The sequence below is a fragment of the Mauremys reevesii genome, linkage group 17, assembly GCF_016161935.1.
Source record: "Mauremys reevesii isolate NIE-2019 linkage group 17, ASM1616193v1, whole genome shotgun sequence".
Lineage (NCBI taxonomy): Eukaryota > Metazoa > Chordata > Testudines > Geoemydidae > Mauremys > Mauremys reevesii.
Window position 1 is genome coordinate 11,567,222 of NC_052639.1, and position 70,126 is coordinate 11,637,347.

At 52.0% G+C, this 70,126-nt stretch overlaps 1 protein-coding gene and 4 non-coding genes across 6 annotated transcripts; 2 read left to right on the top strand and 3 right to left on the bottom strand.

Annotated features, from left to right (window-relative positions):
* Nucleotides 1–3,831: 3,831 nt before the first annotated feature.
* TRNAK-CUU lies at nt 3,832–3,904 on the top strand. The gene has a single exon. It is a non-coding gene; the product is annotated as a tRNA-Lys (tRNA).
* A 7,261-nt stretch (nt 3,905–11,165) lies between these two features.
* TRNAD-GUC lies at nt 11,166–11,237 on the bottom strand. Its single transcript has one exon. It is a non-coding gene; the product is annotated as a tRNA-Asp (tRNA).
* A 19,388-nt stretch (nt 11,238–30,625) lies between these two features.
* On the bottom strand, nt 30,626–36,488 carry LOC120385035 (heat shock cognate 71 kDa protein-like). 2 transcript variants are annotated; one of them, XM_039504115.1, is made up of 8 exons: nt 36,279–36,488; nt 35,255–35,460; nt 34,961–35,113; nt 34,297–34,852; nt 33,679–33,881; nt 32,954–33,149; nt 32,216–32,448; nt 30,626–31,233 (listed from the first exon to the last, which is right to left on the bottom strand). In XM_039504115.1, exons 1-8 carry the CDS (start codon nt 36,481–36,483, stop codon nt 31,156–31,158), a joined length of 1,830 nt encoding a protein of 609 aa, XP_039360049.1. In that variant the 5' UTR covers nt 36,484–36,488; the 3' UTR covers nt 30,626–31,155. The 2 variants fall into 2 exon arrangements, with proteins under 2 accessions (XP_039360049.1, XP_039360048.1); XM_039504114.1 differs by lacking the exon at nt 30,626–31,233 and having other exon boundaries at nt 31,959–32,448.
* A 9,875-nt stretch (nt 36,489–46,363) lies between these two features.
* Nucleotides 46,364–46,437, top strand: TRNAT-UGU. The gene has a single exon. It is a non-coding gene; the product is annotated as a tRNA-Thr (tRNA).
* Nucleotides 46,438–47,494: 1,057 nt separating this feature from the next.
* On the bottom strand, nt 47,495–47,567 carry TRNAK-UUU. Its single transcript has one exon. It is a non-coding gene; the product is annotated as a tRNA-Lys (tRNA).
* Nucleotides 47,568–70,126: the final 22,559 nt, after the last annotated feature.

Sequence of the window (70,126 nt, forward strand, 5' to 3'; positions counted from 1 at the left end):
TTGGCCCCACCTGCTGCCCCCAGGCGCTTCCCCCCAGGGGCCCCGTCAGTGCAGCGGAGCTGAGCAGCGTCTGCCTGCTCGCTCCAGTGGCTGCCGGCCCCTCCCAGAGTCTGCACGCCCTCCTTCCCCACCCCTCAGCCCCAAACTCCCTCCCAGAGCCTGCACCCCCACCCCTCCTCCTGTTCCCCCCGCCCCTGCCCCAGCCCAGAGCCTGCACCCAGCACCCAAACTCCCAGAGCCAGAACAAGGAATTTTTGTGCCCGAGGCAAGGGCCGGCTCCAGGCTCTTTGGCGGCAGGTCCCTGAGTCCCTGTTGGAGGGAAGGACCTGCCGCCCAATTGCTGCTGAAGAAGCAGCAGCGGTAGAGCTGCTGCCGAAGTGCCGCTGATCGGGGCAGAGCTGCGCCCCTCCACTTTGCGCACCCGAGGCAAGTGCCTCACTCGCCTCGGCCATGTTACGGCGCTGCAAACTCCATCCCAGAGCCTGCACCCCAGACCCCTCCCCCACCCAAATTCCCTCCCAGAGACCAGCCTCTCACCCCTTCTGCACCCAAACTCCCCCCAGAGCCTGCACCCCTCCTGCACCCCAATCCCCAGCAGGGGGGCAGGGGTTTGAAATGAATTTAAACACTCAGCATTTTCCTGTGCAAATCAATAAGGACCTAGCAGAGCTGTCCAGCAGCTGAAATCAGTTCCAGTCCTCGGCGTCTCTAAGAGGGACACTCGGTAGCTGAGGCATGTGCGACACCTCTGTGGTGAGGACAGGTGAAAAAATGCTGGATTCAATGAAAGCTGAGCCCATAGGAGGGGAAGGTGAACGGCAGCACCACACAGGGTCATAACACTCAGACACGGGGCTTCACTGTCACTGCCCCTGTGTTTTCCATTATTTATTTCCCCCTCCCCCACACACTGTCACACACAACACCGTCTCCCCTTGAGCCCAATCCAACCCTCCCCCTCTCCCCCACACACGCCATGGGACACAGCCTCTCAGTGAGTTACTCAGATGGGGGCTTGTCTCTGCATCTCCCCAACAGGGGAGCAGAGAGCCGAAAGGGCCACAGGAGACCAATGGAGCTAGGCAGGGATAGAAAAGACTTCCCCTCCCTTCTCTTCTCTTCTCTTCTCTTCTCAAGAGTCCCGTTAATCTCACCCATGGGACGTTCCAGCACCGGGTGGGCTCAAAGCACTAACCTTCCCCTCAGCAACGGAAGGGGGGAACCAGCTCTATCACATGGAAGGAGGCTCCCCACCTCTGCTGCTGCCATCCTGCAGCCTTTAATATGGATTTGTTTTAGCTAATGCAACCCCCCCTCAACCCCTAATCCATCCATGAATCAAGGAGAAAAGACACTCACTCAGGCACCAGAGGTGCAATGGGTTAGTGCCCAGTACTTACAGAGCAGTACTGAGTGGAGTCATGCTGAGGTTGTGAGTTCAAACCTCACCTACAGCGCTAGTTTCCTTTAAGCAAATGGCTTCTGCCAATCATTTTGTCCTGCAGAAAATACAATTGCAGCTCAGAAGACACCGGGGTCCCCTTGCTTTACAGAGAGCAGGGCAGATTCCACAGATCTACCAGGCTCTGCTCTCCACCAGCCGCCTGTGTCAGGAGGGGTCGAGCAGAGCCCAGAGCACTGCCCCCGACTCCCCCTCAGTCTTTGCTCCCCAAACCACCTGTGTGCTCACCCTCTTCGCTGTGAGACTCAAACCCTGCCTGGCTTTCTCTATGTTGGGGGGGGTTTCATCTGCCGTGTTGATGTGCATGTGGGTCCTGTGCGATTTTGGTGGATGCCTGGCATAGTTTTGTGTGCGTGGGTGTGTGTATGATTTTTGCATGCAGATTGTTTTTTGCTTAGTATTCTTTTGGTATGTGGGTTTTGTGTTTCCTGTTGTGGGCTTTTGCTGTATTTTTGGTGTGGATTTGTTCTTTCTATGTTTTGTGTGGCTTTCCCTTATGGGTATATGCCTCTGTGTGCTGTGTGGGTTCGGTTTTTGTTTATGTCTGTGTGGGCCTGTGCAGTCTGTGATTTTCTCATTCTCTCTGTGTGTGTTTGTCTCTCTGTTTGTATCTTCATGTGTAAATTCACTGGAACTTTTCAAAATCTGCACAACTTTGCCAATTTTCACCAGGGATTTTTCTCCATTAACAAATTCTCACTTGTTCCCTACCAGTTGATGACCATTGCCCCAGGGGCCTGTCAGTCTCTGGGTCCTGATTTCCCATTGACCCTTCCCCCTTCTATTGGGATTGGGAACTAGCCAACCAAAAAAAACCCACTCAGTTTTAGTAAAGGGCCAACAGTCCCTTACACAAGCCAGTCTTGTGAGTGTCACCAATGTCCACAGATGGCAGCACAAGCTGCTCCCATGGTGTAATACACAGGACTCTGAATCCTGTAATCTGAGTTCAAATGTCAGTAGGACCTTGTGTTAGTGGGTGGTAAAGATCTGGTGCTCAAAGTGCTTTCCTAGCTCCACCTATATAAGAGTGAATCATTTCCCTCCTGCTGGGTGACTCCTTCCCCACTGGAGCCAGGTCTTTGGTTGGGGTCCAGAAGTGGCTGTGGCTGTCTGGTGGGTGGGATTCTCACTGCTTCACCTGATGCCCCCAAGTTTGGTGCTTGTGACCACACCTTTCCTCTTGCCCACATGGCACTTGAAGAAAGCAGTGCCAGGGCCAGGCTTGATAGGGAGGCAGAGTCCCAGGCTGGATCCCAGCACCTCTCCTCCTCTGGGCACCTGGAGCAGAGGCGGCTGGTGCTGACTGCTCCAAGGGAAGGCTTAAAAGCCACAGAGCAACTGAGGGCGGGGCTAGATGAGGGCAGGCCCATGCCTATGTGTGGCCAGCAGACAGGCAACAAGACTCCCGGCCAGCCTGCTCCCTGCTCCCTGCCATGCCAAACCACCAGACCACCATGCGGGGCGGCTGCTGATGCTCTGTGGCCAACAACAGAAGACAGTAGGAAAGCAGGGCCAGCCCCCATGGGGGAGCCTCTGACTGTTCCCACTCATGGTCCTCACGTTTGCAGTGGGGCAGGAGATTTTTACCCCAAGAGGCTTTTCCCCAGCTGGTGAGAAGCAGAGAAACACCCAGGCTCCCAAGGTGCTATGTAGCAACCCCCCTCCAGCACAGGGACAGGCGCACACTTGGAAGAGGGAAACTCCTCCACACGCTAGCCCGGGCAGCCGCCCATTTTCTTTGGCAAGTCAGGAATGGCAAAGGCGAGACTGGAAGCACCTGGGGCTCATGCCCCAGCCTTTGTGACACCCAACCCCCAACTCCTTCCCGGGGCTCTAGCTGAAGCCAGAGCATTGGCCTGAGCGGCCAAGAAGAGGTTCCAGCCCTGAAGGGAGCAGGACTTTCAGCACAATGGTAAAACTGCAGCAATACAACCGTAAAGTGACTTGAACTTTCAATCACTTGAGCCAAAGTCAGATATCTTAGTCATTAGACCACGTAGACACAGGAGCAAAGCTACTTCACACACTTTTTTGGAAAAGGTGGACACTGTGTTTCTTGGGTCATCTACTGAGGGGGGGAGGGAGACTCTCTGGGCACAAGAAGTCGAGTTCCCAGCAAGACGTGAGATGTAATTCTATGGAGCCAGGTGAAGGACTTTGGTAGGGAGGCTCAGGCATGGGGAATTGGGGTGCAGCAGACGGACTTGCTGTCTAGGTGCTTAGATTTAGTCTCCCTGAGGAGGAGGAGGAATCCTGCTGACAGGCAGTGGCTGAACAGAAAGAGGAGGGGTTCCTGGGACTTTTTTTGCCTCTCTTTTGCCTGCCTGCTCACTCTTGTGCTGAACGGTGAAAATGTTTCTCAACAAGCCCAGGTAGCTCAGTTGGTAGAGCATCAGGCTCTTAATCTGAGGGTCCAGGGTTCAAGCCCCTGTCTGGGCACTCAGCTCTTAAGTAGCCTTGTGTGCCAGGACCCAAATTCTGTTCACAGCCACAGCTGGATTCCCAGAAGCTGTGGCCATTTCCTGGAAAGGTTCCTTTCCTTAGCAATGAGGAGAGAGGCCACATCCACAGGAGCAGGCCTAGAACATGCAGTCTCTTCCTGGCAGGAAGCGCTGTGGGGCCAGGTGCTGAGAAAGCCCAGAGATGGGGGGAAGGGAGAGAGAGAAGCAATGAGGACAGACTGTAAGTGTAAGGAGAGTCTGTTCTGGCTATTGTTGGGAACTTCCCTGGATTTTACAAGACCCCAGTGGAATTGGCTGGCGGAAGGATCTGAGTCCCCACCCCCTTACCCAGAAGCTGCCTGACCCCAAGGAGGCTCTTTCTACTCTGGTGTGTGGTAGAGTCCTCGTAACCCCAACAAGGCTGGGCCCAGGAATCCTGGGGGGCTTGACCCCCCCAATCTTGTCATGATCACTTGAACAGGGCTACAGTGTCTCCACTCTGGGCACTTCCCTGACCCACTCCTCTCTGAATGTGCTTCAAGCGAACACCATTTATTACCCAGCAATCAATGTAAAACATAAGGAAAGATGGGAAAGGAAAACACGTCACCCTGTTCTGTGGCGCAGGGAGATCACAACCAGCATCTCTGGAGGGTCAGGGCAGGTCACAGTCTCTCCCTCACATGTCCCAGGCCTCCTCCCCAGGCCCTGGCTGTGCTGCAGGGACACCACGGGCTGGACACTTGCTCTGGCAGTGGCCACATGCTCTAGGGACAGGCCCCTTGTTCCCAATGTCTGCCACCCACATAGAGCTGGTCCCATGGTGTAATGGGCAGCACTCAGGACTTTGAATCCTGCAATCTGAGTTCAAATGTCAGTGGGACCTCCTGGAGATATGTGATTTTGCTGCAAACCCCTGGAGCTCAATGTGCTTGGCTACCCTCTCTCAGGATGAACTAGAGTGAGGTTTTTCCCTCCTGCTGGGTGACTGATGCCCACTGGAGATAGGTCTTTGGTCTGGCTGGTTCAATGAGCTTAACAGTCTGGCTAGAGAGTCCTGTGGGTTGATCATATGGTTGTTTCTCACTGCTTCACCTGATGCCCACAACTTTGGTCCCTGTACCTGCAGCTGCCACACTCTTCCTCTTGCCCACATGGCATTTAAAGGAAGGAGGGCCAGGGCCAGGCTTCATAGTCAGGGCTAGGCAGGAGGGAGGCAGAGTCCCAGGCTGGAGCCCAACACACCTCTCCTCCTCTGGGCACCTGGAGCAGAGGCAGCTGGTGCTGACAGATCCAAGGGAAGGTTTAAAAGCCACAGAGCAACCAAGGGCAGGGCAAGAGGAGGGGAGAACCATGCCTATGCGTGGCCAGCAGACAGCCACAGAGACACCCAGCCAGGCTGCTCCCTGCTCCCTGGCATGCCGGACACCCACTGAAAACCACCCACAGCCAGCTGCTGATGCTCTGTGGCCAACATCAGAAGCTGGTAGGAAAGCAAGGCCAGCCCCCCTGGTGGGGCCTCTTACCGTTCCCACTCCAGGTGCTGACTTTGGCAGTGGGGCAGGAGATTTTACCCCGAGAGGCTTTTCCCCAGCTGGCGAGAAGCAGAGAAACACCCAGGCTCCCAAGGTGCTATGTAGCAACCCCCCTCCAGCACAGGGACAGGCGCACACTTGGAAGAGGGAAACTGCTCCACACTCTAGCCCGGGCAGCCGCCCATTTTCTTTGGCAAGTCAGGAAGGGCAAAGGCGAGACTGGAAGCACCTGGGGCTCATGCCCCAGCCTTTGTGACACCCAACCCCCAACTCCTTCCCGGGGCTCTAGCTGAAGCCAGAGCATTGGCCTGAGCGGCCAAGAAGAGGTTCCAGCCCTGAAGGGAGCAGGACGTTCAGCACAAAGGTAAAATTGCACAACCACGAAGGGACTTGAACCCTCAATTGCCTGATTCAAAGTCAGATGCCTTATCCATTAGACCACACGGTCATAGAAGCAAAACCTTTCCAAGCACTTATTTGGAAAAGGCAGACACTGTGTTTCTCAGGTCCTCTACTGAGTGGGGCCGAGACTCTCTGGGCACAAGAAGTCCAGTTCCCATCAAGATGTGAGACAATTCTCTGCAGCCAGGTGGAGGACTTTGGCAGGGAGGCTCAGGAAGCGGACGGACTGGCTGTCTAGGTGCTTAGATTTGGTCTCACTGAGGAGAAGGAGGAATCCTGCTGACAGGCAGTGGCTGTGGAGAAAAAGTGGGATCTCCAGGCTGCTCAGGTCTCCTTCTTCCAGCTCCTCATCTGGCTGAGCTGCTCCACTGGCCTAGACAAGTCCTCTGCATGCTCAGCAAATAGCCCAAGAGCCATTTCTGCCCAAACCTGTGCTGGGGGGTGAGCTTCTGTCTTCCCTGTCCCATCTGCGCTAGAGCAGACCACTAGATCGAGAGAGACAGTCAACAACTATTAAGGCTAAGATTATATAAAGGGGGTCCCAGAATCTGTGACTTTCAGAGATCTCAGTGACATTTTCCTCCTCAGCCCTGGGGCAGCAAGACTGGAGCTGTCGGCCGGTGGGGGCCTCACAGCTATCAGCCACCAGTGTCGGAAGGGGCTCCCACAGGCCCATGCCACCACGGATGGACCCCACAGCTCCCAGCTGTTGTGGGTGGATCCCAGACCTCCCAGGTACCACATGGGACAGGGGGACCCTGGAGCTCCCAGTGGGGTGACTGCGTTATAAGTCCGGTCAGCGGTGCTGCGGGGCTCAGGCAGGCTGGTCCCTACGTGTCCTAGGGCACCGCACTGTGCCCTGGAAGTGGCCAGTAGGTCCCCCCTGCTGCACCGCTGACCAGGAGCCGCCCGAGGTAAGTCTGCACCCCAACCCCCTACCCCAGCCCTGAACCCCCCCAAACCCAGAGCCCCCTCTTGCACCCCAGAGCCCTCACCCCCCTGCACTTCAAACTCCTGCCCCAGCCCAGAGCTTCCTCCCACACCTGGAACCCATCATCCCTGCCCCCACCCCAGAGCCATCACCCAGTCCTGGACCCCAACCCCCTGCCTCAACCCACAGCCCCCTCCTGCACTCTGAATCCCTCGGCCCCATCCTGCAGGCTGGAGCCCCCTCCTCCACCCCAAACCCCTCATCTCCCCACAGCTCCCACAGGCAGACCCTGGAGCTCCCAGCAGCCATGGGTGGCCGGGGAGCCCCCACAGCCCCACACCACTGCGTATGGACCCTGCAGCTCCTACGAGCGGACCCCAGATCTCCCAGCCGCTGCGGATGGACCCAGGATTTCCCAACAGGCCTTGATGGCAGGAGGACCCTGCAGCCCCACGTCATTGCTCACAGACCCTGCAGCACCGCAGCCCCGGGAGCTCCCGGCCGCCCCAGGCAGGAGAGGAGCCCCCAGCACTCAGACACTGCAGGCAGAGCCGGGAGCTCCCAGTCACCGGGGGGGTGAGGAGAAGCCGCAGCCCCTGGCCATTGCAGATGGCCCTGTAGCTCCCAGCTGCCACAGGTGGATGCCAGAGCTCCCAGCTGCCATCGGGACCCCCCGGCCCCCACGGGCAGGAACCGTCACCCTTCGACCGGCAGAAAACAGAGTTGCGCAGAAACCCATCGCGCCCTGTGACCCCCCGCCCCCCCCCCCCGGTGCTGCGGCTTCTCGCCAGGCAGGAGGCGGCGCCCAGTAGTTTCCCCAGGAATTGAAATTAGGGGGGGTGTTTGAATTTACAGGGGGGGGGGGTGTGTCAGGGCCAATGAGATATATAAAAGAGATGTGAATAAAGTAAATGTTTTGTTAGGATAATGCAAATTTAATATAAGGATAATGCAAGTTACACATAACAGGTCTAGATTTCTAAAAATATATATAATTTAAAAAAATTTTATTTAATTTAAATTGACTTTTGAAAAGTAAGCCATCATGGCATAAGAGGGAAGTCCTCTCATGGATCAGTAACTGGTTAAAATCTTGGAAACAAAGGGTAGGAATAAATTATCAGTTTTCAGAATGGAGAGAGAGAAATAGTGGTATCCCAGAGGGGTCAGTACTGGGACCATTACTGTTCAACATACTCATAAATGATCTGGAAAAATGGGTAAACAGTGAGGTGACAAAATTTGCAGATGATACAAAACTGTTCAAGAGAGTTAAGTCCCAGGCAGACTGCAAAGAGTTACAAAGGGATCTCACAAAACTGGGTGATTGGGCAACAAAATGGCAGATGAAATTCAATGTTGATAAATGGCTTCATCAGATGCATAGAATGGAACATATAGGGAGGATATATGTATATGCACACACACACATACACACAGAGAACATGAAAAGGTGGGAGTTGCCCAACCAACTCTAAGAGGCTAATTAATTAAGATGAGCTATTCTCAGCAGGAGAAAAAAAACTTTTGTAGTGATAATCAAGATGACCCATTTAAGATAGTTTGACAAGAAGGTGTGAGGATACTTAACATGGGGAAATGGATTCAATGTGTGTAATGGCTCAGCCATTTCCAGTCTCTATTTAAGCCTAAATTGATTGTATCTAGTTTGCATATCAAGTTCATCAGTTTCTCGTTGGAGTCTGTTTTTGAAGCTTTCTGTTGCAAAATTGCCACCTTTAAATCTGTTACTGAACGGCCAGAGGTTGAAGTGTTCTCCTACTGGTGTTTGAATGTTATATTTCCTGACGTCTGATTTGCATCCCATTTATTCTTTTGCACAGAGACTGTCTGGTTTGGCCAATGTACATGGCAGAGGGGCATTGCTGGCACATAATGGCATATATCACATTGGTAGATGTGGAGGTGAACGAACCCCTGATGGCATGGCTGATGTGATTAGGTCGTATTATGGTGTCACTTGAATAGATATGTGGACAGAGTTGGCATCGGGCTTTGTTGCAAGGATAGATTCCTGGATTAGTGTTGTTGTTCTGTGGCTGCTGGTGAGGATTTGCTTCAGGTTTGGGGGTTGTCTATAAGCAAGGACTGGCCTGTCTCCCATGATCTGGGAGAGTGAGGGATCATCTTTCAGGATAGGTTGTAGATCTTTGATGATTCGCTAGAGAGGTTTTAATTGGGGGATGAATGTAAAGGCCAGTGGTGTTCTGTTATTTTCTATGTTGGGCCTGTCTTGTAGTAGGTGACTTCTGGGTACTCTTCTGGCTCTGTCAACCTGTTTTTTCACATCAGCAGGTGAGTATTGTAGTTTAAGAATGCTTGATAGACATCTTGTAGGTGTTTATCTCTGTCTGAGGGATTGGAGCAAATACGGTTGTATCTTAGAGCTTGGCCATAGACAATGGATCATGTGGTGTGTCCTGGATGGAAGCTGGAGGCATTTAGGTAAGTACAGCGGTCAGTGGGTTTCCGGTATAGGGTTGTGTTTATGTGACCATCGCTTATCAGCACAGTACTGTCAAGGAAATGGACCACTTGAGTGAATTGGTCTAGGCTGAGGTTGATGGTGGGATGGAAATTGTTAAACTCACAGTGGAATTCCTCAAGGGCTTCTTTTCCATGAGTCCAGATGATGAAGATGTCTTCAGTGTAGTGCAAGTACAGTAGGGGCATTAGGAGACGAGAGCTAAGGAAGCGTTATTTTAAATCAGCCATAAAAATGTTGGCATACTGTGGGGCCATGTGGGTACCCATAGCAGTGCCGCTGACTTGAAGATATATATTGTCCTCAATGTGAAATAGTTGTGGGTGAGGACAAAGTAGTGAAGTTCAGCCACCAGGTTTGGCATGAAACTAGTTCACAAAACTGGGGGGGGGGGGTGTTGGGAAATCACTGCTCATGCCCCTGGGCAGCCTATTTCCCTTTACCGCTCTGAAACGTGCCCCCACATGCAGGCCCCGAAGCTGGGCCCGGGGGGGGAAGGACAGGACGAGCGTGTCCTTGCGAGGTAATTGTCTCTCTGGAGGTGAAAGTCATCAGTGCGGGGTGCGAAGGGAAGTGGCCGTCGAAGGAGAATGCAAGGCATGTGGCGGGCAGGCCAGGGATTTCTTTGTCCCCCCTTCAAAAGGGGTCACCCTCCCCGTCAGGGAATCGAACCCCAGTCTCCCGCGTGACAGGTGGGGATACTCACCACTATACTAACGAGGAAAGGGGCACAGCGAGTGGCCCCAGCTCCCACAGACCAGCTATGGTCAGCGTACACCTACACCGTCGCATGGGCCCCAGCAGGCAACAGCACCCCTGGCCCTCTTCTGCTTCCCAAAGGCTTTGGACGCAGCAACAGCCCTGGCCCTCCTCACCTGCCCTTGCCCAGCACGACGCCTTTTCGGGCCTACACAGCTCCTCACACAACACCCGCCTGGGACCTTGCCCTCCCCTACCAGCTCAGCAGCACCTTTTTTCCTCTCAAAACCTCCTCTTGCCACCCTCCCCCTTCCACACTTCACACTCACCTCATCACAAACTCACCCACGGCCCCTTTGGCTTCTCAAGCGCCTCTGGAGGGACGCAGCTTCCCTGGCACGCAGATCCTTCCCTTCAACGCGCACTGGACGGACATTCGAAACACAGCCCTTTCCAGGAGGGAATGCGCCGCTTTTGGACCCTGGCGCCCAGCAAGGAGTCCTGGGACTCTTTTTCTGACCGATGGACCCCACTGACTTGCCTTTACCAAGCAGAAACTGAGGACCGGGTGATGGCTCTCTTTGCAAACGGACGCCATCAGACTGAGCCACGAGGCGTGCTGCAGGATAGCCCCTCCCACCAAAAAGCAATGCCGTGACCCGGATTCGAACCGAGGTTGCTGCGGCCATGGTGCAGAGTACTAACCACTATACGATCACGGCCAGGCGCTGGGGGCGCAGGCCAGCACCCCAGCGGAAAATGCTCAGCTCTGCGCTCTCGGGGCGGCCACCTACCTCGCCGGCGGCCACAGCTCTTTCTCAAGTCTCCCCATTACAGTCACAGGTCAAATGCTGAGCAAAGGAAAAAAGACAGGAAGCCAATCCCATGCCTGTCCCTTTTTCTGTCTTCCTCCACCCCTGGACCAAGTCCCTCCCCGTTTGTCTGGGCCATTGTCCTCATGGCCCTGGCCAGCCTATTTCCCTTTGCCGTTCTGAAACGTGCCCCCACGTGCAGGCCCCGGGGGAGGCTTTGGCTAGGGCGAGCGTGTCCTTGCAAGGTAATTGTCTCTCTGGAGGTGAAAGTCATCAGTGCGGGGTGCGAAGGGAAGTGGCCGTAGAAGGAGAATGCAAGGCATGTGGTGGGCAGGCCAGGGATTTCTTTGTTCCCCCCTTCAAAAGGGGTCACCCTCCCCGTCGGGGAATCGAACCCCGGTCTCCCACGTGACAGGCGGGGATACTCACCACTATACTAACGAGGAAAGGGGCACAGTGAGTGGCCCCAGCTCCCACAGACCAGCTACGGTCAGCGTACACCTACACCGTCGCATGGGCCCCAGCAGGCAACAACACCCCTGGCCCTCTTCTGCTTCCCAAAGGCTTTGGCCGCAGCAACAGCCCTGGCCCTCCTCACCTGCCCTTGCCCAGCACGACGCCTTTTCGGGCCTACACAGCTCCTCACACAACACCCGCCTGGGACCTTGCCCTCACCTACCAGCTCAGCAGCACCTTTTTTCCTCTCAAAATCTCCTCTTGATGGTGTGACGAAGTGGGACTGTTCGTACTGGGGGCTGGGAATGCTGGGTGCAGGCCTCTAAGTATCTAGCAAAGGAGAAGGCCGGCGCAACCAAATGCCTGACACTCTGTCTCCTAGCAACTGATGGCCCAAGCAACTCCCCTGCAAAGGTGCATCTAAAGGTGTTGGAGACAAAGGGGTCAGGTGGCCTCCTGGCCCGGGAAAGAAGCTGGGCAGAGAGGAGGGGCCGGAGGGGGTTGGGCAGACTGGAGCTGGCTGGGGAAAAGAGGGGAGGCAGAGAGAGAGGGCTCTGATCCCCAAGGGAGGCTGTGGGGCTCCGGGGCGCCAAGATGGACCTAACAGGGGGGATCCTGTTATCTGTGCCTGCAAGACCTGTGTTGGACTGTGTTCCTGTCGTCTAAATAAACCTTCTGCTTTACTGGCTGGCTGAGAGTCCTTGTGAATCAGCAGGGAGCCCGGGGGTGCAGGGCCTGACTCCCCTACACCTGTGACAACTGGTGGCAGAGGTGGGATCTACTGCACCCCGTGGACGGAGCTTCCTGCAGTAAGTGACTGGGGAGCAGTAAAACGAATGGGCGATTAACCCCTGGGAGAGTGTGACCAGAGAGCAGGACTTTGCAGTAACAGGGTTATCCGGGCGATCACAGCGAGCGGTCCCAGGGGCGGAGGAGTCTGCAGCTCGACCCTGGCAGAGAGGGGGTGACCTCAAGGACTGGCACACTAGCGGTCCCCCTGGAACCCGTGGGGAGCGGCGAGCACCCCGGCCTGCGAGTGGCCAGCAGGAAGATGTATGCCAAGTGGCGCAAGTGCGACCTGGTGGAGATTTGCAAGCACAGGGGGCTGCGCAGTGGGAAACTCACCAAGGACCAGCTGATTGCCCAGCTGGAGGAGGAAGATCACAGGAATGAACCGATCCCTGTCTCTGAGGGAAGCAGCCAGGCAGATGCAGCACAGGTACCAGTGTCTGGCCCGGCTGGGAGTGGTCAGCCAGCTGTTGAGGGCGTCCCGAGACCCCCCGTTCCTATGCCTAGGGGGACAGGGAGGAGGAGCCCAGCGAGCACCGAGGGCGCCGTGACCCCCCCGGCCAGCAGGGGATCCTCCCGGCGAAGCTCACCCCCCAGCAGGGGATTGTCCCGGCGATGCTCATCCGTGGAGCGCCAGCGGCTGGAATGGGAGAGAGAGATAAAACGGAGAGAGCTGGAGGATCGTAAGGAACAGAGGGAGCATGACCGGAAGGAGAAGGAGAGACAGAGGGAACATGAGGCGCGACAGAGGGAGCAGGAACTGGAGGAGAAAAAGCGACAGCGTCACCATGAGCTGGCCCTGGCGAGGCTGGGGGGCAGCAGGCCCCTGGCGGCGGTGAGTGAAGGGGGGGCCAGGACTGCGCGGAGCTTGGATAAGTCCATCCTGGCCCCACACAAGGAGGGGGAGGACATGGGTGACTTCCTAGATGCCTTTGAGACGGCCTGCGAGCTGCACCAGGTGGATCTTGCGGACAGGCTCCGGGTTCTCACCCCCTTACTGGACCCCAAAGCCGTGGCATTGTACGGCCAGCTGGGAGAGGAGGAGAAAGGGAACTACGAACCATTCAAGCAGGCCCTGCTGCGCGAGTTTGGGCTGACTCCTGAGATGTACCGGGAGAGGTTCCGGAGTCAGGATAAAACCCCTGAGGTCTCCTATCTGCAACTGGCCGTCCGCATGGAGGGGTACGCCAGCAAGTGGGCAGATGGGGCCCAGACGAAGGGGGACCTGGTTAAACTGCTGGTACTGGAGCAGCTGTATGAGCGGTGCCCATCCGACCTGAGGCTGTGGTTAAGGGACCAAAAGCCAGAGAACCCGCGACAGGGAGAGCGGCTGGCCGATGACTATGTGAAGAGCCGGTTGGGGGGTGGCAGGGAGGAGCCCCAAAGGAACAGGCCCATCGCGACGCAGAGAGAGAGTCATCCTGAGACCACCCAAAAGGGGAATCGGGAGAACCCCCTCCCAAAGGGAATGGCCAGTGCCAGGGACAACCGACCAGTTCGAAGGGACCAACGGGACATGAGCTGCTATCAATGTGGCCAGAAGGGCCACCTGCGGTCCCAGTGCCCCAGACCCATGGACAAACTGAGCAGACCGACCCCCCACCGGGTTAACTTGGTAGAGACCCAGTCGGATGAGGGGCAGCGTTCGCAGGAAAGGGGGGCTGGCTGCGTACCACCTGCGAAGGAGGGAGGGGGGCCCCGGGCCGACCCCTCCGAGGAGCTGGATGCTCCCCGCCCTGAGTTTTGGGTTTACAGGGTGGGCACAGGGCTGCCCCTCCGGAGCGAGTGCCTTGTTCCCCTGGAGGTGGATGGGAGGAAGGTCACTGGGTACTGGGACACGGGTGCAGAGGTGACGCTGGCCCGGCCCGAGGTGGTGGACCCAGATCAGATGGTGCCCAACACCTACCTGACCCTGAGGGGTGTGATCGGAACCCCATTCAAGGTGCCTGTGGCGAGGGTACACCTGAAGTGGGGGGCCAAGGAGGGCCCCAAGGACGTGGGGGTGCACCCACATTTGCCCACGGAGGTTTTAATGGGGGGGGGACCTCGAGGACTGGCCAAGTAACACCCGGGGTGCCCTGGCCGTGAACCGTAGTCAGAGTCAGCGCAGGGCTCTGCACCCTGACACCGGGGAAGGTACTCTGCCCGAGGCACAGGACCCTGACCTGGTGGGGAGGGAACGCCCAGGGACAGGGCTCAGAGAGGCTGTGGCCTCAGACCCAGCCGGTGAGAGAGAGCAGATCCCCGTCCCTGCCCCAGCGGCTGAGTTCCAGGCCGCGGTGCGGGAAGACCCCTCCTTGCGGAGGATAGGGGACCTGGCCAACCTCGGGGGGGGACAGACCATGGGACGAGGTGGCCGGAAAAGGTTCCTGTGGGAGAAGGGGTTCCTGTACCGATAATGGACTCCCCCAGGGAAAATGGAGTCAGGGGGGATCAGGAGGCAGCTGGTGGTACCCCAGGAGTTTCGCCACCAGCTGCTGTGCCAGGCCCATGACATTCCCCCCTCAGGGCACCAGGGAGCCTGGCATACCCAGCAGAAGCTGCTACGGAGCTTTTACTGGCCTGGGGTCTTTGCCCATGTCCGGCAGCACTGCCGCTCCTGTGACTTCTGCCAGAGGGGGAGGAAGGCCAGGGACGGGGGAAGATGGCTGTAAGACCCTTGCCCCGCCCCGAGGAGCCTGTCCAGAGGGGGGCCAGGGTCAAAAGGGGGCCTCTGAACCGAGAGAGCCCAAATCACAGACCCCCAGACTGGAACATGGGGAGAAGGCCCCAGCCCAGCGGGCACCCCAGGGGTACTGGGGTGGGGAAAGGGCACGGGCGGCATAAGGCTTCCCCCCTGCAACCTGCAAGTGCCCTCGAGTCCCCCCGACCTACAGGGGGGCAGGAAACTGGAATGACCTGGGGTAACTCTTCCCCCAGAATGGGGGGGACCCTGGGGCAGCCATGGGAATGTAGGTGGGTTTGAACTTCCCCAGGTCACTGGCTGGAGTGACCCCACTCAGTTCGGTCTTGAAGGGGGGAGAGGTGTGACGAAGTGGGACTGTTCGTACTGGGGGCTGGGAATGCTGGGTGCAGGCCTCTAAGTATCTAGCAAAGCAGAAGGCCGGCGCAACCGAATGCCTGACACTCTGTCTCCTAGCAACTGATGGCCCGAGCACCTCCCCTGCAAAGGTGCATCTAAAGGTGTTGGAGACAAAGGGGTCAGGTGGCCTCCTGGCCCGGGAAAGAAGCTGGGCAGAGAGGAGGGGCCGGAGAGGGTTGGGCAGACTGGAGCTGGCTAGGGAAAAGAGGGGAGGCAGAGAGAGAGGGCTCTGATCCCCAAGGGGGGCTGTGGGGCTCCGGGGCGCCAAGATGGACCTAACAGGGGGGATCCTGTTATCTGTGCCTGCAAGACCTGTGTTGGACTGTGTTCCTGTCATCTAAATAAACCTTCTGCTTTACTGGCTGGCTGAGAGTCCTTGTGAATCGGCAGGGAGCCCGGGGGTGCAGGGCCTGACTCCCCTACACTCCTCCAGTCTGGGGGAGGGTGTCTGACAGACACCCTCCCCCTTCCACACTTCAGACTCACCTCATCACAAACTCACCCACGGCCCCTTTGGCTTCTCAAGCGCCTCTGGAGGGACGCAGCTTCCCAGGCACGCAGATCCTTCCCTTCAACGCGCACTGGGCGGACATTCGAAACACAGCCCTTTCCAGGAGGGAATGCGCTGCTTTTGGACCCTGGCGCCCAGCAAGAAGTCCTGGGACTCTTTTTCTGACGGATGGACCCCACTGACTTGCCTTTACCAAGCAGAAACTAAGGACCGGCTGACATAGGCGGCAGGTTTGTATAATTTTTGATGGGGCCCAAAATGGTGGTGCCCCCCCACTCCCGCCCTGTAAGACGATATAAAATGAAGCTACAACGCATCAGCGCCACAAGATTACAAGGGTCAATTAAAAGTGGAAAGTCAGAAGCAGCACTTGCCTACTTCAATATACGGTATTATATTTTGTTGCACCTGTTGTGATGAAGTGGGAATGTTCTTCATATTTTCTCTGAATACTGTGTGGGTGCCTCAATTTCCCCTGCAAGATGCTACTTGAAGGTGTTGGGGACAAAGAGATCAGGTGGCCTCCTTGTCCGGAAGAGACACAGAGGCCAGAGGAGGGAGTGTCAGTTTGGAGCTGGCTGTGGAAATGGGGAGAGACCCAGAACTTGGTTTTGGGCTGCCCACCCCGCAAGATGGACCTGACAGAGGGGTTCTGTTTTCTGTACCAACAAGCTCTGTTTAAACTGTGTTCCCGTCATCTAATAAACCTTCTGTTTTACAGTCTGGCTGAGAGTCACATCTGACTGCAGAGTTGGGGTGCAGGGACCTCTGGCTACCCCAGGACCCCGCCTGGGCGGACTCACTGCGGAAAGTGCATGGTGTGGAAGGGCATGCTGAATGCTCTGAGGTCAGACCCAGGAAGGTGTAAGCTTCTTGCCCTGGAGACAGTCTGCTCAGAGAGGAGGCTCCCCCAGAGTCCTGACTGGCTTTGAAGGAGTGGTTCCAGAGCATCCCAGCATCCCCTTCCACCCCATGCACTTCCCAGAAGTCCGCACAGGCACTAACACTCCCTCCTCTGGCCTTTGTCAAGAAGGCTAACAGCATTTTGGGCTGTATAAGTAGGGGCATTGCCAGCAGATCGAGGGACATGATCATTCTCCTCTATTCAACATTGGTGAGGCCTCATCTAGAGTACTACGTGCAGTTTTGGGCCCCACATTGCAAGAAGGATGTGGAAAAATTGGAAAATCCAGTGGAGGGCAACAAAAATGATTAGGGGGCTGGAGCACATGACTTCTGAGGAGAGGCTGAGGGAACTGGGATGGTTTAGTCTGCAGAAGAGAAGAATGAGGGAGGATTTAATAGCTGCTTTCAACTACCTGATAGGGGGTTACAAAGAGGATGGATCTAGACTGTTCTCAGTGGTAGCAGAGGACAGAACAAGGAGTAATGATCTCAAGTTGCAGTGGGGGAGGTTTAGGTTGGATATTAAGAAAAACTTTTTCACTAGGAGGGTGGTGAAACACTGGAATGGGTTACCTAGGGAGGTGGTGGAATCTCCTTCCTTAGAGGTTTTTAAGGCCCGGCTTGACAAAGCCCTGACTGGGATGATTTAGTTGGGAATTGGTCCTGCTTTGAGCATGAGCTTGGACTAGATGATCTCCTGAGGCCCCTTCCAACCCTGATATTCTATGATACTCTAAACTGACCACCAAATTTAAGTTGCATGTTTTTTCCCGTCAGGTGAGGACTCTGGGGCAGGGCTGGGGATAAGGAACTTGGGGTGCAGACAGGCTTCCCCAGGGCTAGGGCCAAAGAGGACTCCCCTCCACCCTCCCTGGCAGCAGCAAGCTCCAGGGGAGGGACCCCTCCTCTCCCCCGCAGTTCACTGCACATGCTCCTAGGTCCCTCTCAGGTCCAGAAAGCCCACTCGCCTCCCCTATGGTGGGTACCGAGGGGGGAGGTTGCCATCACATGTGGCCTCCCCTGCTGCCACCCCTCACCATAGCCTCACTGGGGATGGGGCTGCCCCTTGCCCAGCATGGTGCAGGAGTGGGGACTGCAGGGTGGTAGCTGGGGAGGGGCACAGTATCACAAAATTCACCTAAGCCCCAGCTGCACAGGTCTAGGAAGCTCCCCTCCCCAGTGGTGTAGCCAGGTTCTAACATGAGGGGGAGCGAACACGTAAAAAAAAATGCCAGCCAACATATCCAATTACTAATCAGGTAGTTCTATAACAGGCTATAACAGGCTGCCCTGGACCCCATCACCCCCTGAAGCACAAGGTAGGGGTAGGCACCACCATGTTGTGCAACAAACACTTGACAAAATTACTGGACTTAGTGATGGACCATGCGGGCAGGTGGGTATTATGTCATTCAATCATTCAACCCATAAAATTGCACACATTTTGCCTCAGTGAAATTAAATATCCAGAGAATTACTGGGCCTGTGATGATGATGATGACCAGGGCTTGCTCACCTGTGGCTCCCCCTCCCTGTGCTGTGGAGGCACAGCCAGGCAGGTCTGCATCTGCAGGCAGTCACCCTGCCTCATGTGCAGCTCCCATGGGCCCTGATAGCCACTAGACTGGGAGCCTCCCAGCCAATGGAATGGGCTGGGCTGGGGGGCGGAAGGCAAAGGGGGAGATTGTAGGGAGCTTTGGAGGAGGGGAGGCAGTGGGGGAGGGCAGTGGGCTGGCACAAAGGGGAGGGCTCTCTGGAGAGGAGTGACAGGGACACAGGGGTCATTGGGAGTCTCTCAAGGGGGCAGAGGGTTGTGTGGGTCTCTGTGGGGCAGGGGGCTGTGATGGGCAGAGCCAGCTGCAACCTGGGTCTGCTCTGCGGGGGGTGTTGCTATAGTCCCCTCAGGAAGCCCCCCCCCATCCTGTGTATTTTATACCAGCCCAGGGGTGCCCATTGCTGCTCCTTTCCCCGCCCACGGCTCCATCTGTCTGTCCCCACAACCCCCCAGCTGTGTCCGTCTGTCTGTCCTCACAACCCCCCTGGCTGTGTCCTTGTGTCTGTCTGTCCCACAACCCCCAGCTGTGTCCTTGTGTGTGTCTGTCCCACAACCCCCCAGCTGTGTCTGTTTGTCCCCACCAACGCCCCCCCGGCTGTGTCTTTGTGTCTGTTTGTCCCCACCACCCCCGGCTGTGTCTGTGTGTCTGGCTGCCTCCACCACCCCTGGCTGTGTCTGTCTGTCCCACAACCCCCCTGGCTGTGTCCTTGTGTCTGTCTGTCCCAAACAACCCCGGCTGTGTCTGTCTGGCTGCCCCCACCACCCCGGCTGTGTCTGTCTGTCCCCGCTGTGTCTGTCTGTCCCACAACCCCCAGCTGTGTCCTTGTTTGTGTCTGTCCAACAACCCCCCAGCTGTGTCTGTTTGTCCCCACCAAGGCCCCCCCGGCTATGTCTGTGTGTCTGTTTGTCCCCACCACCCCCGGCTGTGTCTGTGTGTCTGGCTGCCTCCACCACCCCTGGCTGTGTCTGTCTGTCCCACAACCCCCCTGGCTGTGTCCTTGTGTCTGTCTGTCCCACAACCCCCGGCTGTGTCTGTCTGGCTGCCCCCACCACCCCCGGCTGTGTCTGTCTGTCCCCCCCCCCGCTGTGTGTGTCTGTCCCACAACCCCCTGGCTGTGTCTGTTTGTCCCCACCAAACCCCCCTCCCCGGCTGTGTCTGCTTCTGGCTGCCCCCACAGCTCACCGGCTGTGTCTGTCTGACAGGGACAGACCCTGCTGCTGCTCTGCCCAGGGCTCAGATGCTGCTGGTGGCTCGCTCCCCGTCCCTGCTGTGGAGGCGCGGCCAGGCAGCTCTGGCACCGCCCCCGGCAGCTCCCATTGGCTGGGGTTCCCGGCCAATGGGCTGTGAGCCCAGTCGCTGCTGGGGCCTCTCCCGGGAGCTGCCGCTGCGGTGAGAGCGCCCGGCAGTGCGACGTGGGGACCCCCAGCACAGGGCCTGGGGCCCAAACATTGGTGGAGCTGGGCCCAGCTTCAGGATTATTGGTGGGGCCTGGGCCCCACGTGCCCATAGAACTCGCCGCCTATGGTGGCACCTGCATCCCTGCCAGGGAGATATTGGCTCAGCTCTTTCTTTCTGCTGCTGTTGTTAGTCCATGAAACATCAAGGGTGGAATGCAAGGCTGAGCTCACACACCAACCCCCTGAAATATTTCAGTGCCCCAGAGAAATCCTGCCCCTGGCTATTGGAACGATGTGCTGGAGATTTTACTAGGAAAGGGACTGTCTGAATTGTCAATGTGGGGAATGAACAACAATCTACAGCAATGTCATTCACACAAACACACTCTCATCCTGCTCCAGCCAGAAGGGAAATGGGCAGGAATTCTCGCTGTTCGGCCATGGCCACACGTACTGAGCTGCACAGCAGTGAGTGTGCTGGGGAAGCTGGTCTGAGCAAACAATTTGAAGTGACAATTCAGTGAGAACACGTCCTCACCAGTCACACTGAAATAAGGTGCTACTGGGCTGTTGGGAATACAGTCCTGTCCTGACAATGCCCAGCACCACCAGGTAAAGATGGTTAAAGAAAACTGAGTTTGATAGCATCCTGTCTGGGAAGAACTCACCTGTCAATAGCAGGGGCATGACACCCTCATTTCTGTGTCGTTCTAGCACTGTAGTCCACTAGTGTTTGTCTGTATAATCGCTGTCAGGGTCTGTGATTGTTTCTGTCGGCTGTAGAATTAATTTTGTTGGGTGTAAACCAATTAAGGTGGTGGGAAATAACTGGTTAGATAATCGTGTTAGGATTGGATAGTTACATTTCAGTAAAATGATTGGCTAAGGTATAGCTAAGCAGAAGTCAAGTTTTACTATATAGTCTGCAGTCAGTCAGGAAGTAAGGGGGGGAATTGGCATCATGTTTTGCTAAGGGGAACAGGGACACAGGCAAGGCTCTGCGTTGTCAGAGCTGGGCCGGGGACACTGAGGAAGGAAACTGGAATCATGCTTGCTGGAAGTTCAACCCAATAAACATCTAATTGTTTGCACCTTCAGACTTTGGGTATTGTCGCTCTCTGTTCATGCGAGAAGGACCAGGGAATGGGAGGGTGAAGGGATAAGCCCCCTAACACTAGCTAACATCTAACACATTTGAACCTCTTCTTTTCACACCGTTGCTCATTCTCAGGTTCTGCTTTGTCTTCAGACAGATCCATTCTCTTCCAGGACGGCCTTGCTCTTTCTGTTTGTTTCGCTCATTGAGGTGTTGGAGTAAACACTCCCCTTCCCTCTATTCTCAGACAAACACTAGTATTAACTGTTTGCTACTGATGGGTTTAGAAAGCATTTGTGGAGTGGAAGATGCCATTTCTGGGGGATTGTTTCCAAGATCCCGGACTTTGTGTTCAAATGTCTCCCAGCTTCCTCCGTGAAAATAACACCAAGGTTTCCTTGCAATATACAGGAAGAAGATAGTTTTTCATCTGAAATGGGACTTGAACCCACAATCTCTGATTGAGAAAGGAATTACCTTCTCTATTAAGCCACTGGGGCCCTGAAAAGAAACTGCTGAAGGAATGGAAATTCCCTCTCATAAGTACACATTCATCACATTCACTCAGAAGCCAAATACCCCATTTAATCGCCTTACAGAAACGTCTGCATCCCCTGGCAGTGAGGCAACTAGGCAGGTCCCTGACAGAGCTGAGCACCACCTTTCTGCCAGCCATCTTTAGAGAAGAACCCCACCCTAGAGTCACCCCTCCCTCCTTCAGCACCTCCACATCTGTGCCTCTGAGCTGCAGAAGGCTGGTTAGGGGGCAAATCCGGGGCTGGAAGAGGGGTAAGGTCAGCCTGTAAGGAGTAGCCAGGTGGGGCAGACCCAGGGGGAGGCTGTGGGCTGCTGGTCGGTTGTTGGGATCTGAGATCTAGATCAAAGCTGCACAGCGACCTGACACCCAGCGTTATAAGAGTGACATAGTGACCCCCTTACCGGCCTCGGTGAACCCCAAACCCTTGTTACTAAGGGCATTGAGGAGTCTCTGTCCATTAATAACTTCTGGGAGCTCCCCAGCAGGCTGCGGGCATCAGCCACCTCCTGCCACACAGGTTAGACTCTTGGTGCTGTGCCAGCCGCCCCCTCGCTTGCAGGCCCAGTGTAAGAAGCAGGAGGCCTGGTGCTGGCAGAAGAGGGTTTTGATTAATCAACCTCTGTGTTATGGGCACGACACGCTTCCACTGTGTCACTCTGCTGGCTTTTCTTCAGCAGCATCTAGCGGCCATGGCTCCAGGCTAGTGCCTGGTGAGCTCTGGCACTGGCAGGAAGCGCTGCAGGGTGCTGGGCAGCGGCCCTGGCAAACCAGCTGCTGGTAGGTGTCTCTGTGGTATCATGGGTCAGTGAGTTCAGCTGTTAATGGAAAGGAGGGGGGTTTATGCTCCCCCAGGGATGCCAAAGAAGGTTCCTAGTGGGTTCCTCAAGGTCTGCTGGGAGCTGGGAAGTCCACCTTTTGCCACATTGATGGTTCCCCTCTTGGACACAGTGGGGTCACCTGCTGCCTACAAGAGTGTGGGGGCTGTGCTGCAAAAGCCCATCTCCCAGCAGCCGTGCCGGAGGCTCAGGCTTAATCCTCAAGGCCGAGCACAAAAACTTTCAGCTGGGAACATTTTGTTCCCTTCCCGCCTCCGCCCAAGCGGCAAGGGAGAAGCGGACGAGACACGCCGGCTCAGACGCCTCCCTCCCACTTCCCTGTACGCTGTGCAAAGCTCTTGGCCTGCCTCATGCCTCGTCAGGAAAGCGCGGCCATGCGGCCCAAGCCTGAGCCACGTCCCGGCTGATGGTGCGCAGAGCCACGCGAGTCAATGGCAGGTCGAGTCCGGAGCCTCGGCTCTTTCCCCTGACAGCCACACACACAGCGCTGCCCAGCGCCCAGAGAGCCTCCCTCGTGTTCTCCCGCAGCAGCCGCCTGCCGGGGTGGTGGGAAAAGGGGACCAGGAAGCACTGCAGCCTCATTCCAGGACAGGAGGCCCTCGCCACGCCCAGGCCTGCCTCTTGCCTTCAGCCCAGGCAGCCAGAGGTGCCGGGGAGCTCCCTGGCAGGCCGCCGCTTCGCCTCAGCCACCTCTTGCCTCATGGCCTAGGCTCTTGGTGCTCTGCTGGTCACCGCCTGGCTTGAAGGCCCAGAGGGAAAAGAAACAAGCGCTCACCTAGCAGAGGATGGTTTCGATCCAGCGACCTCTGGGTTATGGGCCCAGCACGCTCCCGCTGCACCACTCTGCTGGTTTTTACACCCTCCCCCTGCCACCCAGCTGCCACTATCCAGATTAGTGCCCTACGTGCTCTCGCGCTGGCAGACAGATGTGCAGGCTGCTAGGCTGCTGCCCTGGTCACAGGATTTTACAGCTTCTACAGGGCAAAAAGGATCTATTTGGGGTTTGGACCCCATTGGGAGCTGGGTAGCTGAGTGCCGGAGATGGGAGCACTTCTTAAACTGTTTTCAGTTAAGCCTTCAGCTTGTGGGGGACGAGGTTCAGCCTTGGATCCGTGTCTGCAGCAGGCGAGCGCATCTGGCTATATCCTCCCCCCCTCTCGCTGTATTAGCAGACTATAACCCGGAGCAAACGCACATGCCTTGCAAAGGAACAGGAGCCGGGATCTCAAACAAAAGTCAACATTTTATTAAGATGACGTTCAAAGAAAAAAATGTGTACGGTACAGAGTTTAGACGTAGAAGTTTCTGGTGCTCAGGGAACAACGTACAGCTTATCCAAGGGGTGCGAAGTTCTGTTTAAGATCGGGTGGCGTAAGGAATACATAATCTGCAATAGCCCCAACTGGGGGTAAAAGGTTAACGTACAGACTCTGAATTAGGAGGGTATGTTGTCCATAGGAGGGCTACTGTTCAGGTGTGGAGTATAACAAGCAGATTTGACGATGAGGATGGATTGACCCATGTTTGGTGAGGTTTAATGTTTGGTGTTTTGGAATCTTTGCCACAATCTAGTTGAGGCAGGGTCAGTATGAATTCTACCCTGCCATCTGTTGGTGATGTGTTGTCAAGGCCTTTTGGGGCTGATGTCATTTGCATGGTTACACCCACCTCAGGTTGCATGATGGGAGTGCTTGTCCAAACAGTCATTTCAGGTGTTGTGGGATCCCCAGTCTCTTTCTTATTGGGGCAGGAGTAATCCAGTGTATTTTCCTGTTGATTTCGGATCAAGGACAGAGTAACTGTACCTGGCATTTGAGGCCTGAGAGCGTCACCCTGTCCTGGAAAGTACTCACCATTAAGGGGCATGGGTTCCAAAGGACAAAATGGGGTGGGAGGTAGGAATGGATGTTTGGTGGTCTCTTGCAGGTGCTGGTCCTTTCTGTTGTCCCTGGTGTGGAAAGACAGAGGTGGTTTTGAATCCTTAAAATTGTTGTTTGTGCTCCAGTTGCTTGTTGTAAGCTTGTGCTGTTAGATCTCTTTCACGGTGTCTTTTGGTCCTGAGAGGTAAAGGGCTGCTCTGTGTGTGGTGTTATGGAGTGAAGTAGCAAGCGTTAGTTTCAGAGATGGTGCGTGTACCCCCGCCCCTCCTCCGGTCCATGAGTCTAGTATTTGCATAAACCCACCCACTGACTATTGACTAACAATTCTGCTCTGCTTTTTCTTCCAGCTAAACTATTCTGCCAGGTTTGGCTTTTATGTGAAATAAGAGACAACCCACTAAATTGTATCTAAAATGTACACTTAAGCATCAAAGTTTTTAAATGTTCTCTATCATAAATAATTATATTTTTTAACTAAAGCAAGAAAAAATCATAAAATCTGCATTTAGAAATTTTAAAAGAAACCTAGTATTAAGTGCAAATATTGATTTTCAATCTCTTTTAATTCACTCTGCTTTGGAACCCATGTCCCTTGTATACTGAGTTTCATGTGGGTTCTGGTGAGTCCAGAAATCAAGAACTGCTAAATTCCGTTCTACTGTCCTTGATTCATATCACCAGGTTCACTACACTTTGTTACTCTTGCCCTAATAAGAAAGAGATTGGGGATCCCACAGCAGCCAAAATCACCATTTGGACAAGCACCCCATCATGCAATGCGGGGTGGGTGTGACCATGCACATCAGCAACTAAATGCCTTTACAACACAACACCAACAGATGGCAGGGTAGAGTTCATTCTGACCCTGCTTACACCCTCCCCCCAGCCAAGAATTGGTGGTCCTGATAAATCACACTCCCTGTTATACCAACTCATTGGTATTGAATGCTGAAGTTATGGCTAGCAAAAGTAGCCACCCATCTCTGCCCTGTAGCATCCAGCTTAGCCCTTGTTAACACATAAGTCAGTGGATTGTTCTCTGTTCATACCTGAAACTGAGCAGCAGACAAGTAGTCTCAAAATTTCTCAGTGATGGCCCATTTCAAGGCCAAGAACTGCAGCTGGTGGATGGGATAGCGAGTTTCGCTGTCTGACAGTTCTCAGCTGGCAAAGGCCACAGATTTACATTTGCCTTCCACTTCCTGGTACGAGAGTGCTCATAGGCCCTCCAAACTGGCATCAGCATGCAGGATAAACGGTTTGTTTGGGTCAGCAAGGACTAGGACTGGCACATGATCAGGGAAATAATGATTTCCCATCAAGCCCTGTCACATCTCTCATCCCGCCATGTCCCCAATGGAGAGGAGAGGAGCCCCTCCCCTGTCCCAGGCCAGACACACCAGATTTGTGGGAATGAGATGTTCATGGTCCATTCCAGACCAAACCAAACTGCTGGCAAGTGGTGATTCTTCCTCAGTCAGCTCCTGTTAGAGTTGTTGGTGCAGCGGGGGAGAGGTATTTCTCATTTAGTTCTTAAATGCTCTGGGGTAGGGGGGTGTTTTTTTCTTACTTGTATCTCAAACTTTTCAACCCCCACCATTTTTTGTTCTAGTCTGATCTTTTTCTTTCTCATGTTTAAATTCTCATTTTACTGGCTTTGTTCCAGAGCTTTCACAGCCCAATTCTCTGCCCTAAGCTTGAGCTCTCTACTGCCCTCTGAACCTATCATTCCAACCCAACCCTAAAGCCTGCACCCCCAGAGCCAGTGCCCTCATCCCCCTGCACTCCAATTCTCTGTCCCATGTAGCCTGATTTAGGGTGTACTAATAATATTAATTTGGAAAATATGATGAAAATTTAATTTATTAGCTTACATTTTATTTAATATAATTGAGTTACAAAGTTACAGTTGCATTACTGCTATTCAAAAGATACATATGGCATTATATGCAACAAAGTTTTGGTTAATATACTCACACCTTTCCTTGATAACCTGGTGGTAAGAGACACAGGACCAGCCTTGCAGTTCAGGTTTTTCAATTCTTGAGTGAAAGATGCAGTGCTTAGAAAAAGCTAATGTTACTTAGGGTTCACTTGACTATGTTAAACTTATAATCAAAACCTAATAAACAAATAAAAACTTAGGGAAACTGAGCTTAGCCGAGTTACTTTGAAACTTAAAGTTTAAGAACAAGTACAGGCACCTACTGATAGTAGATAGAGAGAGAGTGGAGGAAGTAAGTTAGAATGATAGAGCGACGTGCTCTAGCGAGGTGGGTTACCTCTTTCATAGGGCACAAGCGCCGGAAATCCTTCCTCCTATGCCCAAATTTCATTCCCCATCCACAAAACGTTAGGGTACGCTTACTTCATAGGCTAGTATGTTTGTGCGTGTTGATGACATGTACATATGCACATAAGTTCCCTCTTGGTGTACCTGTTAATTCTGTGGGTACAACACTGAAAAACCCCTTATGCCATTCTCCATTGTCGATTGGTCTAGACAGGCGTGGGTACCTCTCTATTTAAGTAACAAGATAAAGGTCAAGTTTCCTTTCTGAGTAAAAGGTCACAATATAGATATGCTCACTTTGCCTTAGCTTAACATACAGGATATGGCCTGTAGGTCATTGTAAGTCATGTGCCCCAGCCCCCTAATCATTTTTATTGCCCTCTGCTGGACTTTCTCCAGTTTGTGCACATCCCTTCTCATGTGGGTCCCAACCCCAAAAGTACTCACATTTCACCCCAATGGCCCCAAAATGTACATAGGGTGCTGCCATGGTCAAGTCACTCCCCAGCTCTCCAGTGGAGCCTGCTGGCAGAGAACAAGGTGAAAATTAGCCAGGACATCACTCAGTCAATTCCCTCTGCTCCCAGCAGGGGGTATCGGAAAGCTCCAAGATCGCTCACTTCCCTTTCTCTCATCAGCTTCAGGCCCCAAGGTTACAAATGCACAAACCAGTTGGGAGTCTCCCCTGAGCTCAGGGGATGGGGCTACTCTGAGGGGATGGACTTGCACACTTGGGATACTAGTGCAAAGATACAATTTCAATTTCTCATAGAGAAAACTGAGGGCAAATTATATTTGGTAAAAATCTTATTTAGTGAAAGGAAAGCTGCAGTGACAGCCTGGTTACTGGGATGCAAAACACTTTCCTCCTGGGAGAAACAAGAAGTTAGAATTAGACATTTACATTGTTTGTTCCAGTGTTGGCAAAGGTTTAATTTTGCTTCTGTGTAGGTTTGTTTCAGGCTGTGACCGTTTTGGTTTATTGGGTTGTTTTGTCTTTTTTAGTTGGAATGGAGCTTTTAATTGACATTTGCTGGCTTCGAATGGCTGACCTGCAACACCAGTTTTGACATAATTCTACATATTTTATACAGATTTGGCCAGTATTCAAGGATTCAATTCCTTTATAGGAGGCTTTAGTGGTCAGGCTTATTTATTTTATGTTATTTTCTCATCCTGCAGTAGCACACCTTTTTGATAAAATGTTGAAATTATTAATTTATGGCATTTGTTAGTTTTTGTTTTTAAAAACAAAGTTTTTCTTAATGTTTGGGTTTTAAATTAAACATTGTTTATTTCAATTTTTCATTTAGGTTTTGGTTATTGATGGGATCTTTAAGAATTTTGGATTTAATACTAAAATTAGGACAGATTTAGATTATTTAAAGTAAACCCTGTTTACTATTTTACTTTAATAAAGGTTGTATTGCTCTAAACCCTGGCCGAGGGGAGGGAGTGGACAGCTGGAGTAGTTCATGGGAGGGCTGGTGGAGCGGAGCAGAGCTGTTCATGGTGATGGCTGCAGCAGATCTCCATGGAGAGGCAGGGCAGTTAGCCTCAGCCCACATAAAATGCCCCTTTACACCCTGTGTGCCCCCCCCCATTTCCACCCAGGCTGGGGGGGGGGGTAAAACTGCAAATGAACTTTTGAACTCTAGGGTGGCACTGACCAGGGACAGAGACTTTTGGGGTTGTTGGACTTTGGGGTGATTTGGACTTAAGACCCTGAGGGGAAAAGGACATTGCCAAATGTACTTGGAGATGGGTCTTTTGCTCATGATTTGTGTTATAATCCTGTTTGTGGTGTTTCCCCCACATGATGCCACATTGTTTCCCTCCTTTATTAAAAGGATTTTGCTACACTCAGACTCTGTGCTTGCGAGTGGGGAAGTATTGCCTCCTAGAGGCGCCCGGGGGGGGGGGGGTAGATAATTGTCCCAGGTCACTGGGTGGGGGCTCGAGCCAGTTTTGCATTGTTATTGAAACGGAACCCCTGCATACTGAACCCGGCGCTTGTTGCTGCCAACTCGGAGGGGCAGAAGGGTTCCACCAGCAAACTATTAGCAGACATTTAACAGCTATTTTCTTCACCAGTTTAGCCTTTTTTTCTGCTTTGTTTCTACATCAAATACATTACTCACAAAACCCCATGCTTACAATGCTTAGATATCTTGCTGTTCTTTAGCTGTTCTAAACCTCCTCCATGTTCCTGAATGTATTTTCTGGCAAGGTTTTCTAAAGCCATGCTATGGGCAATTCCAACGGACTCTACTCTTGCCCTTACTCCACTCACCTTAACCCAACATAGAACTCATTTGAATTCTAACACTTCACTAGCTTATGTAATAAACTAGAATGAACGTTCTGTTGCTTTATTCTGTAACTGAAGGCGTCCTTTCACAGAAGGAGGAAACAATACCCCAAACTGGTTTTCTACCTAGTTCAATAAGTCCCAAGTAAAAGATGGGGGGGGCATGTTCCCCTCTCTTCCCTTGATGGCTCATAGCTGATTGAAAGGTCTTTTCCCCTCTGTCGGGACCTGCCAAACAACTGGGGATACTGAGGCAGATGGATCAGAGGTGCACCCTGGGAGAGTTGTGGAGACTGAAGAACTATACAAGTTCTGAGTTATTGCAGCCTCTTGGTGGCAATTAATAAATCCATGTATTAACTGCCCCACCACCACTCAGTGTGGGTCAGCGGGCCCGGTGCTACTGCTTATATTTTTAATCGGTACCATTCGTTACAACTTCAACCTCCAGCAAAGCCCCTTAAACACATTTAACAACATCACTACTACTTTATCTTGCAAGATAAGGTTCAAAACTGATACATCAAAACTAAGTTAAACCACAAAACAATGGAAATACTGGTCTTGCTGCCAAGCTGCAGCCACAGGAAATCAGGTTCCTGTGTTCTTAACAGTGAGTTAGCAAGACACACAACTCTTGCTCTCTAACTCCTTGTAACTTTAACTCTTTACTTATGTCTCAGGTGAGATTTTCAGGGGGTCTAAGGATGCCTGGAATCCCTGTCACACACTCCTTGAGACTCCTGGCTGGCTCACCAGCCTGTAGCCTGATTTAAGGTGTACTAATATATAGTTGGATAATATGGGAATTTAGTTTATTAATGTAATTTTATTTGATCTTAATAATTAAGTATGGGTGTAGGCTCACCAATCTGTTTGATCAGAAGATCAAAGTTTTGTCCTGAATCAGTCTGCACAGAATTTATAAAGGACCCTCAGGGGTATGACAGGAAACTCACACTGAGACAGATATAGCTTTAAAGACTTTTTATTAAAATCAATATTAGTAAGTAAATGGTAAAATACTCAAAAGTTACAAAGTTACAATTGCATTACTGCTATTTAAAAAGTTACATATGAGAATATAGTATTATATGCAACAAAGTTTTGGTTAATGTACTCACACCCTTCCTTGATAACCTGGTGGTTAGAGACACAGGACCAGCCTTGCAGTTCAGGTTTCTCAATTCTTAAGTGAGGGATGCAGTGCTTAGAAAATGCTAAGAGCTGTTAAAGCTGACTAGGGTTTTACTTGGCTAACTTAAATCAAAACCTAATACACAAAATAAGAATAAAACTTAAGGAAACCAAGTTTAGCCTAATTCCCTTGAAACTTAAAGTTTAAGATTTCATTCCTCACCCACAGAAATATTAGAGTACAGTTAATCCATAGGTGCACGTGTGTGTACACACTGATGACAGGTATGTACGCATATCACTCTCTTGTGGTGTACTTAGTCTGTGGGAAGACCCCTATGCCATTCGTTATTGTGCATCAGGCTACATAAAAGTTCGTAGACATAGGTGTGGGACACACACACACACACCCCTCTAATAAAGTGCAATCGTGTTCACCTTCCCATCCCTGTGCACATGTTCAAGGATTTAGAATGCCTAAAATGCCCAGAAACAATTTATATAGCAGCTCAAATGGAGTTTTCTTCAACTGCTTCGATGCTAAGAAATAGCTGTTGTCAGCAGGGGCGGCTTTAGACATTTTGCCACCCCAAGCACAGCGGCATGCCTGCGGGAGGTCCACTGAAGCCGCGGGACCCACGGACCCTCTGCCGGCACGCCTGTAGGAGGTCCATGGGAGCCGCGGGACCAGCGGCAGAGTGCCCCCCACACCCGCTTGGTGTGCTGGGGCCTGGAGCCGCCCCTGGGTGTCAGATGCCACCAGTGTGGTACTCTGCTCTGTTCAATGTTCAGATCAGTTGGCTGCATGCATGTTCCCTCTGTGTGCTACCCTGGCTCTGCAGAGAGCTGACAGCAGACCCTGAGAGAACTTCCAAGGACCGCAGATTCTAATAAGGCACCCGGCCAGGTTTATTGTCAAACGAAGCACAGTAATAGTTTCCAGCAGACTCTACAGGACATACTACAAATATGTGCCCCCAACAATGGACCGGCTCAGTCAATGGCAGGACACTCCACTGCCCCAGGGATGCATTCTTATCCCCAGGTACAAACAAGTTATACATCAGTCCTGACGTATTGAGGTACAACCCCTCTGCGTAGCAAGGTGCCGCCTCTCACCTTGTACACATGTTGGTATGAACAAAACAACTCTATCCATCATATTACCCCTTTGCCCATCTTCAGGATGGGTCAGCCTCTTCCTTGTTATCTGTGTGGAATGGGCAAGTATTGGAACGGTCTGATACCTGGTGTCCAGGACCTTTTAGGTCTGTATCTTGCTCTTTCCTTGCCAGCTTCTGTGAGCAGGGCCTGCCTCTGGCTCACAGCTTAACTTTGCTTTACATTAGTAAAGTCTTGACCATTACTTTAGTCCAGGCTTTGGGCTTCATACTGGGCCTCTAATACAAGGCTTTGTTTCAGGGCCTCCTCTTATTACAATAGCCAGCTGTGGAAGGTTGCTTCCTGTGCATTTAATCCACCTCCTCAAGGTCCAGATGAGGCCCCTCCAGATCGGGCAGCTCCAACCACCAGGGAATGCAACAGGCATGCCACCAGGCATCCCTCCTGCACTCTGCTACAGCTTGGTGATGATGGGGTTGCAGACCTTCGCCAGCTCCTTCTGTTGATGTTCAAACTCTGCTCTCTCAGCAGCCTGGAACATATAGAGAACAATTTGTACATTCACTGCAAGTGCGCCCCTGGAAAGCCAGCTCAAGAACCAACCTACTGCTTATATTTTCCCATTTACCTTGGGTCAGGGTTAAGATGGCAGCTTAAGCCACAGTGTACTTTATGCAAACCCCATGTGGGGTGGGGGAGGCTTGCACTATTAGTCAATTTCCGCTTGCCTGGGTGACAAGGATAGGTGGGGGAGAGTAGTATGCCAAGCTAGGCATTTGACAAGCTACATAGAGGAATTCAGAATCTAGAACAAAGTGTAAATATGGACAAAAAATTAAGCAGAAGGAAAGCTACAGATTAACAGTAACCACTGCTAAAGAGCTTGGAACCTATGTAATCTACAGCGTTAACATCTTATAGGCCAGTCAAAGAGACAGTCAGAGCAGTTTTGGCAAGGAATTGCTTTTTAATTCAATTCATGAGTGCAAGATGTCCACTCAGGAAAGGAAATATTCAGGAATCCCTTTCTTTTAGCTGAGTTGGTAACTAGAATCTGATCTGACATTGTATCTTGTACCACCAGGAGAAATCCATTTATTAAGGCAAGTCTTTTAGAAAGATTTTATGGTCACTCAGACATCCAAGAAAGGTACTTTAAGCCAACACAAGTCTTTCGACTGCTGGTGGAAACTACGAATGGCTTTGGTGTCACTCTCGTCATAGCGACCATTAGCTAATCTCCTGCCACTCAATCTAGGCCAATAGCTACAGCCTGCCCATAGAAACTAGGATCCCACCTTGGATTTTGGTACTGCTGCCTTCTGTAAGCCATTACAATACAAAAAGACACTAGTTAAGATTACAATGGCAGGAGACTTGCCCATCTGTTGCTGCACACTTCGATAAGTGTGTTCCTTGTCAGGTTAAAATGAGTCAGGAAGCTTTGTTGGAGCTTTTAATTCCAGTTTTTGGATGATGAAAATTCTTCTCATGGAGCTATAATTTTCACATACCTGATTGTTATCCACCCAGTTGATAATTTCATTGCATTTGTCCAGGATTTTCTGTTTGTCCTCATCACTGATCTTGCCCTGGAGCTTCTCATCTTCAACAGTGGCCTTCATATTGAAAGCATAGGATTCTAGAGAATTCTTGGAAGACACCTTATCAAGCTGCGTCTTATCTTCTGCTTTGTATTTCTCTGCTTCCTGGACCATGCGTTCAATGTCTTTCTTGCTTAAGCGACCTGTAAGATACGGTAAGTCAGTTGGATTAAGTTTGTAGGCCACATTACTATAAGAAATATTGTACTCATGGAATGAGATTTTTAGGCTTCAAACTATCTACATCAACCCATACTTCCTTTTGGAGTGTACAGTATGCAGAACCACTGTATCCCTGAAGATGAGAGGAACAAATACAAAACAAAAACCAGCCAATGTTAAGGTTTTATCAGAATGTAATGCCTGTGTAATTTGCAACATGGTTTTAACATTCCTCATCAGCATGAATGGGTGACCAGGCAGCTGCTTTAGCTTGGGGTACACCCCAGCAAGGTGGTGGTTGTTCTGGGAAAGGAGCTGGAGTTGGTGGTTCCAGTACCCCTAGAGCAATAAGATTGGCCTTCCATTCTACGAATCACTGGTATATGCACTCACCCACCCACTTCAGGTGACATTATGCAGTCCTACAAACTACTGCAGCCCTCTTGCATCTCCTCCCCCACCCCACCTGGACTATGCACTGCCTACCTTTGTCATTGGTAATTGTGATCTTGTTCTCCTTGCCAGTACTCTTGTCCACAGCAGACACATTAAGGAGGCCATTGGCATCAATATCAAATGTTACTTCAAGTTGAGGTACACCCCTTGGAGTTGGACGGATGCCAGTCAGCTCAAGCTTGCCCAGCAAGTTGTCTTTTGTCATGGTTCTCTCCCCTTCATAGACCTGGCCGGGGGTGGGGGCAGGGCGGAGAAGAAACAAGGGCCAACAAGATGAGTGTAAGTATTTTGCTATATGAAGTTTAATCTGTGTTACTTGCAAACTAGTATTTTCCTGAGGATCAGGAAGTCAAGTGAAGTATGTGTTATGGTCGCTCAGACATCCAAGGAAGGTACTTTGAGCCAACATGGGTTTTTCAACCTCTAGTAGAAGCTACAAATGATTTTTGGAATGTTATCATAGCAGCCGTAAGTTACTCCTTCACAAATCAACTCTCAAACAGGGAAGGGATTCTTCAAAACCTACCATGCCTTAAGAGAGAGTCTACTCACCGAGATTGACCTGCGCACTCATCAGCAGATAACTTCCATTACAAGTACAGTACTTCCTTACAAGAGGAGTTTGAAGTTTAAACTGGAGGTTCTCAGTACCTGAGACCAGATTATGCTAGTTTTGTTGCAGTACAGAGACTGAAGGGAATTGAGTAGCAGCCCCTTAACCATTTGAAGAATATTACTCCAGCCCAGATACATACTTGAATCAGAAAACTAGGCTGCTTGTCAGAGTAAGTGGAGAATGTCTGAGTCTGCTCGATGGGGATTCTAGTGTTTCGCTTGATCAGGACCGTCATGACACCTCCAGCTGTTTCGATACCAAGAGACAGAGGAGTGACATCCACCAGCAGCAGGTCTGCTACATTCTCAGACTTGTCGCCACACAAGATGGCAGCCTGAACAGCTGGAAAAAAAAAAAAAGAAGCTGTGTGAAGACACTACAAAGTAAAATACTGTCACTGGAAAGACAGGTTTCTTTTAACTCGCTCGGACATTCACGGAAGATTTTAACTATCAGTCCACTTCTGGTGGAAAGTATGGATGAATTTGGAACCAAATTCATCAACGCAAGTGAACTGGAAAGATGCTATCCAATAGGATTTAAGAAATATGCACAGTATTCAACTAAGTGTAAGTGATTTCTCATTGATGCCATTGTGATCCACAGGTCACCAACATTTAAGTGTAAACCTGGGAGACGATCGCTTACTAGCCATAGCTTGAGTGCTGTGTTAGTCTTTTGCAGACTTTACATACATCTATACCCATGATCAAACCTGGCATTACAAGCCAAAAAAGTTATTGGGGGAATGAGTTACCTGCACCGTAAGCCACAGCTTCATCAGGATTGATGCTCTTGTTCAACTCTTTGCCACTGAAGAAATTCTGGAGCAGTTGCTGAATCTTGGGGACTTGGGTGGACCCACCAACCAGTACAATATCATGGATCTGTGATTTGTCTAGTCTGGCATCCTGCAGGGCCTTCTCCACAGGATCCAGAGTGCCACGGAACAGATCAGCATTTAACTCTTCAAAACGAGCTCTGGTAATCGAGGTGTAAAAATCAATGTCCTCATAGAGAGTGTCAATCTCAATACTAGCCCGAGTACCAGAGGAGAGGGTACGCTTTGCATGTTCACAAGCTGTGCGGAGACGGCGAACTGCTCTCTTGTTCTCGGTAATATCCTTCTTGTGCTTGTGCTTGAATTCAGCAATGAAATGATTGACCATGCGGTTATCAAAGTCCTCCCCACCCAAGTGGTTATTACCTGCAGTTGACTTTACTTCAAAGAGGCCATCCTCAATAGTGAGGATTGAAACATTAAAAGTGCCACCACCAAGATCAAAGATCAGGACATTCCTTTCAGCTCCAACCTGTAAGGAATAGAGAGTTTTGTTACTGATGTTACATCTCACCAATATTGAGCTGATTAACAACAATCTACTATGCTGTTTAGCTGTGTTATAGTACAGCTTGTTCACCTTCTTGTCCAAAGCATAAGCAATAGCAGCAGCTGTCGGTTCATTGATGATCCGGAGCACAATGAGACCTGCAATGGTTCCAGCATCTTTTGTGGCCTGGCGCTGGGAGTCATTAAAGCTGGCTGGTACTGTGACCACAGCATTGGTAACAGTCTATGGGCAGGAGAAAGAAGTCAGAATCATCTGAGACTTTCATCTACATGGTAGATGAAATCAAGCTCAAGCTAGGTTTGAAACTATTAACCCCTTAAATTCTAGGAGAGTTAGCTGAGTAAACTCAGCTCTTAATCTCACCTTCCCAAGGTATGCTTCTGCAATCTCCTTCATCTTAGTCAATACCATGGAAGATATTTCCTCTGGGTAGAAGCTTTTGGTCTTCCCTTTGTAGTTGACCTGGACTTTTGGCCTGCCAGCATCATTCACAACAGTGAAAGGCCAATGTTTCATGTCAGACTGGACAACAGCATCATCAAATCTACGACCAATCAGCCGCTTTGCACCTGAAAAGGGTTAACTATTATCAGTAACAACTCCAATTCATCATTCTACAAACACATGCTGTCATTAGCATTTCAGTTATGTCCTGTGTCTAAGTTAACATGAGGCAACTCCCACAATAACTCCGCTCCCCAAATATCTAGCTATTTTGGTCACTGGAATTATGGAGACTTAGCTCCTGCCATGGTATGAGCACATTTAAGCCATCCTATCTACTAGTATCAGGACAACAGCAAAAATCTCCACTTTATAGGGTAAATGGAGGTTGCATGATTTAGAGCAGTAGTTTTCAACCTTGGATGTGCAGACTGCTCTGGATATCTTAGGCAGTCTGCAGATTACAGGTTGAAAACCACTGATTTAAAGTCCAACTGTATACTAATTAAAATGGAACAGCTGAACTCAATGAAAGCTGAAAATAATAATTAACTAGGATCATTTTAGCTTAAGGACTATGAATCAAACTTGGAGTCTAAATAACTTATGCCTCATGTCAATTTGAGCACCAACCTGCACAACAGGATGTGCTGTAAAAAAGATGGCATTTGTTCCTCCATTCCCAGAATGTGTTCATCGAAAGCAAATACACTGCTACCTAAACTGATGCCAAAATGGAAACAATGGAGAAGCGAGGCCTCTAACTTCCATCTACATCCAAATTAGAGAGCCCAATTCTGCATGATGCTATACCCCCTAACAAGCTGAAGAGCTATACACTTTATGCTAGCTAAGCAATGATACAGCAACTTTATTCAGTTTAATGGTTACACGATTGAAGTACTCTGATCCCAGTTTTAAAGTCTCATTTCATTTTTCTTACCAAAGACTGTGTTAGTAGGATTCCTTGAAGCTTGGTTTTTTGCAGCATCGCCAATCAGCCTCTCTGTATCTGTGAAGGCAACATAACTTGGCGTGGTCCTGTTACCCTGATCATTGGTAAGGATTTCCACCTTGCCATGTTGGAAGACACCAACACAGGAATACGTGGTGCCAAGATCAATTCCAACTGCTGGCCCCTTAGACATTTTGCCTGTAATAAGAAGCTTGTTTACTACACATGCAAACACTTCAGTTTGTTAGCCCATGTTTAAAAATGACCTACATCAGGTACAAGATAGAAGTTAGTGGAACTAATGTTTTCCTTTTTAAAAAAAACTAAAAACATTAGCAACAGTAGCAAGATTTAAACTTCATGAGTTTAGTAGCTCATGTTTCTATTTGCTTACGTGCAAAGTATCAATAATTAACGTGGAGTTGAGTTGCAGAGTAGCTACTAGAACAAAGGCACACAACATGCACAGGATACCATGTGGCCTCAGAGTGAACCAAAAAAGCTTATCTGATAGGACAAAATCCCTTACAAGTTAGTAGCTAAATGACTCATGAAGTCTACATTTACAGCTCAACCTTAAGGTCACATGGCCTTTTAGTCCGGTAGACAAGCCACAGTCCATGCCTAGGGTACAGAATCCTGTATTACATGTTGTAATTTGAGCCATTTGGCCAACAAAAGATGACGGGATGGAAAAAACGTAGCTGCAATTGAATCCTGCTCTGCAGAGCGAACCTCCCGGCAGGCAGCAGCAGGTCATTCCAGCCCCATGGGATAAGGGGGCACAGTGCATGCTGGGAAGCGAAGTCTCCATACTGCACCAAAGCAGCAGCCAGGAAGCAAAGCGGGGGTGTTAAGACCCCAGCATGCATCACTTCACACAGACCCCAGGTGGGCCAGGCCCTTGGACTACATGTCCCAGCATCCCCCACCGCATCACATGGCAGGGAAGCCAGGCGCTCTAGCGCTTGCGCTCTCGCCACCCCCTGCGTCGGGCCCCGCTCCCGCCCCAGGTGGTGCCCCCCCCCGGGCAGCACTGACCCGCGACCGCCCCCCCCCCAGAGCCCGGCCGGGCCGCGGCCGCTCGCGGGTACCCGCCAGACAAGGCCCCGCTCCTACCCGGCCAGCGCCAGCGCTCCGGCAGGCGGAGAAAGCGAAAGCGAAGCTGCAGCCTGAGAGCGGCCCCGGCCCCGCCTCACTTTATATACCACGCCCCTTCCCGCCCGCCGGCCAATCCTGCCGCGCCTCCCGGCAGGAGCCAATCGCGGCGAGCGGAGCACGCCCCCTCAGTGACGCACACAGGAAGGAGGCGGGCCGGCCGGCCGCGTTCCCCAACCTTCATGCCGGGGCCCGGCGGCCGGACGGGGTGGAGCGGAGGGAGGGCGGGCTCCAATCAGAGCTCCAGGATGCCGCTGTATTTGCATAAACAGAACTTGACGCCGGCGGGTGGGCCGGTAATTTAACCAATCGTATCACAGCGTGGCTGTATTTGCATATTCCGAACCGGGGAGGGAGGGAGGGAGGCGAGAGTCCGACCCGATCGCGGAGCTGGCCGCGCTCGTTGCCTAGGCGGGAGCCGCGGCCGCGGGGGGAGCGCGGGGCAGGGAAACAAAACGGCGGCTTAGCTGTGGGCGGGGCCGGGAGTCCAAGGGGCCCAATGAGAGACGCGCGGCCCAGGCCGGGGGCTTCAGGGGACCCCCCCCCAGTGGCGCTACAGCCACGCCCCGGAGCCCTCCGCCCGTCCCGTGGTGCCCCTCTCCCTGCCCCCTCCCCGCTGCCTGGGGCTGATGCCAAGGCCCTGCTCCCCCTCACCCCCCAGGCCCTGCAGCGTGTCGCTGGGCGCCGGTGGTGTAGACGCTGCGGCGGCCAGAGGGGTCCTTCAGTCGCTGTAGTCAGCCATCCTCACCCATAGGTGCTGGAACTGCGGGGGGGGGGCTGCAGCACCCCCTGACTTGCAGTGGTTCCATTATAGACGGGATTTACAGTTTGGTTCAGGGGCGCGCACCACCCCCACCATAAACATTGTTCCGCACCCCATAACCCCACCCCAGGCAGGCAGCTGGGAAGAATTCTTCAATCACAGAGCCCTGTCTACACCAGGGCATAGGTTGGCATAGCCACGGCATGGGGGGAAGAGGGACCAAACGTCTCACTTCCCTGAGTGATGTAGCTAGGTCGGCCTGAGTTTATTGTATATAAGAGCTATGTATTATTAATTATTAAAGGCAAAAAAAAAAGCCCCTCTCCCACTGCCTGCTCGTCCGTACTCTTCAAGGTCAAGTGTTCTCGGTCAACCTTTGAAAACAAGTACAGGCACAGATTAAATATATTACCATTGGTTTGTTTTTGTTTGTTTATTTTACTTTTCAATAGTAAATGTCTGGGGAATAGTCACAAAACAATTTCGTTGAATAAGGAGTTGCTAATGTGAAGAGATTGAGTAACACTGCTTCCCAGAAAAGTGTAATGCACCCCACCTCTCCATCATCACATACTTCACCCACCATGCCAGACTAGAAGTACTGACAGTGGATCAGCCACTGACGCATCTAACCTAGTATCCTGTCTTCACCAGTGGCCAGGACACAGCTGTTTAATTCCTATGTATCCTACTGTGCAATATCATACCATAGGCTTCTCCATAAAGGGATAAATCAGTTGTTTAAGTAGTGTGGGTTCATTTCCAACAATGGCTAATACATGATATTTTAATGGCGATCATGCACTGTTTGCATCTCACTGTGTAATACCAAACCATACGGGAGGCAGTGTGGTTAGTGGTTAGAGCACTAGACTGGGACTCAGAAGACCTGGTTTGTCTCACGGGCCTACCATGGTGACCGCGGGCAAGTCACGGCATCTCATGCCTCAGTTCCCCTATCTATAAAATGGGGAAAATGATACTGACCTCTTCTGTAAAGCACTCAGCAATCTAATGAAAAGCACTGTAGATAATCTACCAATCATTATTACCACTACCATGCGGTGGAATAGATGAATAGTCCATTTTGTCTGCTGTCCTATCTCCAATAGTGTCTAATGCTGAATGCTTCAGAGGGAGGCAAAACAAATGTGTCTACTTCTTCAATCTTCTATTATAGAACATTACAGTATGCCACACCAGAACTTTCTGAGGTCTATTTTAGCTGATATTCTGCCTCAGACAGTGGCCAATTCTGGATGCTTTGGTGAAAGGTGTAATCCTGTTCCCCTGCATAATGTACTTCACTATCTAATATACCATAGGATTTTCCATAGCAAAATAGGTCAGTGGGCCTATAAGGTATCCTATCACCAACAGTGGCCAGTGCTACATGATTCAGAGGAAGAATAAAAACCTTCACAAGTTCCCATCTCCCCCCCCCCCCCAACCATCTTGCACAGCAGGAGGGGGCTGAGCAGGAAGTTCTGATGGGGTAAGAACTGCAAATCCTGGAAGGAGCCTGTGCCAGGAACCAGGTGGTGCAGAAACCACAGCCCCCCTCCCCACCTCTAAGCCCCCCTTGGCTGGCACTGGATCGTGCCTCCTGTGGCCTCACTCTGCCACCTACACAAGCCCTGGAGGGCAGGGAATAGCCACGGTGCTGGGCCCCATCCAATTGAAGTGGTCAGTGTCACAGTGAGTGACCCAAGGTGTGTGTACAGAATGGGGATGGTGTGTGTGTGTGTGTCTATTTCTGTGTGTTTTTGTGTATGTCTGGTTTTCTGCAGTGGTTGTGTGGGGGAGTTATTGCAGCTGTGGGGGTTATTGTGGCTGTGCAGGTGTGTGTTCATGTGGCTGGATTTGTGTGTGTGTTTGCATCTGTTAGTAGTTGTGTTGGTGTTGGCTGGACTTATGCGGGTGTTTGTGTATATTAGCAAGTGTGTGTGTGTGTGTGGCTGGATTCATGCATGTGTTTGTGTATGTTTGCAATTGTGTGTGTGTGTGTATGTGTGTGCGAATGCTCTGCTGCCCTCTGCCGGCGCAACAACCGTTTCTCCATATGTCACAGCCCCATACCGTCGACCCCCGGTGGTGATTTCCCCATCTTACAAGGGCTGGCTGGCCTGACCCTTCTCCCCTCTGCGCAGTGTGGCGGGGGCTGCAGCTCACCCCCTGGGGGCAGGAGGGCCCAGGTGCAGGGCACTGGGCTCCAATGCACCTGGAGAGTAGCTCAGGTGAGGCAGGGCAGGGCGTGTGGTGTCCGTTCTGTGTTGCCTGGTGCTGGGCCATTGCACAATCCCCAGCCACGCTGCACAGCGCCCCGAGAGGGGCAGGGGCCAAGCAGACGAGCCAGCATGAGGGGGTGAGGATGTGTGGCTGGGGGGAGGAAAACCTTGGGCTGCACACATCATAGTTATGCCCATGGTGGCTGCAAAATCTTTTTATGTACTTCTTCTTATCAGCAGTGTATTGTTTTCTCTGGTGATTAGAACTTGACCAAGAAATTTGTACCTTGATAAAATAATCGACTGCCCCTGGTGAAGACAATGGACTTGACACCCATTGGGGTGTCCCTACACAGGTACAAGTACTAACAACAGTGGCTGCCTTTTAGGCATAGTTTTTAATCAGGCCAATAAATGAAACAACCCCTTTTAAAATCATTTCTCAGCCTGAGTCCTTCACCCACATTCAAACACCCATATATGAAGTAATTGTAGCTGAGTGTTTAAGGCAATGGACTAGAAATCCATTGGGGTTGCCCTGTGTGGGTTCAAATCCTGCTAACTACAGAAACACTGAATTGTTATTATTATTATTATTACTGTAGTCTTAGTACCTGAGCATCCACAGTGCAAACTGGAGCCAGATCTAGTTTCACTCTGTCTACACTTAAAACGCTGCTGTGGCACTGCTATAGCACTTTGGAGTAGACAGTGACTAGAGGGGTTTTCCCATCCCTGTAATAGCTGCATTGACAGAACAATTCTAACCAGGGCTTAGGTCACCTTAACTCTATGGGTCTGGGGTGGGGATTTTCACACCCTGAGAGACGTCGCTCTGCCAGTTCAGTGCCCAGCGTACACCAGCCCTTAGATCCCTCTGGGTATTTCAATGCAGGCACTGACCTGTGAGAGGAAAACATCAGCTCACAAACACAGAGACTGAATTCCCCACATTCAATCTCTCTGCACTTTCCAGAAAGTCACGAAATTCAATTCATTCTTGCTAGGACAGAGAAAAAATAAGTGACACTAAGTTTTTGGCTTGATTAAATAAAATTAAGTGTTTAATTAATATAGTAAAAATATGTCCTGATTCTTCTAACTAACACCACAACGTGAAGACAGAGACAATACTTGTCAGTGACGATTCATTTCACAAATGATCTTCCCATTATTAATTTCCACGCCGCCCCCGTTGGTGGTCTGGGCACCTCCAGTGTCACTGATCTGCATTCACCTTCCCCTTAGAATTGTTCTCGGACATTCCCAAATTTGGAAAATTGTGCAGTTCAGAATGTGAATAGTGACCCCGGCTCCTTCCTGCACCTGCTCAACATTGCTCCACAGCAGCTTCTCCCCCTGCAGAGTCACCCCAGCACTGCAGTGCAGCCGCCCAGGGTTCAGCAGGGCCCCCTGGCAAGGACAGTGGGTGCAGCTAACAGCCCGGTGTGCCTGGCACAAAGCAATACCCCCTACACACAAGTACAGAGACTGAATTCCCCAACTTTAACATCATGACACTCTGTAGAAAGCCACACGTGTCAGTTGTATTTTGACAGGGAGATGCAAAAATCAGGTGACATTATCTGATTAAAATATGAGCATATAGATCATTATTGCAACCACTGTTATATATTTGCTACAAATCTGGTACAAAATGTGGCATGTAAGATGTGTATGAAAAGATTATGATTTGCTGAATATGATGATGCTATTTGTATGCATGTATAATTTTTGTACTTGAAGTTGTGAGCACTGGCTCCATACTTGTATTTCAAATACGTTTGCTCCTGGGGTAACGCCCACAAGGTAGTTAGCCAGTGAGTGGCCCATCAAAAGGACACAACTCACAGTGGACCATGGCAGACACCCATCTACACTGAACAGACTTTTCTGTGAACGTTCCATCTGACGTATCCTGCAAAGTATCCATCCTGCAATAACTGAGCAAAATCAAGCATGGATGTGGACTTGCCCATGTGACTCAAGCTCCCATCTTTCACCTGTGATTTTCCACTAGCTGTGCTGAGGACTTTGAAACAACGGCTTTCCCTCCACATGGCAGAAGTTATGTGAGGCCCTGGAAACATCTCCACTGTGCCTCTTTCCTGCTCAACCCTCTGGACTATGGACTTATAGGGGGGAGGAATAGCTCAGTGCTTTGCACATTGGCCTACTAAACCCAGGGTTATGAGTTCAATCCTTGAGGAGGCCACTTAGAGATCTGGGGCAAAAATTGGTCCTGCTAGTGAAGGTAGGGGGCTGGACTTGATGCCCATTTGAGGTCCTTTCCAGCTCTAGGAGATTGGTATATCTCCAATTATTATTACCTTGCCCAGCCTCACCTGAGCTGCTCTCCAGGTGCATTAGAGCCCAGCACCCTGCACCTTGGCACTTCTGCCCCACAGGGGGTGAGCTGCACCACACTCTGCAGAGGGGAGAAGGGTCAGGCCAGCCAACCCTTGTAACATGGGGAAATCACCACCGGGATTGATGGTACGGGGGCTGTGACATACAGAGAAACAGTTGTCGCGCCGGCAGAGGGCAGCAGAGCACACACACACAATTGCAAACATACATGAACACCTGCACAAATCCAGCCAACACCAACATGAGCCAGGGGAGCAGAGCAGGCTGGGGCTGGGTCACTCCACTTACCATGCAGGGGTGGGGGGGTGGAACTGGGAAGCCCCCCCTGCAGGAGCTCCCCACCCCAGCTCACCTCCGCTCCGCCTTCTCCCCTGAGCTCGCCAGCACAGCTCCACTTCTCCTGCCTCCCAGGCTTGCGGTGCCAATCAGCTGTTTAGTGCTGCAAGCCTGGGAGGGGAGGAGAATTAGACAGGGGGCAGCGTGCTCAGGGGAGAAGACGGAGCAGAGGTGAACTGGGACAGGGAGCGGTTCACCTGCACGCCCCCACCCCGTTACTTGCTGCGGGCAGCCCTCCCCCCACACCTCCCAGCCCCCTGCCCCAGCTCACCTCCACTCCACTGCCCACCCTGAGTGCGCTTTTTGGTGCCGCCAACCACTTGGCACGCTGGGCAGCCGACTAGTTTGCCTAGTGGTTGCACCGGCCCTGGCCACTGCCTGTCAGCAGGATTCCTCCTCCTCCTCCCTCCTGTGCCTCAGTGCAACTAAATCTCTGCACCTAGACAGCCGGTCCGTCCGCTGCACCCCAATCCCCCATGCCTGAGCCTCCCTGCCAAACCCTGCACCTGGCTCCAGAGAATTAAGTCTCATATCTCACTGGGAACGCGACTTCTTGTGCCCAGGGAGTCTTGGCCCCCCTCAGTAGCTGACCTGAGAAACACAGTGTCTGCAAAAGCAGCAAAGAGTCGTGTGGCACCTTATAGACTAACAGACGTATTGGAGCATGAGCTTTCGTGGGTGAATCCCCACTTTGTTGGATGTGTCAGTGTCGCCTTTTCCAAAGAAGTGCCTGGAGGGCCTTTTTCTGTGTGACCACGTGGCCTAATGGATAAGGCGTCTGACTTTGAATCAGGCAATCGAGGGGTCGAGTCCCTTCGTGGTTGTGCTTGTGCAGTTTTATCTTTGGGCTGAACGTCCTGCTCCCTTCAGGGCTAGAACCTCTTCTTGGCCGCTCAGGCCAATGCTCTGGCTTCAGCTAGAGCCCCGGGAAGGAGTTGGGGGTTGGGCGTCACAAAGGCTGGGGCATGAGCCCCAGGTGCTTCCAGTCTCGCCTTTGCCCTTCCTCACTTGCCAGAGAAAATGGGCGGCTGCCCGGGCTAGTGTGTGGAGCAGTTTCCCTCTTCCAAGTGTGCGCCTGTCCCTGTGCTGGAGGGTACTTGCTACATAGCACCTTGGGAGCCTGGGTGTTTCTCTGCTTCTCGCCAGCTGGGGTAAAATCTCCTGCCCCACTGCCAAAGTGAGCACAGAGAGTGGGAACGGTAAGAGGCGCCACCGGGGGGCTGGCCCTGCTTTCCTACCATCTTCGATAATGGCCACAGAGCATCAGCAGCCTCTCCACATGCTGGTCTGTGGGTGGCCTTCAGTGGGGTTTGGCATGGCAGGGAGCAGCCTGGCTGGGTGTTTTTGTGCCTGTCTGCTGGCCACACATAGGCATGGTCCTGCCCTCCTCTTGCCCTGCCCTCGGCTGCTCTGTGGCTTTTAAGCCTTCCCTTGGAGCCGTCAGTACCAGCCGCCTCTGCTCTAGGTGCCCAGAGGAGGAGAGGTCTGCTGGGCTCTGTGACGAAGTGGGGGATTTTCTTAGGGTTTTCTGTGTTTTCCAGTGGTTCGCATGCACAGGGAGCGGGACTCAGTGTCCCCGGGTGTTACTGGTTTAACGAGGTGAGGGGAGAGGGAGTTTGTTGTTACAGAGGATCGGAGAGGGACTTGGGACCCTGGCTGATGGCCTGGAGGATGGAGACCCCAGCGACTGGTGACCTGGTGACCCGGACACCCAGCTCAGGAGTCACAGCCAGTTCTGGCCAGTGAGAGGACAATGGGCTGCGGGGAGAGGACCCCGTGACCAACCTGTTCCAGCCAGAGGGGGGCAGAGAGGGGAGGAGGCCCAGGCAACCCTGTTTACCTGGAGAAAAGACAATGGACAGAGGTGGGGCCTGGGGCCCGGGATATCGGAGGCCCAGCTGGGAAGCAGGGGGGCTCTGGGCTGGCGAGGGGAAGCAGGCAGAGCCCACCTGGCTGCAAGGGGACTGGGATGTGCTGTTACTGTGAGAGGCCAGGCCTGAGGCCCTGAGAGTTTCCTGTGCTGTGTTCAACTCTCAATAAACCCTCCTGTTTTATGCTGGCTGAGGGTCACTCCGGGCTAGAGAACAGGGGCATCAACCCTTCGGGGGTGAGGAGGCCCAGGGGGTCCAGAGCGCGTGGACTCCCTGAGGGGGCCCACGGCGAGAGACAGACGTGCTAAGGCTCAGAGAGGTGCGGCTCCAGGAGGTGGGGGGCCTGACCCCGAGAGAGAGTGGACCCCCGAGAAGGGCTGTCGCACTGAAAGGGGCACCCCCCACGGACCGCACGGGGCCAAGAGTGGGCACGATCTGTGAGTCCGTGACAGGCAGTGACATCACAAAGGCCTTTTGCAGGACCTCAGACTATTGGTCAAAGGTGGTGGGGAGGTGGTGACCTCACAGACAGATGCTGACATCAGCCAGGCAGGACAGGGGCGAGGGCCAGGGAAACCTCAGAGACCCCTGTGGCTTTGCTTCAGCAAGTCTCCTTCTCCAGGTCTCTCTTTGAGGACTGAGAGAGTATTCGGGTTCACGGACATGAGTGCCAGGAGGAACCTCTTTCGAGTTTTCTCCTTCCCTTTTCCTGATTTTACTAGAAAACAGCCGTCCCTGTTTAGAAGGTAAGAGCCTACTCTAGGGAAGGGGTGTCCTGGGGGTGTCACAGTTCGGATGCCGGTGCCCCCCCCCATGTAAGGAAGTTCCCGCTACCCTGCTCTGTGTTCGCAGTGTGGGAGAGAGCAGCATCCACGGCAGTGATTTGCTCCTGGCTGCTGGAGCAGAGCAGCAGGCTCAGCTGTCAGAACTTCCCGGAGTGATGAAAGGGGAGGGCCCCATGGCTCTGTAGCAGGAATGCAGGGCAGGCGAGTTCACAGAGGGCATAGTGGGATACTGGAGGAGGCCAGTTATGGTGATATAATGAACAGCAGCGTCTACACTGACACTCTGTCACTTTAAGTTTGCTGCAAAAAGCTCATCGAAGTGGTTTTATTTGGTCACCAAAACAGGGCAGTTTTGCAGTGCCAACCGAGGGAGCATAGTGTGTTTTTCACACACCTGAGCAATATAATTCTGCTGAAATAACTTTGTAGTGCAGACCTGGCCAAAGATTCATACACACACAGAGCTTGCAAGAAAAACCTCACCTGCTGCTCTGCTTTGTGGGGCCCAGGTGGGGATGCAGGGAGTCAGGTGTGAGCAGACACTCTACTTTAGCCACAGGCAGGCACCATGGTTTAGCTGGTTAAAGTACCTGTTTTGTAAACAGGAGATGCTGGGTTCAACTCCCAGTGGTGCCTTGTTGAGATGCTTTTAGAGCACCTGGTATTAGCTACTGTCAGAAGATAAAATACAGAGCTAGATGGACCTTTGGTCTAGCCCAGTGTGGTTTTTCTTATGGTTTAAATTACACTCACTGGCACTGATAATAGAGTTACTGAAAGTTTGGGAGTTAAGAGCTGATAGGTCAGTGGTCCAAGCCCCTTGCAGGTGGTCCCCTCCCTCTGGGACAGGGGCAGGTCTGAGCTATCGCACCAAATGCTCATTATGGCTTCCAGAATCTGTGGGCAGCTCATTTAGTTTACACACAGGGTTGAGTCCTTGATTCACACATCAAGGATAACAACACTTTGTTTCTCCTGCCCCAATAACATGGAGACTGGGAATCCAACACCAGCCACCAGTGATCATTTCGGCAAGCAACCCAACCTATTTCCAACATACTGTGAAATCCACATGCAGACTCATACACGAAACCTTGCAAGAAAATCTTCCTGAGGGTCTGAAGCACCTGCTGCTGGAGGGAAGGAGGGAGCCGTGGGTTGGGATTGAGGAGCAGCATGAGGAGGGGTCTGTGGGTTGGGATTGAGGGCACTGGGAATAGGAGGGGGCTGTGGGTTGGGATTGAGGGCACTGGGAATAGGAGGGGCTGTGGGTTGGGACAGAGGAGAAGGGTGAAGAGGAGCAGGCTCCAGTTGGGAGTGAGGAGCAGTGAGCATAGGAGGGACTGAGGTTGGGTCTGAGGGGCACTGGGAAAAGAGGGGACATGGGTTTGGGCTGAAGGGCATCTTCATTTGGGGATCCAGCAGGACAGGGGAAGGCAGCAGGTGATTCTAATTCCTTAGGGATATTCTGTGTGTTTGTCTGTGTGTGTGTGTGTGCAGGGGAGGAACATGCTCTATGCCCAGAGGCCTTTATTCCTCCAGGCTGCAAGGACAGAGGGGATGTCAAGGAGTTGTTCCTTCAATCCCCCCCACACAAAGGCCCTTCTTAGGAAAGGAAAATCCTGAAGAGAAAGAGTAACACCAAAGAAGAATCCAGAAAGTCAGATTTTTACAATCATACTGAGAAGTTTATCACCTGACCAGGGACTTGAACCCTGGACCCTCAGATTAAAAGTCTGATGCTCTGCCAACTGAGCTAGCCAGGCTCACATAGGAAAAGTGCAAGTTGGTGCAGAGGTGAAGCTAGTCAAGAAAAATCAAGCAGGAAACTATTGGGGAAACCTGCTGCTCTCTCTCTCTTCCCAGCCCTGGCCTGGCCTGGTATTAGTGCTGGTTAAAAGAGGGAAAATATCGGCATCTACCAGCCTCTCATAGCTGTACAAGACTCAGGCACAATACAGAGGTGCCCATCTGCAAGTGCCGAATGGTTGGATTGGCTAATGCAACCTGTAGACGTCCAGGGCACACTGGGATATCGAGCCAGTGTCCATCACCATCATCATTTCGAAGGGATAATGATAATGGTAACAAGGTTCACAACTGACTCAGCAGTTGCATACAAAGGTGCATGTTTGGCAGTTACATTGGGAAATTCTGGCTCCTTCTCAGGCTCAGGTTGGCCACCCGGTCTAGATGTAGAAGTTACAACATTTAAACTTGAAAGAGGGCCAATTTCCCCATCATTTCCCACCTTTACATCCAAACACAATGACTTTCTGAATGAACCTTCCTCGTTCAGCCAGAAGATCTTGGGGTGGTTGTAGGAGTCACTGGATAAAATTCTCTGGACTCTGTTCTGAATCAGGTCAGAGCAGAGGTCCCTAGTGATCTAGTCTGCCTGTAAAATCTATATATCAACACCAAATATGGTGTGAAATTAATCCTCAGAAATGGCTGTTCCCCACCCAGACCCCAGCAAAGGGCTCTCCAAGGACGGGGCTGTTGAGGAAGGAAAGATGAAAGATGTCCTCTCCTGGAGGGACTGGGCTCTGCGCTTTGGACAGAAAGGAGGGGAAGGAAATGGTCACACGATGGCAGCAGAACCTAAGAAATGAAACACAACAGGCTTCTGAGCACGTTGCTTCTGAACAGTGAATGAACCTGACTCCGGGATCATGAAAAGCCAAAAGCCGTTTCTTTCTATGCCCGGGAGAAAAGAGTTCCAAACATTCCTGCCCGTTTACTTTTGAATTATTTTACATTATAAAGAAAATTGTAACAAAAATAGTATGAACATGAGCTGCCTGTTATTAAAGCTGGTTCCCCAATTCAGTTGCAACTGCCCTGCTAGAAACACCCCAGGTCCCTGCTCACCCCAGGAAGAGGAAAAAGAGAAACCCCCACTGGGCACTGTCCTTGGCTCCAGGCTGCTGTCCCGGGGTGCGGGTGGGGACTGATTGTTTGCTGCTGGGGAGGGAGCCAGTAGAGGCCTCTGGTGCTCTGCTCCTAGCATCTGCCTGGCCCAGGCTGTCCTCTGCCTCAGCTGCTGCTCCCGGCCTGCTCTAGAGTCAAACACGCAGGGCCCCAGGGAACAGTGGCTGGGACAGGGCAGCAGCCTGGGCTGGGCTGGGCTGGGAAGATGCTGGGAGTTCTCGTTCCCTGAGAACTGGCCTGGCTCCCTTCTCAACAGCAAACAAATCAATTCCACGTCCCCTCCCCAGAAAAACCAGCCTGGAGCCAAGGGCAGCAGGGGACGATTCCCTCCAGTTCCCACTGAGGCAGGAGAGAACCCAGGGTGTTTCTAGCAGAGCTTATGGAACTGACGTGGGAAACCAGCCTTTAACAACAGGCAGTTCCAGTTTAAGCTCAGTGTTTTTAACAATTTTTACAACATTAAATAACCCTTCAATCATAGTGTCACCATCAGTAACATTGCTTCAGCCTTACAGGTTCCCAAGTGCAAAACTAAACATCTCTTCAAAGACAAGGAGTGGAGCTCAGTCAGTGTTCAGAGTCATCCCACATAAAAGAACCATGTTGTGGTACATACTGGCCCCATCATGTGGCCATCGCCTTTCCCTCCTCTCTGTTAAAAGTTTTAGTATTTTGCACAGAAACCTTCTTCCCTCAGGAGAGACTTGGGAACCAGGGCTGCCAGCCAGACAAAAACTTTTAAGAGGAGGCGTAACCTGTCAAAAAATGATCTCCCTTCTTCAGTTCAGTGACACCTTGAAATGTTACTTGTCCCGGCAGAGCTGGAGGATTGAAAGCCGCTACATCAAACCCCTGTGTAGCTCACAGGAATGGACATAAACACTCCCTGGTATCTGAAGAGATGTTTAGTTTTACCCTTGGTAAACTACAAGACTAAAGGGAAAGGCAGTGGTGCCAAATATATAGAGTGAAACACGAAACAATCGTCATAGTTATGCCCATAGTGACTGCAAAATTTTTCTATATACTTCTTATTATTTTCTCTGGTATCTAGACATTGACTAGACCTTGACCAAGAAATTTGGCTCTTGATAAAATAATCAACTATCCCTGGTTAATGGAATGGACGAGAAATCCTTTGTGGTCTCTCCACGCAGGTTCAAATCCTGCCAGCTACAGCTGCAGTATATTGTCATTACTGTTGTCTTAGTGCCTGAGCATCCACAGAGCCAAACTGGGGCCAGATCTAGGGTACGTCTACACTATGGGATTATTCCGAATTTGCATAAACCGGTTTTGTAAAACAGAATTTATAAAATCGGGTGGAGCGCGGCCATACTAAGCACATTAAATCGGTGGTGTGCGTCCATGGTCCGTGGCTAGCGTCGATTTCTGGAGCGTTGCACTGTGGGTAGCTATTCCCTAGCTATCCCATAGTTCCCGCAGCCTCCCCCGCCCCTTGGAACTTCCGGGTTGAGATCCCAGTGCCTGATGGGGCAAAAATCATTGTCGCGGGTGGTTCTGGGTAAATGTCGTCAGTCACTCCTTCGTCTGGGAAAGCAACGGCAGACAAGCATTTTGTGCCTTTTTCCCCTGGATTGCCCTGGCAGATGCCATAGCATGGCAATCATGGAGCTTGTTTTGCCGTTTGTGACTCTCACCGTATGTGTACTAGATGCCGCTCACAGAGGCGATTCAGCAGCGCTACACAGAAGCATGCTTTTGCTTTTGCATGACAGCAGAGATGGTTACTAGCCATATTGCACCATCCAAACCCTTCCATAAATTGGAACTGAGGATGATCATGGCTACCAGTCCTTTTGTACCATTTGCTGCTAGTGCCCCTGGCCCATCAGCCAGGGGCGCAAAAGCCAAGATTGGTTACTAGCCATATTGCACCTTCCATCGTTTTGTACCATTAGCTGCTGTCATAAGTGCCCCTGGCCGATCAGCCAGGGGCGCAAAAGCAAAAATTGGGAATGACTCCCTGAGTCAATCCCTCCTTTTTGGTATCTAAAAATAGAATCAGTGCTGCCTAATAGAGGCAAGTGTACTAGAGAACCACCGTATCATAGAACCAGAGAGCACAGCTGCTCTGTGTCAGAGCCTGCAGAAATTATGATCTGTATGCTATTCACAGGGGGTGCTCCTGTAACAACCCCACCTGTTGATTCCGTTCTTCCCCCAGCCTTTCTTGGCTACCGTAGCATTGTCCCCCCACTTGTGTGATGAATTAATAAAGAATGCAGGAATAAGACACACTGACTTGTTAGTGAGAAATGAGTGGAAGGCAGCCTCCAGCTGCTATGATAGTCCAGACAGGACATTAAGCAGTGTATAGGAGAGAAGCCCAGCATCCCACTGCTAGTCCAGGGGCAACTGAATCTTTTCTTTACACATGAAGGGTGGGGGCTGATGGAGCTCAGCCCCCTGTTGCTATGATGAGGATGGTTACCAGCCATATTGCACCATCCATCCACCAGAAAAAATTAGGGCCAATAGGCTGATGATGAGGATGGATTTCCAGCTTTTTGTACGATCAGCCGCCCATGGCGGGGGGGGAGCAAGGATGTTGGTGTTGAGTGCTGCACTATCGCGTCTATCTGCAGCATTCAGTAAAGATAGGGTGACATGTAAAAGAGTCAGAGGATTGTTTTACCTTTCGCTTCTGGGGGTGGGTGGGGGTGGGTGAGTAGATTGCCAAGCTATGCCTGACCCGCGGACACTGTGTTTGACCCTAGAAGCATTTGGAGCTCAGCCAAGAATGCAAATACTTTTCGGAGGCTGCAGGAACTGTGGGATAGCTTCAGTCCTCCAGTCCATGAGCATCCATTTGATTCTTTGGCTTTCCGTTACGCTTGTCACGCTGCAGTGCGCTGAGTCCCTGCTATGGCGTCTGTCTGGAGATTTTTAAAAAAGGATTCTGAATTTCATCTTCTGTAACGGAGCGCTGATAGAACGGATTTGCCTGCCCTTACAGCGATCACATCCGCATGGTCCATGCGGGAGCTCTTTTTTTATTTTGATTTCGGACTGCATCACCACCCGTGCTGATCGGAGCTCCACGCTGGGCAAACAGGAAATATTCAAAAGTTCGCGGGGCTTTTCCTGTTTACCTGACCACTGCATCCGAGTTCAGATTGCGGTCCAGAGCGGTCACTGGTGCACTGTGGGATAGCTCCGGAGGCCAATACCGTCGATCAGCGTCCACACTAACCTAATCCGATATGTTAATACCGATACTAGCGTTACTCCTCTCGTTAGGGAGGAGTACAGAAGCTCAGTTTAAAGGGCCATTAAAATCGATATAAGGTGCCTCCTAGTGTGGACGGTTTTGGCGTTAAATCGGTTTACGCTCCTAAAACCGATTTAAGCGCCTAGTGTAGACCAGGCCCTAGTCTCACTCTGAGGCTGGCTACACTTAAAATACTGCTGTAGCACTTTGGAGAAGACAGTTGCTACAGTGAGGAGTGGTTTTGCATCCCTGTAATAGCTACATTGACAGAACAATCTTTCCTTTCATTTAGCACTATCTAACCACGGCTTAGGTCAGCTTAATTATACTGGTTCTGGGGTTTTCACACCCTGAAAGACGTACTTGTTAGAGGTTTATCCCAACACCCTCCCATTCCCTGGTCCTTCTTGCGTGACCAGAGAGCAGCAATACACGAAGTTCAAAGGTGCAAACAATTCAATGTTTATTGGGTAAACTTCCAATGAGTAATGATTCCAATTTCCTTCCTCAGTGTCCCCCTTCCCAGCTCTGACACCACAGAGCCTTGCCTGTGTCCCGGTTCCCTTCCCTGTTCCTATTCCCCCTTAGCAAAACATAATTCCAATTCCCTACCCCCATTCCCATTCCCCCCCTTACTTCCTGATTGACTGCAGACTATATAGTAAAACTGGAGTTCTGCTTAGCTATACCTTAACCAAGCATTTTACTGAAATGTAACTAACCAATCCTAACATAGTGTAACATGATTATCTAACCAATTATACCCCACCACCTTAATTGGTTTACACTCAACAAATTAATTATACAGCAGACAGAAAGAATCACAGCACCAGACAGAGATTATACAGACAAGCAATAGGAAAATGGGGACTACAGTGATAGAACAACACAGAAATGAGGATTTCACACCCCAGCTATTGATCAGTGAGTTGTTCCCAGACAGGATGCTATCATGGTAGAGGTTGTGGGTGCTGGTTGCTTAACTGTCTGGCCCCAGGGCAGGATTTTGAGGTTCACCATTACTGTCTCAGAATGCCAGCACCCATCTTTTGTTCACTTAAAACATGAGCGGGAGATTACAACACCGCAGAACTCATGGAACTCCAGGAAACGTGTAACTTTAGGTCTGGGTGAGTGGGTCTAAAATTCAGCTGTGCTGTAGAAGGTCTCAGGAGTTCCTATTTGGTATGATGGGATGTTAGAGAAATAATTCCATTGAAGCATTCTGATAGCATCATAGCCAAGGAGAACACAGGGGGTGGGGGGGGGGAGTGTGGGTGTGTGAGAGAAAGACCAGGTCTCTATTGGGTTTCCAGGAAGCAGGCGGGCAAAGCCCGCCCATGCTAACGGATCCCCATCCTAAGGGAGGTTCCACAGGGCCTCAGAAACCCACTAATTGCGGGGACAACTAATAAAGAACAGGGACAGGAGTGCGGTCAAAGGGTCATAAGAAGGGAGCCTGACGGGGACACCGAGCAGAGAACCCCGGACAGCGCCCACCGCTCCTCAAAGGCGTCAAGGGAGCCAGCGGACGCCGCCCAGAGGAACTCCGCCCAGAGACGTGAATGGACTAAGGATCGGAAACAAGCCCCACAGTCGCAGGAGTCTCCATTGGCCAACCGCCTCTCCCTGGTCACGTAGATGGCCATTTTTGAAAGAGATGTGCCAACTCGACCGCCCTAAAGAGTTCATCAATTATTAACAAAAACTAGGGTTCATAAGTCAGAGTCTTTGTAGCAGCAGGATGGTGGACTGGTCGAAAGTGCTAGTTTCAAGACACTTTTTTCCTATCTCTTGGGTGTTCTGGTCTCTGCATAGAGACGTGGTTTCAAATCCACTGCTGACATGACCATCTGGAGAAAATGGCCTCACTTCAATCTCCTGTGCAACAATAGAACCCCATTTGCTTAGCTTTGCTATTCCAGTAGTTGTGAGAGAAGCTCCAAACCAGGGGGAAACAGGGCCTGTTCTCTCGACCCATCACTTTTGTCTTCCTTCATTCCAAGCCATTTTCTCAGATACATCTGTATTTCCCACACTATTTTGTTTAATGTTCTTTGCTTTTATGAAACTTTAGAGTCATCATTTAATTGCCACACAACTGTACTTATGAAGTGAAGTGAAACACAATATTTTTTGGATATTCTTGCAGAAGAGTTTTGCTTTCTGACCTGGAATTGAACAGGGCCTACCCGAGGGGGACAATGCTACTCCCTTTTCTTGGCTCATCCAAAAAACATAAGTTCTTGGTGCCCTTTGTTTCCCTGTTCTTCAAAGGCAAATCAACTGGTGTAGCAGCTACTGAGAAAGCCTTAGAAAAGGGCCCCAAAATTGACAGCAGCTGGTTTCTGTAGTCTAGTGGTTATCACATTTGCCTAACTTGCAAAAGATCCCTGGTTTAAAACCAGGCAGAAACATTGATACTTTCCTTCCTTTGGTCCTTTATCTCTCCAGCTCCTTTCTTAAGTACATCCATAGCATCTATGCTTTCTTCCTCATTATTTTTTTTCCTTTCATGGAGCTTTAAATTGAAAAGGAGAGGGTTAGCCGGCATTTTGAGGAAGGAACAGACCATCATTTGGGAGACTGCCAGCTCCATAACAAATCTGAGCGGAGAAGAATCCCAACCCTTTGTCCTGCATATTCAGCTCCCAGCCAGCAGTTTTCCCTTGCCTTTTTTTTTTTGAGCTAACCTTGAGTCCAGGGCGCACACTCTCTCCGCCCCACACATCGAATCTGGCCCTGCTGCAAAGTGACCCCTAAGAACCAGCAACCTGCACGAGAGCATGACTGGGGAAAGGGTTTCCCGTGAAGCTTATAAGCCACTGGATGCGTTGGAAAGAGGCAGGCTCTGAGTGTAACAGTCAGCAAAGAAGGCCTGTTTGGGGATGTGGCTCAGTGGTACAGTGCCTGATTCACATGTATAAGGCCCTGGGTTCCTCCCCACGTTTGCCTTTCACCCCTGCTGCTTTGCTCATGCCCAGCTGGCATATGGCCCAGCCAGTCTCCTGCACAGGTTACAGTCCTGAGCAGTGATGGCAAAGTGCCAATTGCATGGAAGCTCTGTGGGGGTTTCTGCTCCTAAAGCACCAGGGTGACTCTAAGATTCCCATCCACTGAGCTGCTTGAGGAGCAGGGGCGGCTCTAGACATTTAGCTGCCCCAAGCACGGCGACATGGCGCGGGGAGCTCTGCGGTTGCCGGTCCCGTGGCTCTGGTGGACCTCCCGCATACATGCCTGCGGAGGGTCCGCTGGTCCAGCAGCTCCACCGAGCCGCGGGACCAGCGGACCCGCCGCAGGCACGCCTGCGGGAGGTCCACCGGAGCCGCCTGTCGCCGTCCTGGCGACCGGCAGAGCGCCCCCCGCGGCATGCCGCCCCAAGCACATGCTTGGCGTCCTGGGGTCTGGAGCCGCCCCTGGTAATCGGGGTACAGTTGTGTAAAAAGAGTAATCACAGTGCAAGGGATGTTAGACCAAATAGAATTGTGTGCGCACAGGAAAAGGAAAAGGGGAGCAATGATTGGCACACTGAGCCTTGGGGTGGCTCTGGGGGATCTGACTGTCACTTTGGGGGTGCATGAAAACTCTGTGGGCATGGGGAGGCAGTCACAGCTTGTGTAAAATTAATATGGCTGATATAATGGAGGTTAAATGATTTCCCAGGACATGTGCAGTGTATATTGGAGAAGGGTAAAAGAAATGCAAACAAAACATGGTACTTCATTAAAATCCTGTTAGGGCTCCAACAGGAGCCAGAATAGATTGTGCTTTCTTTTTCAGATCTCTGTGTGTTTCGGAGCAGGAGATGAAAGTGAAAAGTAATCGGAACTCTGGAGGAAGTGGAACCTGTCCCTTTTAAAACAGTCTCTGAGCTGCTGATAGCATTGGATCCAGAGGCAAGCCAAGAAAGCCTCTGTGTGAATGCAAATTACCTAGCTGATGGGGGAGGGAAGGAGGAAACTGCCCATAAGTAGCAGCACAAAGAACCTGCAAATAATAAATACATCTGGTCAGCAAACAAGCTACTAGAATACTGAGATTTTGGCCCTCCAGAAAAGGGCCCTGACATCCCCCTCAACCCCCCAACATGCCCTGTCCCTGGGTCCCTTCAAGCCCCCCATCCACCCCCTCCCCCAGCCCTGCCCTGCCCTGCCCCCCTGGGAACCCCTCAGTCCTGCTACCCAAACTCCCCGTAGTTCACCCCCCAACCTCCCCCTCATCCCCAGCGCACCCTCCCCCACCCTGTCTTCTCTCTGTGGCCTTTTCCTTTGCCCTGTCAATGTGCTGCCTCCCAGTGTCGTCCTCCACCCCGCCCCATCAACTCCAACCCATTTCTCCAGGGTTGGGTCCCATGTCCCTGTCACCCCACGGCCCCCTCCATCCCCAGTGTGTGAGTCCCTCATCTCCACTCTCTGCTCCCCCCAACCTGCCAGGGTCCCCTTTTCAGCCCCGTGGTCCTTCAACCCACCCCACCCATCCTCTCTGGGGTCTCTAAATCCCCATTCCCACAGTGCACCTTGGTAACCCTACCCTCCTCTACCCCTAATCCCCTAGTCCCTTCCCTTGGGTCCTCCTGGACTCCCAACCCCACCTCCGGCCCCCTCATATATACCAGTCACTCATTCACACACTGAGCCAGGCCCTCAGGGCCACTACCCACCAAACTTCTCCATCCGTGAGCCCAGGGAAGCGGGGCAAGCTCCCAGTTTGGCTGGGCTTGGTGTGGAGTGTGTGTGCTGGGCTCACAAAGGCATTTTGCTCCCTTGGAGTGGGGTGTGGTTTTTGGCCAAAGGTGACACGGTTTGGTAGCCCTGTGGATGCCATGTGGTGTCTGGAATGGGGCGTGTGTGTTCCCACGATGCCCCTTCCCCTCTGCCTGCAGAGCTGAGGACAGACAGTGTTATATCCTTGGGGCAGCCGGTGTAGGAAGCAATCACTTGAGGCCAGAGAGCAGGCAGCTAACCAAAACCTCCATTTTATTTACAGATATACAGAGAGCTCACTCAGCCGGTTGAAACCGGCTGAGCTATCCATAATAGTCTAACTCAGTTGCCATAGTAACAAAACCCATGACAACCAAATACACAACATATTCCTCCCCCCCTAATAAGAACATCCCCTAAATAAAACACACACTAAACTAGAGAAGGAAGGTAGACTGCCTCCATTCCCGGCTAAACCCTGGGGATTATTTTGCCCCATAACCGTGGGTTCGCCTAACTAAAGATCCAGCCGATGAGGAGGCCTTCTGTCTCTAGGTGGATTACGGCGAACTTCTGGTGTTGTTGCACCCGAAAGTACTAGGGGCTCAGGGTCCGCAGCACGAATAGGTGAGGAGGTGGTATCAGCTCGTGCTGGGCAAAGGGTATCTCAGCTGCAGGCAGTAATGGAGGAGAACAGTCAGGAACAGGTGACTCATGATTCGGTGTCTCACCAGGAGGGGTGAAGTCAGACCCCTCAACTGCAGATGGGTCCTGAAGACTGGCATGACCTGGCAACAGCTGATCTACATGTTGCCGCCAGGTAAGATTCTCTGCAGTCCAGACTGTATAGGAAACAGGTCCTGTTTGAGTGATGACTGTGGCCGGGACCCATTTAGCTCTGGAAGTATAATTCCGAAGGGTAGGCGACAGTATCGATAAAGCCCCTTATGAGTCACAATAGTCAACAGCTCTTGGGACTTTTCATCGACGTGCATCTGTAAATATGCTTGACTCAGATCAATCTTACTGAACTTTTGTCCCCCAGCCAGGCCTGCGAAGAGGTCATCGATGCGGGGAAGCGGTATTGCTCTGCACACAACACTGGGTTGACAGTGACTTTAAAATCACCGCAAATCCGGAGAGAGCCATCTTTCTTCACTATTGGAACGATAGGAGTGGCCCATGAGCTATGGGTAACTGGTATTAGGACTCCATTGGTGACCAGGCGCTCCAGGTCTGCTTCAACTTTTGGCCTGATGGCATATGGCACAGTTCGGGCTTTCAGATATTTTGGTGGACTGCCAGGTTTAATGTTCAATGTCACAGTGATTCCCTTCATACTTCCCAAATCATCTCCAAAAACAGCAGCATGTTTCCTTAGTATAGGGGTTAGACTGGTTTCTTCTTTAGTCATCCGGTGCACTTCTGCCCAGTTCAGCTGAATCTTCCCAAGCCAAGACCTACCCATTAAGGCTGGGTAGTCACCTCTCACCACAAACAGTGGCAATTTAGCCGCCTGTCCATTGAGCTCCACCTTAACATCAATAGTGCCCAACATGGGCACAGCTTGACCTGTATACGTCTTCAGAACAGTTTTTGTTGCCTTAAGCGGAAGATGCTGTAGCTTTTCTTTATACACAGTCTCAGGAACCAGCAAGACAGCTGCACCGGTGTCTAGTTCCATGCATATAGGTTTGCCATCCAATAACGTGGTTACCCAGTATTCATGTGAGCCCACTGCCAAAGACAAAACATGCCGTGGCACTTTCTCTTGCGCTGAGGTGTCACCTTGATCATCCTGGGTCTGCTCTAGGGTATGCAAGGTTCCTCTTTTTGTCGGCCAGACCACAGGCCTCTTTTTCTTTTGTTTACAGGCATACTCAATGTGTCCCTTTTTGCCACAGTGTCGACACACCAGGTCCTTATACCAGCGTTCTGATGCCTGGTGACCCAGCTTACCACAGCGGTAACATTCTTGACTCTGCACCGTTTTGTGGGTCAGTTCTTGTGACACTTTTTGCACCCTAGGGGATACACCGATGTATTGTGCCTCCCTTGTAGCCAGTTCCATGGAGACAGCAATATCAACAGCCTTCTGTAATGTAAGCTGAGCCTCTGTCAGTAGGCGCTTCCGTATAGCTTCACTGCAGAGGCCACACACTAACCTGTCACGCAGGGCATCATTTAACATCTCTTTAAATTCACAGTGTTCTGCTAGCTTTTTTAAAATGGCTACAAATTGTACAACTGTTTCATCTTCCTTTTGGTCTCTTTTGTGGAACCTATATCTTTCAGCAATTACCAGTGGTTTTGGGGAGAAATGAGACCCCAGGATTTCCACAATGTCACTGTAAGATTTAGTCTCAGGCTTAACAGGGTGCAGTAAGCTGCGTAGCAGAGAGTAGGTTTTAGCCCCTACAACAGTTAAGAATATTGGCACCTTCTTCGCTTCTGTAATGTCATTTGCAATACCAAAAAGCTCAAAACGCTCAGTATACACATGCCACTGCTCTGTATTCTCATCAAAAGGCTCCAGGGGCCTGGTCAGAGTAGCCATGATTTTTAGTTTCACTTTCACAGTCAGTGCAAACAAGCAGCTTTTTTGTTTGTTTGTTCTTTACCTTAACTTCTACTTCCTTCTGTTACTGGAGCAGCACCGGAATCCCATCCTCGTCGCCAGTGTTATATCCTTGGGGCAGCCGGTGTAGGAAGCAATCACCTGAGGCCAGAGAGCAGGCCGCTAACCAAAACCTCCATTTTATTTACAGATATACAGAGAGCTCACTCAGCCGGTTGAAACAGGCTGAGCTATCCTAATAGTCTAACTCAGTTGCCATAGTAACAAAACCCATGACAACCAAATACACAACAGACAGGTCTGAGGAGCAGAGCCGGAGTTCTGGGAAGGAGAAGAGCAATATGAAGATGGAGTCTAAGATGAGACCAGGTGACTTGGACTAACAGAGACTTGGTGGGATAACTCACATGTCTGGCGTACTGTCATGGATGGATATAAACTGTTCAGGAAGGACAGGCAGGGCAGAAAAGATGGGGGAGTTGCATTGTATGTAAGAGAGCAGTATGACTGCTCAGAGCTCCAGTATGAAACTGCAGAAAAACCTGAGAGTCTCTGGATTAAGTTTAGAAGTGTGAGCAACAAGGGTGATGTCGTGGTGGTAGTCTGCTATAGACCACCAGACCAGGGGGATGAGGTGGACAAGGCTTTCTTCCGGCAACTAGCAGAAGTTACTAGATCGCAGGCCCTTGTTCTCATGGTAGACTTTAATCACCCTGATATCTGCTGGGAGAGCAATACAGCAGTGCACAGACAATCCAGGAAGTTTCTGGAAAGTGTAGGGGACAAGTTCCTGGTGCAAGTGCTGGAGGAACCAACTAGGGGCAAAGCTGTTCTTGACCTGCTGCTCATAAACAGAGAAGAGTTAGTAGGGAAGCAAAAGTGGATGGGAACCTGGGATGCAGTGACCATGACATGGTCGAGTTCAGGATCCTGACACAAGGAAAAAAGGAGAGCAGCAGAATACAGACCCTGGACTTCAGAAAAGCAGACTTTGACTCCCTCAGGAAGCTGATGGGCAGGATCCCCTGGGAGAATAACATGAGGGGGAGAGGAGTCCAGGAGAGCTGGCTGTATTTTAAAGAATCCTTATTGAGATTGCAGGAAAAAAACCATCCTGATCTGTAGAAAGAATAGTAAATATGGCAGGCAACCAGCTTGGCTTAACAGTGAAATCCTTGCTGATCTTAAACGCAAAAAAGAAGCTTAAAAAAAGTGGAAGATTGGACAATTGACCAGGGAGGACTATAAAAATATTGCTCAGGCATGTAGGAGTGAAATCAGGAAGTCCAAATCACACTTGGAGTTGCAACTAGCAAGGGATGTTAAGAGTAACAAGAAGGATTTCTTCAGGTATGTTAGCAACAAGAAGAAAGTCAAGGAAAGTGTGGGCTCCTTCCTGAATGAGGGAGGCAACCTAGTGACAGAGGATGTGGAAAAAGCTAATGTACTGAATGATTTTTTTGCCTCTGTCTCCACAAACAAGGTCAACTCCCAGACTGCTGCACTGGGCAGCACAGTATGGAGAGAAGGTGACCAGCCCTCTGTGGAGAAAGAAGTGGTTCGGGACTTTTTAGAAAAATTGGAAGAGCACAAGTCCATGGGGCTGGATGCGCTGCATCCAAAGGGTGCTAAAGGAGTTGCTGGATGTGATTGCAGAGCCATTGGCCATTATCTTTGAAAACTCATGGTGAATGGGGGAGGTCCTGGATGACTGGAAAAAGGCTACTATAGTGCCCATCTTTAAAAAAGGGAAGGAGGAGGATCCAGGGAACTACAGGCCAGTCAGCCTCACCTCAGTCCCTGGAAAAATCATGGAGCAGGTCCTCAAGGAATCAATTCTGAAGCACTTAGAGGCGAGGAAAGTGATCAGGAACAGCCAGCATGGATTCACCAAGGGCAAGTCATGCCTGACTAACCTAATTGCCTTCTATGAGGAGATAACTGGGTCTGTGGGTGAGGGGAAAGCAGTGGATGTGTTATTCCTTGACTCTAGCAAAACTTTTGATATGGTCTCCCACATTATTCTTGCCAGCAAGTTAAAGAACTGTGGGCTGGATGATTGGACTATAAGGTGGATAGAAATCTGGCTAGATCGTCAGGCTCAACAGGTAGTGATCAACGGCTCCATGTCTAGTTGGCAGCCCGTTTCAAGTGGAGTGCCCCAAGAGTCGGTGCTGGGGCCGGTTTTGTTCAATATCTTCATTAACGATCTGGAGGATGGCATGGACTGCACTCTCAGCAAGTTTGCTGATGACACTAAACTTGGAGGAGTGGTAGATACAGTGGAGGGTAGGGATAGGATACAGAGGGACCTAGATAAAGAAACCTGATGAGGTTCAACAAGGAGAAGTGCAGAGTCCTGCACTTAGGACGTAAGAATCCCATTCACTGTTACAGACTAGAGACCGAATGGCTAGGAAGCAGTTCTGCAGAAAAGGACCTAGGAGTTACAGTGGACGAGAAGTTGGATATGAGTCGACAGTGTGGCCTTGTTGCCAAGAAGGCTAATGGCACTTTGGGCTGTATAAATAGGGGCATAGCCAGCAGATCGAGGATGTGATCATTCCCCTCTATTTGACATTGGTGAGGCCTCATCTGGAGTACTGTGTCCAGTTTTGGGCCCCACAGTACAAGAAGGATGTGAAAAAATTGGAAAGAGTCCAGCAGAGAGCAACAAAAATGATTAGGGGGCTGGAGCACATGACTTATGAGGAGAGGCTGAGGAAACTGGGATTGTTTAGTCTGCAGAAGAGATGAATGAGCAGGGATTTGATAGCTGCTTTCAACTACCTGAAAGGGGTTCCAGAGAGGATGGATCTAGACTGTTCTCAGTGGTACCCAATGACAGAACAAGGAGTAATGGTCTCAAGTTGCAGTGTGGGAGGTTTAGGTTGGATATCAGGAAAAAACTTTTTCACTCACAGAGTGGTGAAGCACTGGAATGGGTTCCCTAGGGAGGTGGTGGAATCTCCTTCCTTAGAGGTTTTTAAGGTCAGGCTTGACAAAGCCCTGGCTGGGATGCTTTAGTTGGGAATTGGTCCTGATTTGAGCAGGGGGTTGGGCTAGATACCTCCTGAGGTCCCTTCCAACCATGATATTCTATGATTCTATGACTTCTGCGGGGGGAGGCATGCTGGACAGCGCCAAGGATTGGGGAGACAACCAGGTGTGAGCCCAGGGTGCAGAGAGAGCTGGGGGAGGGTCTGTGTGTCTGTAACACTTCCCTGTCCACTCCCACAGATGGAGTCCAAGAGAGATAGGAAGGAGAGGACGAGAACCCCAGTACTAAAGAAAAATAAGGTGCATCCTAGCTGGACCTGGGGCTCTGTGGGGTTAATACCAGTGGAAGGGACAAGAGTCTCTTGTGCAGCGTGACTATGCTGGGTGCAGGAGCAGTGGGGTGCTTTCCAATTGTAGCTGTGACAACATCATGCAAAGGGGGTTCAAAGGGGTGATGCGAGAAGGAGAGCCTAGCCATCACGGCAGATTGTGATGATAACTTTTGTTTTTCCCTCTTGTGTTGTGTTTGGCACCAAGGGGAAAGAAATGTGGGGGTGGAGAGGGAGGGGAAGAGGGGAAAGAGTCCAGCCCAGTGGTGAGATGGAAAACGAGTGAGAGCAGAAGCGTTGTTGATGCCAGGCAAGACAATCACCAACGAAATCATGCTGCCCGAGCATGGTGAGATTTTCCCAGGGCCCCCCGAGTTGCCCGAGGCCCCTGGGCATGGGCCCCCTGTGCGTTAAGCCGCCACTGCAATGGCTGCAGGGCTCAGGATACCGCTTCCCAGCATGCCTGGAATGCCGGGCGGAGACGGAACATGCGGGGAGCTACTACCAGAGCCAATCAGAAGTCAGCGCTCGGAGACAAAGGGGTCAGTTTACATTTGGTTATTGGCTGTTGGTGGAGTGGAGCAGAGGAGCCAATCAGAAGCCAGCGCTCGGAGACAAAGGGTCAGTTTATATTTGGTTGTTGGCTGTTGGGAGTGGAGCAGAGGAGCCAATCAGAAGCCAGCGCTCGGAGACAAAGGGGTTGGTTTCCATTCGGTTGTTGGCTGTTGGTGGAGTGGAGCTGAGGAGACGCGTCACAGCCTGGGAGGTGCCCATTGACACTCAGACCGAAGACCGGTGAGAATCCCTTTTGCTTGTTTTCCTTGTGAATTTCAAGCCGGCCAAGGAGCACAGGGCAGCATCAGCCCCTAGAGAACTGATACTCAACTCCCATTCTGCTGCGCAGGGGCTGGGAGGGAGCTGGTTGGGGCGGGTCGGGCCCCTTGTCAATGCTGTGATTGTTGATGGGTTACTAGTCTAGTTGCTCCTGTTCTTTCCTTAACCCCAGGCCTTTCTTCCCTCTGCCCAATAAGCTCCCTCACTTGTTGTGTTGTTACTGGGAGATTGTGATAGATTTGTACCCTTGTGCCTGGATGACAATCCTAGTCTGTTATTGGGCACCAAACACTTCCCCAGGGCACAGCAGCCCTTGTGACTCAGGCACTAGGAGGGGCCCCCTGGGGTGGAGTCAGCAGGGGCCAAGAGAGTCCTGCACTTCGGACGGAAGAATCCCATGCACCGTTACAGGCTGGGAACCGCCTGGCTAAGCAGCAGTTCTGCAAAAAAGGACCTGGGGATTACAGTGGACAAGAAACTAGATATGAGTCAGCAGTGTGCTCTTGTTGCCAAGAAGGCTAATGGCATTTTGGGCTGTATAAGTAGACGCATTGCCAGCAGATCAAGGGACGTGATCATTCCCCTCTATTCGACATTGGTGAGGCCTCATGTGGAGTACTGTGTTCAGTTTTGGGCCCCACACTACAAGAAGGATGTGGAGAAATTGGAAAGAGTCCAGCGGAGGGCAACAAAAATGATTAGGGGCCTGGAGCACATGACTTATGAGGAGAGGCTGAGGGAACTGGGATTGTTTAGTCTGCAGAAGAGAAAAGTGAGGGGGGATTTGATAGCAGCTTTCAATTACCTGAAGGGGGGTTCCAAAGAGGATGGAGCTCAGCTGTTCTCAGTGGTGGCGGATGACAGAACAAGGAGCAATGGTCTCAAGTTGCAGTGGGGGAGGTCTAGGTTGGATGTTAGGAAACACTATTTCACTAGGAGGATGGTGAAGCACTGGAATGGGTTCCCTAGGTGGAATCTCCATCCTCAGAGGTTTTTAGGGCCCGGCTTGACAAAGCCCTGGCCGGGATGATTAAGTTGGGGTTGGTTCTGCTTTGAGCAGGGGGTTGGACTAGATACCTCCTGAGGTCCCTTCCAACCCTGAGATTCTATGATTCTAAGGACCCAGGTTCCATCCCCCCTGAGGCAAGACAGGCCCATTGCTGAGAGGCTTTGTTGCCCCAGACTCACGGCTGCTCCCTGCTCAGTTCCAGGATGGACGTGCTGAGAAGGTATCTCAGGAGGAAGGTGGCCCCGGAGCCAGAGGGGACCAGCTGCCAGCGTCCCCAGACAGAGAGCTGCCCCTCCATCCGCATGGCATGGGAAGCAGGCCCCGGCCACCCCAGGAGATGGTCCTGCTCGGCCTTGCTCACTGGGAGGAAACCAGCCCCAGGGCTGGTGCTGAGCAGAGAGAGACAACATCCAGGCCGAGATGGAGGTGGCCTAAGTTCAATCTGGGCAGGCAGGACTCAGCCCATGGCAGGAGCCAGGCAACGCAGCTCTGGGTTTGCTTCTGCTGGAAGGCCTGCCCTCATCCCAGCTGCGTGGGCCAGCAGGAGGCATTCCCAGGGCAGGAGCTGGGGGATCGCTGCCTCAGCTGCTTAACTGTTGCCGGAGAGGAGAGCAGCTACTCTCTGGAGGTTCTCTGCAACACGGAGGCTGAGTGGTCCTCCACTGCAGGTGAGGAGACCCCCTGGGCATGGGGAGGAGCAAGGGCCATTAACACCCAGTCGCTCTGTCCCAGTCATTGTGGGGATCCCAGCCCAGGGGTCTGGCCAGAGCCACGTGAGCTCAATGACATCAGCGGGAGTTGCAGAGCCACCCCCTGCAATGGGGCATGGGGGGAGCTTCTGGGAAGTGGGTCCCTGATGATTTGGAGCAACTCCCAGGGAGGATGGGACAGTGAAGGGCCCACTCTGCCATGGGGCCACAGGGCTGAGGGTCTATGGGAGGGGCAGTGTGGGGAACTCTCTGCCATGGGGCTCTGGGACTGAGGGGCAGTGTGGGGATCTCTCTGCCATGGGGCCCTGGGACTGAGGGGTCTGTGGGAGGGGCAGTGTGGGGATCTCTCTGCCATGGGGCCATAGGGCTGAGGGTCTGTGGGAGGGGCAGTGTGGGGATCTCTCTGCCATTGGGCACTGGGGCTGAGGGGTCTGTGGGATGGGCAGTGTGGGGATCTCTCTGCCATGGGGGCATAGGGCTGATGGGTCTGTGGGATGGGCAGTGTGGGGATCTCTCTGCCATGGGTCATTGGGGCTGAGGGGTCTGTGGACGGGGCAGTGTGGGGATCTCTCTGCAATGGGTCCTGGGGCTGAGGGGTGTGTGAGAGGGACACTGTGGGGATCTCTCTGCCTTTCGATGCTTACATGGGAGGGAGAAACATTAAATCTGCTCTCCCCATCCCTTCTCACCCCTGTCCTTCCTCTTCCCCCCTCCCCAGCAAGAGTCACCCTCTGCCCTTGTCTCTCTGATGCAGAGACCCCCACAGACCAGTCAGAGAAGGACTTTGCCCCTGAGGAAAAGACAGAGGAGGATGAAGACCCTGACACAGAAAGAGAGGAAGAGGAGGAAGATCTAAAGACAGAGGAGGAGGAGAAGCAGGAAGAGCAAGTCCTGATTAGTGAAAAAGAGGAGGAGGTGGAGGAGCTAGTGATGAAAGAGGAGGAGAACATTACCACTGAGGAGGAGGAAGACCTGGACACAGAGGAGAAGGGGGAGGAGGAAATATCTATAGAAGAGAACAAGGAGGAGGATGAGAACCTGTTTGCAGAAAAGGAAGAAGAGGAGGAGGAGGAAGAGGAAGAGGAGAATGTGTCTGCAGAAAAGGAAGAAGAGGAGGAGGAGGGGGGGATGTGTCTGAAGAGAAGGAAGAGGAGAATCTGACTACAGAAGAGGAAAAGGAGGAGGAGAACTTGTTTGCAGAAGAGGAAGAAGAGGAGGAGGAGGAGGAAGAGAACGTGTCTGCAGCAGAGGAAAGGAGGAGGAGGAGAATGTGTCTGCAGCAGAGGAAAGGGGGAGGAGGAGAATGTGTCTGCAGCAGAGGAGAGGAGGAGGAAGAGAACTTGTCAGCAGAAGAGGAGGAGGAGGACCTCTGCACAGAAGAGGAAGAGGACTTGATCACTGAGGAGGAGGAAGAAGAAGGTAAAGGAAGAGGAAGAAAGGAACACCTGATCACGGAGCAAAAGGAAGAAGAGAAGGACCTGGCCATGGAGCAGGAAGAGGAGCACCTGCCTGTGGAGGAAGAGGAAGAGGACCTGGCCACAGGAGTGGAGCACCTGGCCATGGAGCAGGAGGAAGAGGAGGAGGACCTGGCTCCAGAGGAGAAAGAGGAAGACCTGGCCATGGAGAAGGACCAGGCCACAGAGGAGGACAAGGAGGATCTGGGTCAGGAGGAGGAGAAGGGAGAGGACCTGGCAATGGAGGAGGACGAGGATGTGGCCATGCAGGGGGAAGAAGAAGAGGCGGAAGAAGAGGTAGAGGACCTGACTATAGACTAGGAGGACCCAGGAATGGAGGAGGATGAGGATGTGCCGATGCAGGGGGAAGAAGAAGAGAAGGAGGTGGACCTGGCAATGGAAGAGTAGGAGCAAGAGGACCTGGCCAGAGAGGAAGATGAGAAGGAGGAGAACCTGGCCACGGAGAAGGAGCAGGAGGAAGAGGACCTGACCAGAGAAGAGGATGAGGAGGACAAGGAGGAGGAGAACCTGGCCCCAGAGGAGAGGGAGGATCTGGCCAGAGAGGAGGAAGTGGAGGAGGGGAGGACCTGGCCATGGGAATGGAGCACGTGGTCATGGAGAAGAAAGCAGAAGAGGACGACTTGGATGAGGAGGAGGATAAGGAGGGCAAAGCCAAGTCCTCCTCCACCTCCATGGCCAATTCCTCCTTGCCCAGATGCATAATCCATTCCCATTGCCAGACTCTTGCCCGCGGTGACAATGAAGGAGCAGGAGAACTTCTGGGCTGCACAGTCGGGTGTCACGGGGACGTCTGTGGGAGCCATTGACAGTGTGTTCTGTGTGGGCCATTTTCCTTCTCTGACCCAGGGGTTCTCTGCTCCCAGAATCTCAGCCAGGGAGGCCACCCTGCAGAATATGGTCCGCAGTTTGGTGATGGGCTGCAGGAGTCACCATGTAGCTGTGCAGCAGCCATAGCACCTGCATTGACCAGGGACCAAAACCTGCAGCCCTCACAGCCCAGGCTGCCCCACGGATGGCAATGGGAGTGTAGCCTGGGCAACTAGCTGCTGGGCCAGGGCATATAGAGAGGACTCAGAGATGCAGCAAACCAGTGGGCAGAGAAGTGAAGGAAGTAAGGGAAAGAGGAGAGCGAGGAGATCGGGAGCTGCTGCAGTCAAGGGACCCGAGCCCGAAGAGAGAAGCTGGGTGGGTTAGACACACAAAGTCCTGCATCTTGGCAGGGGTTAGACTAGATGAACCTTGCCAGAGGCGGCGAGTTATATGGGCCTGTGGTGCCCGGGCTCCAGCAAATTCAGGGCCTCGAGGCCCGGCTCCACCAATGTTCAGGGCAGGGTTTCTCCCCAGCCCGACCTGCCACTCCCACGTGCCACCCCAGAGCATCCCCGGCCCTGCCTGCCACCCCACGTGCCTCCCCGGCCCTGCCTGCCACCCCACGTGCCTCCCCAAGCGTCTCTGCCTGCCCCTGCATCTCCACACTGTGCTCCCTCACTGGCCGCTGCCACTGCAGGCTACAGGGAGCGGCGCTGGGGCAGGCTGAGGCGGCTGCTGCGCCTGTGGAAGTAGGAGGCGCATGGCAGCCTCCCGCCCCACCAGGTGACTCCAAGTCGAATCTGAGGAGGGGCTTATCCCGGTTGGACCTCCTGAGCAGCAGCCTGGTGGGGCCTGGGTGAGTGTCTTGTCCCTGGGAATCCTCCTCTGGCCCCACCCCAGCCCCAGGGCAGCCTTCCTGCTGCACCCCAAACTCCTCATCCCTGGCCCAGACCCACACCCTGCACCCCCTCCTGCACCCCAACGCCCTGTCCCAGCCCAGACCCTGCACCCAGCACCCATACTCCCTCTCACACCCAGCCCCCAAACCCCTCCTGCACCCCAAACCCCTGTCCCATCCCAGACTCTGCACCCAGCCCCAAGCCCCTCCTGCACCCCAACCCCTGTCCCAGCCCAGACCCTGCACCTAGCACCCAAACCCCTCCTAGAGCTTGTGCCCCTTCTGCACCCAACCCCCACCCCTGTCCCAGCCCAGACCCTGCACCCAGCACCCAAACTCCCTCGTTTGTACCCTTTTCTGCTCCCAAACCCCAACCCCCTGTCCCAGCCCAGACCCTGCACCTAGCACCCAAACCCCCTCCTGCACCCCAACCGCCTGTCCCAGCCCAGACCCTGCACCCAGAACCCAAACTCCCTCCTAGAGCTTGTACCCCCTTCTGCACCCAAACCCCAACCCCCTGTCCCAGCCCAGACCCTGCACCCAGCACCCAAACTCCCTCGTTTGTACCCTTTTCTGCTCCCAAACCCCAACCCCCTGTCCCAGCCCAGACCCTGCACCCAGAACCCAAACCCCCTCCTGCACCCCAACCCCCTGTCCCAGCCCAGACCCTGCACCTAGCACCCAAACCCCCTCCTGCACCCCAACCGCCTGTCCCAGCCCAGACCCTGCACCCAGAACCCAAACTCCCTCCTAGAGCTTGTACCCCCTTCTGCACCCAACCCCCAACCCCCTGTCCCAGCCCAGACCCTGCACCCAGAACCCAAACTCCCTCCCAGAGCCTACACCCCAAACCCCCTTCTTCACCCAAACACCCTCCCTGGACCTTGCAGTGCCTTCTAACCTGATGGGTCTATAATTCTTTGATTCTAGCATCTGTCACCTAAAAAGAAGGGCTGGCGTGTCTGGATTTCCTCCGCATCCTCTGCAGTGAAGACAGAAGCAAGGAACTTTTTTAGCTTCGCCGCAGTGGCCTGGTCTTCCTGGAGTGCTCCTTTAGCACCGATTGCCTAGTGGCTTTGCTGACCGTTTGGCAGACTTCCTGCATCCCATGTACCCCCTCCGCAAGCAAAAACAAGGAGCGCCGCCCCCCCTCCGAGCGTCACACCGCCCAAGGCCCCGCCCCCGAGCATCACCCAAGCCCCGCCCCCCGAGCGGCGCCCCGCCCAGTCCCCACCCTGAGCATTGCCCCGCCCACATCCCCGCCCCGAGCGGCACGTCGCCCAAGTCCCCACCCCAGCCGAGCACCGCCCAAGTCCCGCCCCCAACACAGCACCACGCCTCCTAAGACCCGCCTCCCCCCAGCGCCGCCTGGCCAAACAAAAAAAATAAAACCAACCCCCGAGTGCCGCCCCCTCCCAAGGTGCCGCCCCAGCACGTGCTTGGTAGGCTGGTGCCTGGAGCCGGCCCTGATCCCATGTACTTAACAACCCTTTGCTGTTAGTTGTTGTGCCTTGGCTAGTTGCTCTTCACGTTCATTTTTGGCCTCTGCCCTATACTTTTCATTGGACTTGCCAGAGTTTACGCTTCTTTGTCTTTTCCTCACTAGGATTTGACTTGCCAATTGTGAAAGGTGCCTTTTTAATGATCTTAGAAAGGCTCTAGCGGCTGCACCAGCGCGAGCCTCTCCTAAACAAGGCCTGCCATTTTACTTGCACCTGGCAACTACTCCAGCAAGCACTGGAGCTGTTTTGCTGCAAAAACAAATTGGCCAGGTGAGACCGATGGCCTATGGTTCCAAAACTCTCAGTGA

Excerpts from the sequence above, each read along its gene's own strand:
- LOC120385035 (XM_039504114.1), bottom strand. The coding sequence starts at position 36,483 with ATGTCTAAGGGGCCAGCAGTTGGAATTGATCTTGGCACCACGTATTCC. Across the intron at positions 35,461-36,278 it reads TCCTACTAACACAGTCTTTG|GTGCAAAGCGGCTGATTGGT; the intron begins GTAAGAAAAATG and ends AACCCTTTTCAG. Across the intron at positions 32,449-32,953 it reads CACAATTACCAATGACAAAG|GTCGCTTAAGCAAGAAAGAC; the intron begins GTAGGCAGTGCA and ends CGTATCTTACAG.